Source organism: Euprymna scolopes, chromosome 20 (genome assembly GCF_053919585.1).
Source record: "Euprymna scolopes isolate OS-2025 chromosome 20, ASM5391958v1, whole genome shotgun sequence".
Lineage (NCBI taxonomy): Eukaryota > Metazoa > Mollusca > Cephalopoda > Sepiida > Sepiolidae > Euprymna > Euprymna scolopes.
In genome coordinates, this window is record NC_136501.1 from 25,956,337 (window position 1) to 26,020,607 (window position 64,271).

At 34.1% G+C, this 64,271-nt stretch overlaps 2 protein-coding genes across 6 annotated transcripts in view; both read left to right on the top strand.

Annotated features, from left to right (window-relative positions):
• Positions 1–4,354: 4,354 nt before the first annotated feature.
• LOC145241377 (haloacid dehalogenase-like hydrolase domain-containing protein 3) lies at positions 4,355–31,530 on the top strand. 4 transcript variants are annotated; one of them, XM_080104259.1, is made up of 2 exons: positions 4,355–4,495; positions 30,783–31,530. In XM_080104259.1, exon 2 carries the CDS (start codon positions 30,783–30,785, stop codon positions 31,497–31,499), a length of 717 nt encoding a protein of 238 aa, XP_079960385.1. In that variant the 5' UTR covers positions 4,355–4,495; the 3' UTR covers positions 31,500–31,530. The 4 variants fall into 4 exon arrangements, with proteins under 4 accessions (XP_079960385.1, XP_079960388.1, XP_079960386.1 ...); XM_080104262.1 differs by lacking the exon at positions 4,355–4,495 and adding an exon at positions 16,943–17,391; XM_080104260.1 differs by lacking the exon at positions 4,355–4,495 and adding an exon at positions 19,556–19,939.
• A 17,582-nt stretch (positions 31,531–49,112) lies between these two features.
• LOC145241376 (putative palmitoyltransferase ZDHHC24) overlaps positions 49,113–64,271 on the top strand; it is a 42,057-nt gene continuing 26,898 nt past the window's right edge. The window contains exons 1-2 of one of the 2 annotated variants that reach the window (XM_080104258.1): positions 49,113–50,521; positions 60,377–60,454. In XM_080104258.1, the coding sequence (XP_079960384.1) occupies positions 50,160–50,521; positions 60,377–60,454 (440 nt within the window). In that variant the 5' untranslated portion in view covers positions 49,113–50,159. Of the gene's footprint in view, positions 50,522–60,376 lie in introns of both variants that reach the window. The other variant, XM_080104257.1, reaches the window with a different exon arrangement.

Here is a 64,271-nt window from a genome sequence, read left to right on the forward strand (position 1 = left end):
AATACTAGAGGATGACCTCCGATCTGTAGTGGAATGGGGACAAAAATGGATGGTCACCTTCAATGCTGCCAAGACTAAACTCGTTTCCTTCAATAATTACAAGAAACTTTCTCTACCACCAATAGCAATGGCCAATGACTTTATCTGAAAGTACATCTTTTAAACTCCTCGGCCTAACGCTCTCAGAAAACATGAGTTGGAACAATTACATCAAGAGTATCGCCAGGACTGCTGTGAAGAAGGTAGGTTCTCTCTACCGTGCTAGAAAGATACTAATGCCCGAAAGTATCCTGTACCTCTATAAGGCCACCATTCGCCCTTGTATGGAGTATTGTTTTCATATTTGGGCTGGTGCATCTGCCACTAGTCTCTCGCTCCTAGACAAGGTTCAAAAGAGAGTCGCCAATCTGATAGGTCCTGAACTGTCATCTAAACTTCAGCCCCTGTTCCATCGACGAAATGTTGCATCCCTCTGCCTTTTCTACAAGTACTTTAACAGTGAATGCTCTGACGAACTGCAAGCACTTGTGCCCCCTCGACGTAAATACCCCCGACAAACCCGACAAGCAGCTAAATCCCACCCTTTCATAGTAGAGATCCCTAGATGTAAGAGAGCCTTCTACTCCAGTAGTTTCTTCCTCAGGACAGCTAGACTTTGGAATTTCCTGTCGAGTCCCTGCTGTTAAGTTGTCTCCCTTTATATTGGCATTAATGTGCATATAATTTGTTAAGTTATCTCCCTTATAAAAAGGCAGAGTTAACGAACTTTTTTTTCAATATGGCGTCGTAATGTGTATGTGTTTGTTAACCGTTAAACTCTAATCGTGAGTGTGTTGCATATTTATTCAATTAATGTATTAGCTGCCGTAATAAATTATATATATATTGTTTATATGTATATCGTCGGAGTTGGATTATTTTACTGGTTTTCCACCTGCTTCCCCAACTGTACTGACATGCAGAAGTTCAAGTGCAACGTTAACTGACATCTTGCTGCCCAACTCCCTACACAGTACCCCTGATGCCTATGTTCCTGATAGTAGCCCCCTACAACAAAGTGGCAATATGCCTTGTTTGGGGTGAAAATGTAATTTAAAAAAAAAAAAGATTCCAGCAACTTACTCATGACAGCCAGGAAACTTATTGGCCTGTACTGAGAGGGAGATGACCGATCAACTGACTTCTTAAATATAGGGCATACTGATGAGATTTTCCAGGGTGATGGGAAACAATTCTCCTTAAGATAACGTTTAAACAGTTTTGTAAGTATGGATGCTAGTTCTGGTTGAAGTTTTTTGATTACTATAATTGGAATACCGTCAGGTCCGGTTGCTTTACTGGAATCAAGGCTTTTGATTAACTTGGAGAAAGGACAGGACATAGATGTTAATATATTTAAAGTTCGTTTACGAACAGTTTTGGAGTGGCAGTGAGTTTTGTAACATTTACGCAAATACTACTGGTGCTTAGTACATCTATGTTACTGCACTGAAACAACCTTATTATTTAGTAAGCTGTTCTTAACTTGGGGAAAAACAGTTTTTGGTAACTATTTTATACTTTTACCTAATAATTTAATCATATAAAAATGTAAGAATAAATAAAAATAAATGTATAATAAAATATTAAAAAAAATATAAAAATTGAATTGAACTTGAAAATACTATTTAAAAAAAAAAAACAGAACAATAATTTGAATAGTTTTCCAAGCATTTTTAATGATGCTCGGCATATTCTAGTGGTGATATCAAGTGCTAGTTGAGCCCGAACGGACATTTACGAGAATATATACACAATTACTGACTTCTGGTTCGTACAATGTGCAAGCACCAGGCAATTTTACAGATGGTCTTGAATTTGCGACAGTTGGGGATAGTTTCCAGTTTGAGACCGTTGGCGGTCCCCTGAGAAAAATTGGAGTCAAAGCTGGACGAAAGTGAATCGTGCTGAGAAAAACGTTGCTGGGGACCAACATGTATCGAGAGCTAGTGACGTACAATGTTTAGGCTTCAAAATAATACTGATCCCATGAAAATGTGTTGCCTCTGTCGAAAGTTTTAGGCAGACATACATACATACATACAGACAGACATACATTTAAACGGACAGGTGAAATTTATATAATAGATGACTTCATGCCTTGTCTGGAGCGATTTCCAAAAAAAATAAATTAAAATAAATTAAGTGTTTGCATTTATCGAGTCAATGAAGGCAAAAACAAAATTTCCAAATTTTATTTCTGAGATGAGAATGGATGACGTTATTGTCTTTGAGATTATGACTGCCCCAAAGATGAGACAGATGTAGGTTTCTCAAGCAACAATTTTTTTGTACTTCTATTCTCAGTAAAAAAAGATACAACAGACATTATGCAGAAATTGAACAGTTGTTATTTTATTATGTTTCTTTTTTTAGTTTTTTTTTTTTACAAAGGAGTCACTACTTATCAAGGCCTGGTGGCCACTCAAGGATAAGGGTTAATGAGTATATGGTAGTCAATGGGACAATATCGTAGTAATCGTTAGTAGTAGAAATTTGGTAAATTGGATTACTTAAGGGGACGCCTCATCAACAACTTGTTCACATTGGACTTGAAGACGGCCATATTGTATTCAGCTGGACAGCAGGAAAACGGAAGAGAGTTCCACAGTTATGCGGTTCTAAGAAAGAAGCTTTGTTCATGGAATTCTACGTTTAGGTTTAGGCACAGATAAAGAGTGGGGTGAATTATTAATAGCGGTTTCAGGTAGATGAGTGTTTTCGAGAAAGTTTGGCAAGTGGGGACTATAAATTGGAGCTCAGACGAGCACTTGCCATGAAAATAACAATAAAGCAGTGAAAGATTTGCATCGTCTCTACTATGGGAAAGAGGTTGCAGGGAAAAGGGTATCCCCCACTAGGCTACAAAGTCTATTTTGAACTTATACAGATTAGCTATCCACTTAAAAATCTTTTTCATGTGCAGAACTTATACAGATTTATTGTGAGAAAAAAAAATTATTATATGAGGTATCTTTTAGGGATGAAATCTATTGAGAAATGTGCATTTTGTATTAAGAAATACACATTTTAAATATGTAAACATTACGTAACAATTTATCCTAAATGACCGTCCAGTTGGGTCATCTTGGATAAGTTTACCTAATCTTTACACATTTGATGTGTGTATTTCTCAATAGATTTTATCGTGAAAAGATTTCTCATATAATATTTAACAAGAACAAAAACAACATTTTTTAATGCTTACACAGAATTTTTTTTTTTTTTTTTTTGCTCACAATAAACTCACAACGTGATTTAGTGATTGTGCTAGAATTGTATCGGTCAATAAAGTGATTAATAGGAAAAAGTTAACTTCTTTCAATTGGTTTAATATTTGTTCCTTATTAACACTTCCGGTTATATTCAGCTTCGTATATAAGTTATGTGGCTTGTTTGACTTGGTGCATTTCAACCATATTTATTTATTTATTAATTTTTTTTTATTATAATGGAGTCACCACTTATTAAGGCCCGGAGGCCACTCGAGGATAAGGGTTAATGAGTGTATGGTAGTCAATGGGACAATATCGTAGTAATTGTTAGTAGTGGAATTTTGTAAATTGTATAACTTACGGGAATGCTTCGTCAAGAACTTGTTTACATTGGACTTGAAGACAACCATATTGTAGTCAGCTGGACAGTAAGTAAATGGAAGATGGTTGGTTGTTTTTTTTTTTTGTTTTACGGCATATCAACCTTTTTCAGGTTATTTAATGCCGAATCTAGTTATTTTGAGGAACGATTTTTAATAGAGTATTTTTTTTTTTTAAGTCAGATTCTATTTAATCCATAGTTGGGACCCTAACAGGTACTACCACTCCGGGTCAGAGTGGACCTGGGAGCACTGGCAATTAAAGGGTGGCTCCACACTCCCCAAGGCCCGCAAGGTGGGGCATCATCATCGGATATAGTTTTAGCTCATATCCAGGACCGTAAATGGAAGAGAGTTTCACAGGTGTGCAGTTCTAAGAAAGAAGCCTTGTTCATGGGATCTACGTTTTGATTTAGGCACAGATAAAGAGTGGGGGAAATAATTATTTGTAGTGGTTTCAACCAGACGAGTGTTTTTCGTGAAAGTTTGACAAGTGGGATCATAGATTGAAGCTCAGATGAACACTTGCCATGTAAATTAAAGAGGATTTATGGGAAAAAGTACCATAAATGTGGTCATGTAGTCGTTCATACTGTTTTATTATTCTAGACAAGTCAAATAAAATACATTTAGGGCATTTTTAATGCATTCGATGAGGTTAGATGAATAAAACATTTTTATCCACGTCAGTTAAAGGTCAAGATCAGACCTGATAGGGAAAAATTACATCCCGCTGCTTTTGAAAGAAGACGGATTAAAAGTAGCGAGCTTGTGTGTCTGCAGAGGATTCAAGTTTGAGTACATGTTTCATGCTTGCGTCACACACTGTTCCTTGTCCTGTCGGACCCCAGACCCTTTAAGGTAAGCCTTTTTAGTTTCTTAGCTAGTCGAGTGAACGCCCCCCACCACTTCCAATAGTAAACCTCCAAAACGCTCACTCCCCATTTTTTCTTTTCACATCTCGTATTTTTCATACGCCAAGGATTAAAGTACTATAATAACATTACACCCCGGAAAACACACGGCACCTTGTAATAAGGACAACATACGACAAATGTGGAAATATTAAGACCAACCTTGGAAATAACAAACTCCCCAGTTCTTTCATCATCCTTTTTTAAGGCAGAGGTAATTTTCTCATCCTGCAAATCTTTTTCACTACCATCAATAACACACTTCATCGAATGTCCATGCAGGGATTACACAGTCTCGTCAAATAAGAACCTACACGTAATTTGTTATTTATATTTTGTTTTGTTCATGAATAACTTTCGTCTCGGGCATCTAAGGAGTACCAGACTATAATCTTGACATTTGCCTGCATAATCCCTGGCGAAAAGATTTGCCTCTATCGGGATATTATTTCATTTACTGAACTTTCTGCTCTGCTGGTTACCCCTATATATACTTTTGGTTGTTTTTGTTTAACGGCATATCAACCCTTTTCAGGTTATCTAAGGCCGAATCCAAAGATTTTGAAGAAAAATTTTTTAATAGAATATATTTGTTGTTTTCAAGTCGGTTTCTATTTAACCAATATTTGGAACCCTAACAGGTACTACCACTCCGGGTCAGAGTGGACCTGGGAGCAATGGCAATTAAAGGGTGGTTCCACACTCCCCAAAGCCCGCAAGTTGGAGCCTCACCTCTGGATATAGTTTAAGGTCATATCCAGGACCTCTATATATACTTTGTGTGTTTTACTTTTGTATACATTTATTCTATTTCTCCAACTCCGTCTCTACATTTTACTAACATTTTTTTTTTTTTCGCTCCTATCATTCCACCGCTCTATTCTTTACATCCTAGTTAGTCTCATTATCAACTTTACTCCCTATCTTTATACCTTTGCCATATATTCACCCTTTCTAATTCCTAGTAACAGCGCAACCCTTAGGACTCTTACTATATATTATCTTTCGAAAATTATTATATTTTTACAACTACCCACTCTATACGCCCTCATAACTTACCCCCTTACTTCACTGTCGGTTCTTCCCCTATCTTACTAAATTAAAACCTTACTACACAGACCCCCATGTAATCCACCCCACCATTTTAATTAATCTCATAAGATTACGCCATAAGCCATAGTCCTTTTATAGGTAATGTTGTGGTAACAGTTACACGTGATATATTCCTACTCAGCAAAAAGTTTTTGACTTGTGATGGGGGTATGAGACGAATGGATTCGCCAATCATTTTTATAACCAATGGCTGTGCTAAACAACCAATCAAAACGTCCCAAAATTATTATAAAAATCGTACATTTTAGCGTAAACCCCCTCCTCATGTTAACCCTCTATAGATACTACCCATCTTACATACTGATAAAATAGAACCACCACCCAACCTACCCTATCTCTTCCCCTTGAGTTTAAGCACATAAACTACCCACATTCTTTAAAACTATGATGGACGCCCTATATACCTTTTTACATTACACTTTATATATATTATATTTACTCCTCCTACATCTTAAGAGTTCAATATTCTTCCCCCAAACAACATCAATAATTTATTTATTTATTTCGTTCCTGATGAATCCCTCGTTATACGTCCCATCCCCATCATGTTATCTACTCTTCTGACGAGAAGCATTAGACTCCGAAATACCTTGGTATAAAGAGTCCTCTTTATCCCCCAACTAAATGTATGTATACCCTTATTAAATAAATGAATCATTCTGTATATACCAATATATACTTTTTGTGACTTCATTTTCTACTCTTATTGTCTCCTCTATGTATACAGTAGCGTCCAAAACTAAGGGACAAAATCTCTTTTTGCATTGTGTTCTGCAGTCCTGAACGTGCTGCCTCAGAATTATGTGAATGAGCATATACCATTTGGATTATTATCCTTCCAACTACCGTTCTCATATTAAGTATCATTTTCACAACGTTACGGTTGATATAATCTCTGACTTTTTTCAAGTAGATCTTACCAAACTCAAGAATGTTTCTAACTACTGCAACATGGATCCTTGCGGACCCATGGCACAGTGGTTAGGTATTTGGAAAAATTAATTGTAAAAGTGATATTCTCCTGAAGGTTGAAGGTTCAATTCTCAGTGTGGCGACGGAAAAATACAATTGCAAATTACTTAGGACCTGACAGAACAAGCATATGCTACCCCTGTAAAGTAAATAGAAGATTCTGTTCAAAATTCTGTTCAGATTCCCAAGTTAAACAAGATACACCTGAAGAAGATGAGAGGTTACATCGACCGAAATGTTGTGAAAATAACACGGAAGACTACTGAGAACAGTAGTCTGAAGAATTCAAATAATGATCGCTGGTACATCTTTGAGCAAACACCAGTGTGATTATACAGAGGGTTTTTTTTTTTAGTACATTTTCACCCCAAACAAGACACATTGCCACTTTGATGTAGGGGGTTACTATCAGGAACATAAGCTACAGGGGTACTATATGGGGAGTTGGGCAGCAAGATGTCAGTTCACGTTACACTTGAGCTTCTGCATGTCAGTACAGTTGGGGAAGCAGGAAGGGAATTCCAAAGTCTAGTGGTTCTGGAGAAGAAACTACTGGAGTAGAAGGCTCTCTTACATCTAGGGATCTCGACTGTGAAGGGGTGGGATTTTGCTGCTTGTCGGGTTTGTCGGGGGTATTTATGTCGAGGGGTTACAAGTTACAAGTGGTTGCAGTTCGTCAGAGCATTCACCATTAAAATACTTGTAGAACAGGCAGAGGGGTGCTATATTTCGTTGATGGAACAGAGGCTGAAGCTTAGATGCCAGTTCAGGACTTATTAGGTTGGCGACTCTCTTTTGAACCTTGTCTAGGAGCAAGAGACTAGTAGCAGATGCACCAGCCCAAATATGACAGCAATACTCCATACATGGGTGAATGGTGGTCTTATAGAGGTACAGGATACTTTCGGGCTTTAGTAGCTTTCTAGCACGGTTGAGAGAACCTACCTTCTTCACAACGGTCCAGGCAATGCTCTCAATGTAATTGTTCCAACTCATGTTTCCTGTGAACGTTAGGCCAAGGAGTTTGAAAGATGTGCTCTCAAATAAAGAGTCGTTGGCCATTGCTATTTGTAATTATTGAAGGAAACAAGTTTAGTCTTGATAGCATTGAATGTGACCATCCATTTTTGTCCCCATTCCACTACAGATTGGAGGTCATCATCTAGTGTTTCTGCCATTTCTTTAGATATGTGTTCATTTGTTTTCCTGTCGTGTCTGTTATAGAGCATGGTATCATCAGCATATATACCCATCTTAGAGACAATTTTGTCAGGGAGGTCATTTATGAATATTAGGAGGTCCAAGGATAGACCCTAGAGGCACTTCTGCATTTATATCATATTATTTAGATGTACGACCATCAATTTTCCTCTTATCTAAGAAGGATTTAATTATGTTAAGTATTTTTCCAGTGATACTGTATGATCTGATTTTCCTGAGAAGACTTTCATGCCATATCCTGTTAAAAGCTTTAGATATATCTAGAGCTACCTCTCTACCCTCCCCTGCTTTGTCCAGTGAATGGTATATACATTCAGAGATTACAGTTAGGATGTCGGCTGTGGAACGGGCTTGCCTAAATCCATATTGTTTGTCGGTCAGAAGTTTAGCATCTATAAGGTGATGGACTAGAGCTTGGTTAATTATGGACCCAAATATTTTTGCAAAAAGTGGGAGGAGGCTAATGGGGCGATAATTTAGTGGGTCAGTTCTTTTGCCAGAATTTTTGAAAACTGGTACCACAGAAGCAGTTTTCCAGCAGGCAGGAAAGCAAGATTCATTAAGGCATTTGTTGTAGAGTTTGGAGAGAACTGGAGCTACTTCGGCGGAGCACTTTTTTGATAGCACAGCCGGGATGAGTGTTAGTGACAGCTTGGGGAGTAGAGCAGATTGTTAGTTTTCAGGAGAGGATTAATCTTACAGAATACAGTAGAAATAATTATTAGAATTTAGAGTGTCAAGTAAAGTTTACTTAGAGAAAGAAAAAAAAAATGAAAAGAAAATTGTTTTTTTTTTAAATTTAACATGCAACTCAGACAAAGGCAGGCATCTTGGAGGTAAAATATATATTGGATATATGCAGCAAGCCAGCAAGCCAACTATAATAATATATTAATAATACAAAATAATACGAACTCTGGACAAATTAAAATATATTTAAGCATATTTTATGCGGGCAAAGCCCCCTCCCCCCTAATACATATAGTTATGGGGCTCTATCTCATTAGGAGTTTGTGAATGACAAAAACTACAATATATAAAAAATAGTTTTCCTTTTATGCCTTTGATGTGAATAGCTTTTTTTTTTCTTTTTACAAATAGTATATACTTAAAATCGTTCTGTCACTCAACTTGAGCAAGTAATGGGCTGTGTTCTTGAAAACAAATTTTATTTTTAATCTATTCCATATTTAATTCAATCAACAGTTTTTGTTTTGATTAATAATAAAGTAGGAAGAACTAACCCTCCTACAACCCCAAGCCTCCCATTGTCACCAATTACACCATGAAGAATCTAATTTGAGTAATTTTTTTTTTCGACAGTATTCTTCCATCCCTTTTTGATAAGTTATTTCTCTCAATTGCATATTAGTTCACCTATTTACAAAATATTTTATAATAATGCTTTATAGTGTAGGAGGGGGTAATGCCTGGCAGGAGGGGCTAAGACTAAATCAAACTATAACTTTCATATAGAAAAATCTGCTAATGGACAGTTCCTAAAATGACAAGTCTTCTGGCTAATACAAAAAAAAAAAAGTGAATTTGCAAATCCAATAATTAAACATAGCAAAATCCAATATTAGCCTCTTTGTTTGCTATATGTATCTTTCCTCTCCCTTTCTCCAACTATAGGTTAAATAGTATTACTGCTTGTAGGTATATAACACTTGTTTATAATAGAAATTGCAATCTTTTTATTCTTTCATTTCTTTATTATCTTTGGTGGCCCTGTCGGTGGGGCATTAGAATACGCCAACTGCCCCCCTGCAGAGGGTAAAAGTCCCTCAATGGGGGTCCTGGATATGACTTTAAACTATATCCAGTGGTGAGGCCCCAGCTTGTGGGCTTTGGGGAGTGTGGAGCCACCCTTTAATTGCCATTGCTCCCAGGTCCACTCTGACCCGGAGTGGTAGTACCTGTTAGGGTCCCAACTATGGGTTAAATAGAAACCGACGTGAAAACAACAAATATATTCTATTAAAAATACTTTTCTTCAAAATCTTTGGATTCGGCATTAAATAACCCGAAAAGGTTTGATATGCCGTAAAACAAAAACCAACCAACCTTTATTATCTTTGACTATTACTAAAAAGAGAAAGAATGACAGAAGCTTGAGTGAATACATAAAACTGTTACATAAAATAACAGTGTCCAACTACAACTGAGAGGGTAAGAGAAATAGACTATAAAAACAGGCGAGTTGGTTAATTGAAAATTACAGGGAATTAAAGCAGTTAAAATGGATTAAAAAAAAATAACTTAATCCCTAAAGTAAGGAATATTTTAACATGTCTTTTGTGTGATTAAAATAATAAGGAAAAAAGATTTAGGGCAGCAAACATATATTAACGTTGCTTTACTATATAACTTACTAGCAGGGCCACCTGGCGTTGCCTGGAGCCATAAAACTAAACAAAGAAAGTGTTTATTTGTAAATGAAGCAATTGGATAATATGGTAAATCTATATAATTATAAAACTCAAATGACCTTTCAACGGGTGTTGTAATGACACATCTGGTTTACAACTTCCGGTTGTGCATGTGTACATAAACATAAACCCATAACAGCGTAAACAAATAAACACAATTTTATTTTCATTGTGGACCACCATCCTCATCCCTTCCCAGCTGCCCCATGACACCCTGGCCAACCACTCCTCAGGCCCTCGCCAGGTGGCAACCGAGACGGAGAGGAACTCCAAATCTCCCGACCGCGCTCACTGCAACCACTGCCCCCGCAGCTACTGCCGTCCCACCACGCTCTGGCCAAGCAAGCCTCTGGCTGGCTTTGGATAGGATTGAAACCGCTATCTTCAGACAATTCTCACCTGGAACCGTAGAGATTCAACATCTTTATCAATTGCGCCATGGACCCCTAAGACTTACTTGGCCAAAACGTGGCAAGACGATAACAGCCATGGAAGGCAGCAACTGCAGTGAACGCAGTCAGGGGAACCAGAGCTCTGACCGGTCGCGGCCACCACCCGACGAAGGCCAGAGGAACAGTTGGGCGAAACGTTGCGAAACAACCAAGGAAAAATGAGGACAACAGTCTGCAGTAAAAATAAAATTAAATAATACTCATCTCAATAATGAATTCCAATTAAATAAAATAATAAATAATACTCATCTCAATAATGAATTTCAATTAAATAAAATAAACACAAATTGCTACTTTTGCAGAATTTGACCTGCACACTGAAATATTAACGTTATTATTTAGAAATTATTATTTAACATGGGATGGGTGGGGATGTATTGTTTTACTGTGTACGTTTTCAGTATCGCAATTGTTTTTGTTTTCGTGTTTAAATTATTCAAATAAACAATTGTTAATATTTTCTGCTTTTTTTTTTATACTCTGAATGTATATCACAAGTTTGGTCTGTTCGACCGCAGCACAGGATTGTATTTAAGCATTGTGGTGGGGCAAGAATCATGAAAAAATCTATAGGCAACAGAATTAAATATTGCATTCCAGCAAGTAAACAACAGATCTAATCCAAGCAGATCATATAATTCAGAGGGAACAGGATTGTGGCAGTGAATCTGTAGTACATATCTGATAGCAAGAGAATCAGAGAACACCTTGCCAACTCCGATGGAGACTAGAGGCCCGTATTCCAAGTGGGGATGAATCATTGCCTCGTAAAGACTAGTCAACAAAGGTCATTCATAAGGAATTTAGTAGCTCAAGATATGTAACACATAAAGCTCTCTATTGACCCTGTTGGATATATAAGACAAATAGTTGTCAAGCCTGAGATTGCTAGATATTATTACTTAAAGATGGTTATGACATTCTGAGAATGGCACAACAGTCCAAGGGGCACACATGCATTAATGTGATGCTGTTTGGATGTTATGCCATGGAAGACAACCTGGATCTTTCTTTTAGCCTAGATGGATCTGGATATTTTAAATATTCATCCATTAATAACATACAAATTAACTTTGACGAGAAGATCTTCATGTCAGACCTTGCTAAAGACTTCAACGATATTAACCAACTTTGTCCACTGTTTCGTAAACACATTTCAAAATGACAGTTATGATATCCGCAGTAAAACAGTCTTGCCTAAATCCATACTGTTGGTCAGAAAGGAGTTTAGCATTGACAAAGTGGTAGATTTTAAAGTCGGGCATCACTTTCCTACATAAATTTTACATAAAATGATCACTCATTTTTTAGCCATCAGCAATTTTTGGAATCTTAGTATAGAAAAAAAGTAACCAAATTTTTTTTTTGTGTTTTCTTAATTTTTTTTTTTTTATAATTTTGTCTCTTTTGACGAGAGTAATAATCTTTTGAAGGATAGGGGACGCAATCGTTTTTTTTACTATGTTTTAAAAAATAAAATTTCTGCAATTCCAATAATTGTGCAGAACAGTCTGCACGTGATAGTCTGCAGAGCAAAATCGGAAGTTAAAACAGCAGCAGACAATCTTGACTGTAACTCTTTCTGATTGGTGTTCAATGTGAAGTTATTAAAATTTATTTTATCTTATATTCTATAGAAGAGAATGTGTGTGTGTGTGTGTGTGTGTGTGTGTGTGAGGACACTTCTCAACCTATATACTCAACGAATTTTTAATCTAGACTTGAAATTCGGTATATAGGATATTCACACATGTGGAAAACTTTTGAATCCAATCCCCCTCCCGCCCAAAAGTGCTGCTAGGGGTTCAAAATTGAAAAATCGGTATGCATTTAGCTGTCTTCATCTGTCTCACAACTGCGCATGCATGGTCATGAAAACACTATTTGAAAGTCATGTCAAGCTGGTGTAATAGGTATTGTATTTGACTCAATATCTTTAAGTTTTGGTTTCGATCTCAGCTCAAGTATTTTTTTTTCGCTTACAAGAAGTGAACTGTTTAAAAAAAAGAAACAATACTCGCAGGCACATGTTTCGGTGTCTTTCCGTTTTTTTTTTCGTTTTTTTTTTTACATTTATTTTTTTAAAAGAATTCAACCTTACGTTTAATACCTACATTATTTCTGTTTATAATAAATAAAAATTCTGCATTCATTAAAATATTTATGCGTATTTTACGACTGGGCGACACCGGGTATATCTTCTGGTTATTCTATAAGATTAAGAATGTGTGTGTGTAAGAACACTTCTCAACCTCAAATTTTTAATATGCAGACTTGAAATTCGGTATATAGGATATTCAGTCATGTGGAAATTTTTTTAGTCAGGTTTCATCTAGAAAAAAAGGGCTTCTAAGGGGTCAAAATTGAAAAATTAATATGTAGAAGAAGTGTTGAAACTTTGTTTGCTAACTGTTTCACGATTGCGCATGTGTGAATGGTTCACATTCCTTATATTAAGTAGAAGTCGCTTTGAAAACACATTTTTAAAGAGTGTGTCATGTCACTAGTAAGGGTGCTCGAGATGAACGTTTTATCTGGGCTGACGTTATCGGCCTGATAGTCAGGGACCCGAACCTTGGATTAACCACTAAGGAGGCTGTCCTATCAGCAGGTGCAAAGTACTGGGGCTGCTGTATTGCCATTTGGTGAATTGATTTTGGACCATGCAGTAGCTTCTGGTGGGGCCTCTCGATGCCATATTAGTGGGTAATTGTTACGGCTTTACCTTTTCATGTGCTACAAAAAAAATATTTCTTCATTTCTATTTCTCTCTTACTTTCCCTCTCTGCCCTGCTTCAAGCAAGTCAGTTGACCTAGTCCACAATTCCCAAAACTCCATGATAAAAAGTTTCAATAAAAAATACACGATTAAACCCAAGTCTCCAACTTCTAATGTAGACCCCCACTACCATGTCTTCTTCTCGAACATCAGGGGTCTATGTTCTAACCTTCCAGAGGTTGAAACCCAATTACAAGAGACTAAACCAGACATATTCTTTTTAAGTGAAACTGGCATTGGACAGACTATTTTCCTAGATGAGTTCGTAATTAAAGGATACTCTAACTTAACTTCCAAATCTGACCCCCAAGATCGCCATGGCCATGGAATATGTGCCTATATAAAAGATGGCTTTCCATGTGGTAAGGACATCTCCAGAGAAGATTCTAACTTACCCTATATGTGCTCCTGGGTTGCACTTGCTCAAACTACTGCATTTATATTTGCTCTCTATCGCCCCCACAACAGCGGAGTTACTATCTTTAAAAGCATATCTGAGAAAATTGACAACGTCCTATCTGCTTATCCTTCAGCTAATATTCATGTCTGTGGAGACTTCAATGTTCACAATGTGGAATGGTTAACTCACTCAAACAAAACCGATGATGACTTCCAAATCACATCCTTACATCATTCGTAGACATTTATGCTGATGACACTACTATCTATGGTAGCACATCTAAGACCGTAAACAACCAAGTTCTCTCTGATTCTCTCTCCTCTGATCTTGAGCACGTGGTACAATGGGAAAAGGAGTGGTTGGTTACTTTTAATGCATCTAAAACCAAGCTTTTATCTTTACATCATAAAACGCTCTGATCCCCATCTGGCATCAATTTAAATGAATGGCTCTCGTCTTGGGGAGGCCTCATGTTTTGACAAGCTTCTGGGTTTGACCTTTACTCCTGATCTTAAGTGGAACACATACATTAAATCCGTTGCCAAGGCTGCTGGAAAAATGGTGGGATCCTTCTATCGATCCAGTAGATATCTCACTGCTGATGCAATTCTCTATCTATATAAGAGCCAGGTACGTCCAAGGATGGAGTACTGTTGCCACATCTGGGCAGGAGCTGCTAGAAAGGACTTATCCTGCCTTGATAGAGTTCAAAATAGACTTTGTAGCCTTGTAGGGGATGTCCTTTTCTCTTCCCTGTGACCTCTTTCTCACAGAAGAAATGTTACGAGTTTGTCTCTGCTTTATCGTTATTTTCATGACAAGTGCTCGGCTGAGCTCCAATCTATGGTCCTCCCTCGCCAAACTTTCACAAGAAACACCCGTCTAGCAGAAATCACTATCAATAATTTCCCCCCACTCTTTACCTGTACCTAAACCTAAATGTAGATTCCATGAGCAAAGCTTCTTTATTAGAACTACATGCCTATGGAATTGTCTTCTGTTTTCCTGCTTTCCAGCTGATTACAATATGGTTGTCTTCAAGGTAATGTAAAAAAGTTTTTGATGAGCCGTTCCATATAAGTTAACAAATTCACCAAATTTCAAATTACTAACGATTACTATTTTGTCCAATTTCTACTGTATATTTATAAAAGTGAAAATGTGTGTGTGTGTGTGTGTGTGTGTGTGTGTGTGTGTGTGTGTAAGGACATTTATCAACCTATATATTCGATGAATTTTTTATCTACAGGCTTAAAATTTAGTATATAGGATATTCAGACATGTGAAAATCTTTTTAATCAGTTTTCATCCAGAAAAAAGAGCTGCTCAGAGGTCAAAATTGAAAAATTGATACTTGGGGATCATCGGATTTTTATCTGTTTGTCAACTATTTCACGGTGTTTGAAAAGACTTTTTAAGGATCATGTCAAGCTGGTGTAATGGTTATCGTACTTGACTTACTGCCTTTAGGTTTTGGTTTCGATCTCATTTCAAGTATATTTTTTTTACTTACAAGAAGTGAGCTGTTTAGGAAAAAACATAATACTTGCATGCACATGTCTGAGTTTCTTTCCATTTTTTCTCTTTACTTAATTTTTTAAAAAGGAATTTAACGTTACGTTTAATGGCGTCCAACGCTGGGTATATCTTCTAGTAAATCTATATAAAAAAACGGTACTTGTACAGTTTAATCAAGACATTAAAAACTGAAAATATCAAAAAAAAGGTTATATTGTACGTTTCCGTTTTGGACTGAAGATTTCCAAAAAAAAAATTTCACTTAATTTGATCGAGTAGTTTTGTTTTTTTTACAGCGGAAAAACACGTTTTTATGGCAGCACACTGAAGGCAGACATCTTGGAATTTAAAAAATTTTTGTTTAGATTTTAGAAACGCCACGGGGAGATAACTCAGTTTAAAGCGCCGACACCCTCTCCCTATCTTTAATACTAGCTTTTCTCCCTAAAAATCGAACCTTTTGCTCGGTATCATAACAAATTGTTTTTTCGCTGTAAAAAAAAAAATACTTGATAAAATTAAGTGAAATTTTTTTCAGAGAACTTCATTCCATAACGGATACGTACAATTTAAACTTTTTTTTTCTGATATTTTCCTTTTTTAATGTCTTGATTAAACTGTACAAGTACCAAAAAAAGCAATAGATGTTGCATGCGTGTGTAACTGTGTGAAAATATTTAACCAATAAACTCTTAAATTACTGGTCACATGACACTAAAAGTAGCTGATGGATGAATAACATGTACAGAAATATGTCGGCAAGTTGAAATACAAAATGTTCATTTCAACTTGCTGACATATTTCTATAACTGTTGCGTATGTGCAAATTCATTCAAATCTTTATTATCGGTGCTTGTTATCGATTTTTTTAAATACGTGTTTTTAAACAAAAACAACAGTACTTACTTGTCATGTCGAAAATAGTAATATATCTAAAAATTACGAAAACTCATTGAGTAAAACAACTGCTATTGTGTTTTTAGTAAAATATGTCTATCGCTATGGTCTAAAACAAAACGTCAGCCATTAAAATGTCGAAAAGGGAGATAGTTATGTCTCTTGTATTTGCAATCTTCAAGGCGTTTACATCTAGGGGAATGCAGTTTCCCACTATTTTCCGTAAAAATTACTTTTAACAGTAAATTATTTTCTACTCAATGAATTTTCGTAATTTTTGGATATATTACTATTTTCGACATGAAAATTAAGTAAATAATATTGTTTTTGCTTAAAACCGCATATTTAATAAATCGATCTGTCGACTATCTTCACAGCACATTCTTATCTATCTGTCAATAGCTTAAACAGAGAACGTGGCTGGAGCGTTAAATATTTTGGTTTCGATTCTAGTTGATGGAACTGATTATTGTGAGAAATTCTACAACTATAAGCAAGCCTCTCATTGGCTGATTTGGCCACCCACTGTTGTGTTTAGACCAATCAAATTGGTCATTTTAACCGCCGAGCAATGTGCTTGATGGGAAGTTGAATGCTTTTTCTTCAGTTCCAGACATGCAGCCAAACGAGAAGGAAGGAACTCAACTCTCCATTGATATGAGGCATTTGGGCGTCTCTACCCTTCGTCTCCTTGAGACTTTATTTTAGCCTTAATTATTAGGCTCAGTTATTATTATATGTGTCTCTCAGAGACTTTTTTAAGGGCTGAATTATTGACCTGTGATTTATGACTTTTCCTTCAAATGAACACTAATTATGAACTTCTGTAATGTTGACTGAAGTAAAGAATTGAATCTCTTCATCAGAAGGCTTTATACCACCCACCTTCAAACGGCTGTAATTAATCTGATCTTCAAACTGTGCGGTCCAGAATACCAGTTCCTGCTGAAGATAATGGACTATTACCTTTCGAGATTGTTGCCAGCTCTTTTTCAGATGCAAATTAAGAACTCCTTTTTTGCAACGAAGAAAGAATAAAATTTTTGTCGGATTTTAGAGGTATGCTTTGTTGTAATTGTTATGTTCATTTTTTGCTACTGACTGGGAGCAAAAACAGGGGAGATAAATACCTTGCACAATTAAAAAATATCTTTTGAAATCAGTACTATATATTAGGTACAATATAATATTCAATTGAGAATTGGCTCTGTAATAATAAATACGAAATCTTCATGAATTAAAATATATTTAAGCGTATTTTACGACTGTATGGCCTCGGTATTTATAAAACGATTAGGGGTGGAAAAGGATGCCATAGAGGTCACAACAAAGAATACATGAAATGAACAACGTTGGAAGTGTGCAGATTCTGACTCCATATAATTAAAGACAGACAAATATTGAAGGTTGAGAACCGATTTTAATTACTACTAACAACTTGTATTAGAAGAGGCAAAGTGTTCGTAGGATGGAATGTGATTTAACGAAGAATGGATTGTCCGATGGAGATATTTGACAGTTTGTATGACGGTGAAATGTTCGTAGAATGTTTGCAGGTATGTACAATTTAACAAGGAATGAATGTTCGTAAAATGTTTGTAGGTGTGTATGAATTGACAAGGAATGAATGTTCGTAAACTATTTGTAGGTATGTATGAATTGACAAGGAATGAATGTTCGTAAAATGTTTGTAGGTATGTATGAATTGACAAGGAATGAATGTTCGTAAACGTAACTTATCTTTTGGACGATGGAGGTGGTTAGGGTAGGCCGGTCATCCTGCTGTCGGTGATGATGCGTGTCCTGGCTTGTAACTGGAAAGCGGGTGACTTTTTCATCAGCAGCTAGCAGCCCGGCGTCTTCGTCTTCTTTTTCCTCTTCCCTCCCCTGGTTCCCTAAAACCCTCGTTTTATAGTGGCAAACCGGCTCCCAGTGACTGTGCTATTTGAGGTGTTTATTTTAGGCGCAGAGCTCTGCCATTGGTTGATAACTATTTTGTGGTTATCTTATTTTCTTCCCAAGCGAAAGCGATGCGTGGAGCCATGTGCAAAAGATGATTTTTCATTTTGTCTCTCATGGTGGATACGTTAACATCCGGTTCGCTGCTAATTCTCATCATGTTCCCACAACTGTTCCCCGTCTAGTAAACAAATAAAAGGTGTTTGGGGTTTGTATTACTGTACACATAGATTCGAAAAAGTTCTCAAAAAACAAATATATAACAAATAAATGTTATCAAAGGCAGGATAAATTACTTTTCTACCAAACTGGATATAATTTTCGTGTTCTTATTCAATTTAACATGTTTATTCAGCTCGAAAAACATACAGTGTTTACCGATGTATTGGAAAATTCAAAATGGCGCCCGACTCTCTCTTTAACACGGTAAGTTTGGGAAAAGGTGTTATAAATAATAAACTAGAGAAAATACTGTTAGAAATTCGCTCAATATATATTACCGCGATATAACTTGACATATATTCGGTGGTTTTTTAATAGTATTATGTCTAGTTTATTATTTATAACACCTTTTCCCAAATTTACCGTGTTAAAGAGAGAGTCGGTCGCCATTTTGAATTTTCCAATACATCGTTAAACACTGAATGTTTTTCGAGCTGAATAAACATGTTACATTGAATAAAAACACGAAGATTATATTCACTTTGGTAGAAATTGTTTTTTGACAACTTTTTCGAATCTATGTGTACAGTAATACAAACCCGGTGTTTGTTAAGCTATAGTTGACAAATCGATTTTTAAAAATATATTGCTTTAAGCAAAAACTATATTGCATACTTAATTGTCATGTCGAAAATAGTAATCTATCCAAAAATTACGAAAATTCATCGAGTAGAACAAGTGCTATTGTGTTTTTGGTAAAAAAAAAAAAAAAAAAAAAAATCGCTATAGACAACAAATATTGCCGCCATGACACAAGTAATCTAAAATATTCCGTTCGGAGTTATGTCCCAATGTGTTTAGCCTCCTACTCCCTACTTTATAACGTCTAAGAAAAATGTGATTTTACCGTGGCCACCGTGACTCCCATGTTAAGAACGGCTTTCGAGGTTTCGAAAGCCGTTCTTAACATGGGAAGGTTGAAGTGTTTATAATACACTGGGGCAGTGGGGCAGTGGGGGGGGCACGTCGTAAAAATTTACCAAATAAATTTCTACTTGGTGATTTTTCGTAATTTTTTGATATATTACTATTTTCAGCATGACAATGAAGTACGTAATATTGTTTTTGCTTAAAACAACATATTTTTAAAAATCGATCTGTCGACTGTATCTTAATAAGCTCCAAATAAAATTAGATAGTTTTTAACTGATTGTGGGGTGGAGGAGGGCATCGTTTACGTTCGGTCATTTCTGTATTGTTTACTATTTTCAAAAGACACCGGTATAAGTTCACCTTTTCTTTACGACCGATTTTCGCTGTCTTCAATGAAAGAACTTGAGAAAGACTTCCTTTTTATAAAAGAAGCGACAGAAAAAAAGTGGCTTTCAAAAATATTAACTTAATTATCCATAAACGGAAAAACTGGAATGTAAAATTTAAAAATCTCATAAAAATTAGCATTTAAAAAAAAAAAAAAAAATTGACAGTAAGTGACCTTCTATTTTTTTTCTATTGTTTATTTACACTTTTGTTATGCCCCCCCCCCCACCTCCTCAATAGAAGGGACATTTCCCGGCTTTCTTCAAGATCCTATGTTGATCAGGGCATTCAAAAGATTTTCTGCGGTCTTGGCGGCTGCAAAAAAAAAAAAAAAAAAAAAAGAAAAAAAAAGGGCTTTACTCAAACTTTTATAATAAAAATAGTACTAGTGAGTGCACTTATTGATCCGTGCTGAAATAATAACGTTATCATTTAAAAAGCGGGTTTACTGTACATATAGATTCGAAAAAGTTGTCAAAAAACAAATATATAACAAATAAATGTTATCAAAAGCAAGATAAGTTACTTTTCTACAAAAGTGGATATATTTTTCGTATTTTTATTCAATATAACATGTTTATTTAGCTCGAAAAACATACATTGTTTACCGATGTATTGGAAAATTCAAAATGGCGCCCGACTCTCTCTTTAACACGGTAAGTTCGGGAAAAGGTGTTATAAATAATAAACTAGACATAATACTATGAAAAAAACACCGAATATATGTCAAGTTATGTCACGGTAACATATATTGAGCGAATTTCTAACAGTATTTTGTCTAGTTTATTATTTAATACACCTTTTTCCGAACTTACCGTGTTAAAGAGAGAGTCGGCCGCCATTTTGAATTTTCCAATACATCGGTAAACACTGTATGCTTTTCGAGCTGAATAAACATGTTACATTGAATAAAAACACGAAAAACATATCCAGTCAGGTAGAAAAGTAACTTATCTTGCCTTTGATAACATTTATTTGTTATATATTTGTTTTTTGACAACTTTTTCGAATCTGTGTACAGTAATACAAACCCCAAAAAACATATTATAAAACTTTAATTAAACTTGGAAATACGATTAAAAAAATAACGCGGATCAGTAAGTACACTAGCACCATAAAAATATAGGGAGGTATGCATTTTAGGTTGTATAAATAATCTCTTACCCTTTAATTACTAAAAGGGACATGTTAGAATATGACACCGTCAGACGACGACAATCGGTTGAAGCCAAATTTGAAAAAGGCTAAAAAAGGTCAAATTGGAAACTTTATTTTTTGTTTTACATTTATTTGGTGGGTTTCTACTTGTTGACATTCTTCGTCATATTGAAAATGTTGACTGAGCTATATTGAAGCGGTTAGTTTCCAAATATTTGCGTCTTTTTTGATTATTAGGGTTTTGTTTACTCTTTTGACTCCCAATGTTTCGTCTGCTTAAACTTTAATCACGTGATCACGGTGTAGTATCAATAAAATAACCATTCATTCAAATTGTACTTTTATAAGTATTGCCTTTATGTAATTGGGTAAATATCCAGATCTGCTACAACAGAACACACCGACCACTCCAATTTGTAATTGAGGTCGCTGACAATGAATCTGATAGTCAAACTTGGGGCAAATTTATTGTTTGCATGGTATTAACCTCTGAACCCACGAACTACTTTCCACTATTTTGCAGCTTCCGTTTACACTACGCACGTGCGCGCTGTAGCATAACCGACGGCTTCACCAAGCAAACTACGTTGGGGGGGGGGGGGGTAGAACGTAGAATTTTCCAATTTTCAAAAATACATTGTAGCATTTTTGGGTCGAAAATTTAAAATTAGCCAAAAAAGAAATAAAACAAGAAAAGGAAAGCACTCCAAGTAATTTATCTGTTTTTTTTTTCCTGGAACATAGAATTTTCAAAAAGTAACGCACCGACATTTACCAATTAGAACACCATTTAACATTTTTCAAAGATTTTACTGTTTACATGAGGGGGCGCGCGCCCCAACACCACACCCCAAAATCTTCGAAAAATGTTAAATGGTGTTCTAATTGGTAAATGTCGGTGCGTTACTTACGGAAAAACGGTTAACTAAACTGCAGAAGCACCTATTAAGCCACATAAGTTCTATAATTGAATCCCCCTCCCGCAAAAAAAAAAAGAATGAAAAACATAAAGATGTTTGGTGCTTATGTTTTTGTAAACCGCATTAAAAACTACGTGAGACAAAAAAAAAAAAAGGTCCCCCAATTTGTTGTACTTTTCTTTAACTGTAAAGTCATTAAAAAAATGTCAGTCCGTAATTTTTTGATTGGTACGCCATGTGAGAAGGCAGTTTGCTAGGTGAAGCAAGACGTCGTTCATGCTGCAGAGCACGCGCGTAGCGTAAACGGAAGCTGCAAAATGGTGGAAAGTAGTTCGTGGGTTCAGGGGTTACCATGCAAACAGTAAATTTGCCCCAAATTTGACTATCAGATTCGTTGTCAGCGACCTCAATTACGTATAAAAAAACAAAAACAAATTAGAGTGGTCGGTGTTCTGTTGTAGAAGATCTGGATATTTACCTGCAATTGCATTTATTATGCATGGCTATTTTATAAATATGGGGGTTTACTGTAAAAGTTCAGTTTCATGATAAAAATATACTCAATAGTGTGGATATCTATCATTTAGATACTTTTAACTTAAATCAATTGAATCTGTGTACAGCTTTGTGGACAATATGTTTGTTTACATTAATATGCCACATATCAAAGTGTTTTGGTGGTGATAATATGGTTAACATTTAAGTAAACAATGGAATATATTTATGACAATAAATGTATAATGCTGCTGTTTTATGGATGCTTTTGTTTAGTTGATAAATTAAATGTTTCTAGTTTATGTATGGGGACGGGAACATCCTAAAACCAGTGCAAGATTACCTGCTCGTCCATCAGACGAACAGTTAAGTGCAAGTCAAATTTGTACAGATAACTGATGGTAACATAATATCAGAGATATCTGTTCTAGATCTTGGTTGTGAGGGAGAAAAAGGAATTAACTGCACACCCGTGGAACTCTGTTCCGTTTTCCTGCTTTCCAACTGACTACAAGTCCAGTGTGAACAAATTCTTGATGAGCCATCCCCCTTAATTAGGCACCGCCAAAACTGGGGGGGGGGTGTTAAGTAAGTACTTTTTGACGGACCGTCTTTTTTAGAATCTACCAAAAATTAGGTAATTATCCAATCAATACAAAATTTTCAGCGATTATTAAGAGAAGAATGAACTTTATAACAGTGTACTTATTTTTCATAAATGATATATATATATATATTTGCTTACCCCCCCCCCCCCTTGTTTTGAGGGGTGTTCCAAATATGCTTAAAATAATCATCTGAAACCGAACAATACATATTGTCTTGTTGTAAGGGACAAGATTATAGATTAAAAAAAAAAAAACTTGTTTGCATACCTTATTTTGACGTCTGAATATCAGAACTTCGATTGTTTAATTATTCCGCTTTTGAGTTTTGAAGTGTGAAATTTGGTGAATATGTTAAGTAAAATAATTAATTTAAGTTAAGCAAAACAAAACAAATTTAAAAAAAAATATTTATATGAAAAAAAGCCATTTTAAAATCTTTGATAAATAAATTAACAATTTTTTTTTAGCGAACCGAATAATGCATGGCCATTATTAAACAAGGAATGCTTTGAAGAATCGATACAAAATAAAATCGATAAATATTGTGCCCTTTGCGTTAAAAATATCACCATTTTCTCGACCCCGTTTGAAAACGTTTGCCGCCTTTCGACTACGGTGAACCAAACGCGCTGAAATAATATTTTTTATTCTGCTTTAAATTGCCCCCCCCCCCATTTTGGGGAGCCTGACTCCCACACACATACACATTAAAAACCAAACTCGTACAAATGGTCACCCATCTGGTACTGGCCAGCTTCAGCGTTAATAATACATTGAAATTTTCATCACTGAAAAATAAATTTTTTTTGGCCTGTTTGGTCTTCCGTAGTTTGCTTTTTATCAAGTACAAATGTAAACATTGTATCAAATCGACGCGAAGTAACTGGTTGCCTATATGAATAAGTGGAATTATTTGAAATCCAGGTACTTATATTATAATATTTTTGCATATTCTCATAGAAAATCACCCTAAATCTTAGTTAGACAAGAAATAAACAAATTCTTTCAAAAACCCTTTTTTTTTTTTTTTAACTATTTATATATATACGCTTTTGTGCAAGACAAAAAATGTCAATTGTTAACTTTCAGGGAAAATTTAGCATTTAAAATTTAATTAAAAATAGTAGAAAAAGTTTTACATTATTCTGCTTTCTATATGATAAAATTCAGGGTTTTATCTTTTTGGAAAAAAAAAGTTACTCAGAAATAATGGATTTTAATAAATGTAATTTCGTTTTAAAAACAACAACTTCATTTTTCGGCCATTTTTGGCAGTGTCTACCCTTAATTAATCCAATTTACCAAATTTCCACTATTAAAGATGACTACAAGATGTTCTCCTGTACACTCATTAACCCTTATTCTCCAGTAGCCTCTGAGCCTTGATAAGTGGTACCTCCTTTGTAAAAAAAAAAAAAAAATGTCGCTTGTTATGGATTTTGCTGAATACGATATTAAAAATCACTTTATTGATACTTATGCACTTATGTTACCAGGCTGGTGGGCGTCACCTAACAATTTAATAAACAAAAAGATATCGTAAAACTTGAATTTAACTTGAAAATACTATTTTAAAAAAAAAATAGCACGGTAACATTCACCACTTTATTTACATATTTATTTTTCAGACAGTACGTACACTTTATACGCTTTCTCTCTCCATCAACTGGATTGACTTTCTCACTCTTTTTTCCCTTTTGCTTTGGTCCATCAACCAGACAAGTTTGCATCCACAGCTAGTGGCCTGATGGCAACCCTCTATCTTTTTCTGTGTCTACACGCTGGACTACCATTTCTCGTTCCACTACATTACTCACTCCTCTTTCCATGCGCGGACATGAACACGAGTTACACCTAAAACATTCATTTTTCAACAGAAAATAAATGACACGTTTATTTTATCCAGCAATTGAGTTTTGTTTCCTTCTTTCCATTCGTTTCATTATTGAAAACAACACAACACGTACACTTGGTTTACTGGCATCTTATTTTATTCTCACGCCATTATTTACCATACAGGTCTGTCACTGCCAAGGGACGTTACTCTAGCGGTGTAACCTGAAGATTAGTTCCTCATACAACATCTTCCCCCTTTTAAGAACAACAACAAAGAAAAAAGATTCACTAACAAAAAACACAAAATAACTAAAATACAAAAACAAAACAATACTTTGTCCTTGTGACCTAGGCTTTCACTGGGCTGACTACCCTCCGGCCTAACAGGGATTATTCTGCCCTTTTCACTTGGACTCAATTAGTTTGTATAGTCTTTGAATCTAGCTGGATTCCTTATTAGTCTCCTTGAACGTGTTATCCTGATTCCTTCAGTATTTTGGTTTGTTGGGGATGGTGTCACTGGCCTCATTCCTTCTCTTCTATTACTTTCGAGCCGAGGTGTTTGCGAATTATAAACCCCTTCTGTACTTGGATGTTCAGTTATTGATGCCTCCTTGCTAGGCATTTGGTATGACTGAAGGATCAATGATGGTGATGGGAGTGCTTCTGCTGTTTTTTTTAAAATCCACCCTATTACGTTGGAGCAACTCCCCATCAACTTTGTCTCTGCCACACAACTGCCTTCTTGCACTCTCACTGACCTTTTATGTGTGGTTTAATACGTACCACATCTCCATGTTGCACTGGCTGAAGTGGTTTTACTTTCTAGTTGAAATAATGCTTTTGCTTTCTGCTGTCCCACTTAACTGTTTTGCTTAGATTTTTGTGTAGTTCTGGTCTGAGTAGGTCCTCTCTGGTTGGAAGAAGTGTCCTTGTTCTTCTTGACATTAGCTTCTGCGCAGGTGATGAGTGACCCTTGGCTGGCGTATTCCTGTGATCCAGCATCGCTAGGTATGGATCAGCCTTATCTTCCATTGATTTCCGGAAAAGGTTCTTTGCCATCTTTACAGCAGATTCTACTTTTCCATTTGCCTTGCTATTGTAAGGACTGACGGGTGTATGTGCAAACCACCACTTTCTTGCAAAGGTGGAGAATTCTTGACTACTAAAGTGTGGTCCATTATCAGTGACCACCTGATCTGGTATCCCATGTCGTGCAAAAGGGTGCTTAAGTTTAGTGATCACCATTCTAGCTTGTGTAGTCGGGAGATGGTCAATTTCCCAGAAATTACTCATATAATCAACGGTGCAGAGATAATCCCTATCTGCAAAGCTAAAGAGATCTACTCCTACTTTTGCCCAGGGTCTCTCTGGAATTTCATGAACCGTTAAAGGCTCTGCAGGATTGGCTACCTCATATTTCCTGCATGTTGGGCATTTTGAGACAGTCTCTGATGTTACTAATCATATTTGGCCAGTACAAGCATTCTCTTGCTCTTCTGCGGCATCTTTCGACCCCTAGTTGTGTGGAATGCAATTTTTCTTTTAACACTGCTCGCTGTGTTGTTGGTACTACTACTCGGTCTCCTCTGAATATTAATCCATTTTGTACCGTCATTTCATTCTGCATGCTGAAATATGGTCTCACCTCTGAGTCAAGATTTACTTTGTCTTCTGGCCATCCTTCCACAATTACTTGCTGTAACATCTGCATACATCTGTCTTCTTTTGTGGCTGAGCGCAATTCGAGCAACCTTCTCTCTGTTACTGGAATATATTCTGTTTCCTGGGCATCATCATCATCGATACATGTGTTACTCACTCCATGAATGTATGCCCTTGATAATGTGTCTGCTAGGAACATCTTACCAGGATGGTATAGAACAATCACATTGTAAACTTGCAAATGCATTAACATATTTTGCAGTTGCTTTGGGCATTTCCCCAATTCATTTTTCATTATTGCTTCTACAGTCAGTACTGTAACCTGTTGACCAAATGTGTATTGATGAAACCGCTCACAGGCATAAACCACTGCCAATAGTTCTTTCTCAATCTGTGCATATCGGGTTTCTGTGTCTGTAAGTGCTCAGCTAATATATGCTAAGGGTTGACCTTCTTGTAGCAATGCAGCCCCCATTCCTTTCTCACTTGCATCACATTGAACGACCAATGGTTTGTTGGGGTCATAGTATCTCAATACTGTTGCTTCACTCACCAACTTTTTGATTTTCTCAAAAGCTTCTTCATGGGTTTGAGACCATGTCCATGGCACATCCGCCTTTGTTAAGTTGCGAATTGGAGCCGTCACGTCAGAGATGTGGGGCAGAAACTTTGCCAAATAATTCACGAATCCTCCCAATCGTTGCACTCCCTTAATGTGTGTTGGCCGTGGCATATCTTTTATGGCTTTTATTTTCTCAGGATCTGGAAGTAAAGGTGAAAGTATAGAATAGTTACAATACACCCACTAGCCCGGTAACATAAGTGCATAAGTACCAATAAAGTGATTTTTAATATTGTATTCAGCTAAATCCATAACAAGCAACACTTGAATTAATGGTTTATTTTAAATGAATTCGCGTGTACTTTAAAAAAGTATTTCGTCACAAAAATATATTGTAAAACTTGAATTTAACTTTTCTTTTAGTTTCTTTTTACATTTTCTTTTTAATCGGATTATTATCGATTAGAACTCACTTCTTGTTCCTTTTAGTTTTTCTTATTATTTAAATTGAAATGATATTAGGTACCTCCAACGCGCGCCACAGTTTTACCCCCCCCCTATATGTAACACGATGTAATTGTAATTTAATTTAATATTATCATCCTAACCTTTTTACCATTCAATAGAAAAAGCTTCAAATAAACTGCTAATATTTTAAAAAAAATTTTTACAGCATACAAAATTAATGAAAATGCAAGACATGCAAGACAAAAATCGTGTTTACATTATCGATGCTTTAAAACAACGTTCCTATGTAGTGACGTTTTTAAGCTGTTCACACACCCATGTCTTAAAAATCTAGTAAAAATCAAATGATAATCATATTTTCCTAAAATTTTCGATATTCAATCATTATTAAATAAACTTACATATTAAAAGTAGGTTTCGTTAAATATATTAGCAGAAATATATATCTTTTTAGGTGTTCTATATTTCATGGTCCAAAAACTAAGCAAAATTAATGTGGGTTGATAAAAGTTTTAACATTTTTTAAAGCTGAAAAGATCAAATAATTAAAAAATAGTATTTTATATATATAAAATCCTGTTATTTATTTCACTTACCTCAAAGTTGTAAATTAAGTTTGACATAAATTCAATATTATGTTAAAAAAAAACCCAAAACAATGCTTTCTGGGTATTTTTTTTTTCTTGGTAATATAATTATTCGAATTACAACAACAACAAAAAAAACGATTCTAAAAAATAATTATTTTTAAAAAGCTTTAAATGATATTAAATTCAAATATTACGCGATATGAAGTTTAAATGGATTTTTTTAATAACAGGTTTCCAATAATAAAAAAAATATATTCATATAAAAGAATACAAGACTATTGAGATAATAAAAATTGTAAATCCAAAATCAACCTTTAAAAATTTGTTTGGATTTTATTATTTAAATTGATAGAAGTTTGTCCTTATGTTTGGCGCATTTTTTCAAAAATGTACGGAGGCTTGTAAAGAACACTGATGCCGGCCCATGCCTACAAATTCGGAATAGAGGCATGTACACTAGAAAAAGCCAGACTATATAAACAGGGAGACAAGAAATTCATAAGTACCTTAACAATACGTAAATTCATATGATTTGGAATATTCAAACTACTATTATTACAATGTTTCGGCTGATGTAACCTCCAACCTTCTTCAGGTGTATCTTGTCGAACTCGGGAGTCTCTGTGGAATTTCAGAAGGAACCGTTTATTAATCCATGGAATAGCTTGCTCTCATTTTGTCAATCATGACCAGGTAGAAGTCCTAAGCAATTTGCAATTGTATTCTTTGTATCGCCCACACTAACCTTCAACCTTCAAAAAAGTGTCACTTACATCTGAATTATATAGTACTTTATCTGTTATGCCACGGATAAAATAAATTAAAGGGTTCCGTTCGAAATTCTGCACAAATTCTCAAGTTTGACAGAAAGATGTTCAAGATTGACAAGATACACCTGAAGAAGGTCGAAGGTTACATCAGCCTAAATGTTGTGCAAATAACAATGGAGATGAAAACAGAAGTCTGAATGTTTCAAATGATACAAGTTATGAATCGGATTAAGACTTATAACTCTGCCAAGTTTCATTGCTCTACTACTATATGAAGTAGGTCAGGGGCATTACTTATTGAGTGCCCACAGAAATGGACCACTCTGTTTTAAAATAATATACACAGAAATGTGATAACTTGGTTCATAATATCTTATAAATTTTCCTTGTGTGTGTGTGTGTGTGTGTGTGTGTGTGTGTGTGTGATGTGGTTTATCTCAGCCTACAGGCAACACACCCAGGCAAGTAAGGTACCAAAATTAAGCTTATGACCCAGCGGATGTTTTAGTGGTATTTATATCCATGTTTGATGTATGGAAATGCAAAAAAAAAAATAAAAATAAAAAAAAAAATAATGCAAAAAAATAACGATTTACTAAACAACATTTTATTTACTGGATATTTTTCCGGCACAAAGACTCAAGTTTGCTCAGCTGGGCAAACTTGGATTCTTGTACATTTAAATAGACCACCACCTTATAATAATGGACAGCCCTGTTTTTCAACTCATTTAATAGTATACTCTTCAATGGACCACCCTGCATATTGTTTAGAAAGCAACTGTTATTTATAAATATTATTGAATTTCTTCAAAGCTGACTTTTTATTGATTATTGTTTTAAATGGACCAGCTTCTTATAATAATGTACAATTAAATGGACCACCTTATGTTAATATAAAATTAAATAGCGCCTACTTATAATTATATATACTTAAATGGACCATCCTGTATATTGTTTAGAAAATTATTCATAAATATTACTGAATTTTCCCAAAGCTCCCATTTTTATTGATCGTTGTTTTAAATGGACCACACTCTAATAATAATGTGCACTTAAATAGACTACCCTCTTATAATAATTCCTTGTAATAATGTACACTGAAATCGACAACCCTCTTATAATAATGTGCACTAAAATGGACCACCCTCTTATAATAATGTACGCTTAAATGTAGCACCCACTTAAAATAATATATGCCTAAATGGACCACTCTCTTATAAAAAAATATATACATAAATAGAATATCCTGTATATTAAGTTAATTTTTGAGATGAAGGCTGATTGTTTATATTACTTGTATTGATTGGACTATTGTGCCACATCCTAAGCGTTATTAGTGCAAGGTTTCCTTTGAATTATCCTTTGAGCATCATCAGGCATGTCGGTTGTTTGGATAAGAAAGGAGGAAAGTTACTGGCTCCATAGATATTTTCATATTTCTGTAAGTCCGTTTCCATTTTTGGACTATTGTTTCAAATCTGAGAGAGAGAAAAAAAAAAAAAAAAAAAAAATTGGTTTATAAAGGGGAGGCAACTCTAATAAAAATTTACAGGGGGATTATCTCCCTTCCATCGCCAAAATTTTAAGGGTGTACAAATTTTCTAGAATTAGAGGCTCCAAATGTTACTAACTTCCAGGATTGGTCTGCTTTGTAATTTTTCTTTTTCTTCTTTTAGCATATATCTACGGAACCAGTAACTTTTCTCCTTTCTTTTCCAAACAACAACCGACATATGCCTGATGAAGATCGAAGGACAATCCGATCGAAACGTCGCACTAATAACACTCAAGATGAGAAAATAGTTTGATGGATACAAGTAGTATAAACATCTTGTATATTATTTACAAAGTAATTAGTACTTATAAATATTACTGAATTTCTCAAATATTTGTGTACATTGATTTTTTCTTGCTTTTCTCAAATTTCTTTTTCAGATGAGTTTATGTAAATTAGTGACATTTGATGCAACTAATACGTTGATCCGTGTAATTGGCAGCGTTGGACAGCAATACACTCATATCTCCAAGCTGTATGGTGTTAATGCAGACGACAAAGTGCTCAATCTAGCTTTCAAGAATTCTTGGCATCAGATGAACACAGAATTTCCAAACTATGGTTCTACACAAGGAATGACATCACGTGAATGGTGGAGAAGAATCGTCACGCAGAGTTTAACTGCAGCCTGCGGTCAGCAGAAACTGGAGGCAAACACTATGGCTCAAATCGCCAGCCATTTGTACTTGCATTTTTGTACAAACAAAGGCTGGGAAGTGATTCCTGGCACACACGAAGCCCTGACACTGTTGAAAGAGAAAGACTTAAAACTAGGCGTCATATCAAACTATGATGAACGCTTAACCAAAGTGCTTTTAAATTTGGCTTTGATTCATTATTTTGATTTTGTCGTCATGTCATCCACAGAAAAAGTGGCTAAACCTGACCCGAGAATCTTTCACAAAGCTTTGGAATTGGCTTCTGTTAGTAGTTCCGAAACCATACATGTCGGTGATGATCCAACCAATGATTATTTTGGTGCCAAGAATGCTGGACTAAATTCTTTGTTACTTTGTAAACCTCAAGACACAATTCCATCTGGCGTTTCTGATGATGCTGTTATTTGGGATCTAAAGGAAGTTGTTAAATTTGTTTAAAGGAAAAAATAAAATAAAATTTAAAAAAAAACAGGATTTTTTTATTTTTTTTATTCTAAAACTTAAATTTTTAGGTATTTCTTGCGATAACAATCCTTAATAACTACAGTAAATACAGTTCTAATTTTATTTTATGCAAACTTGTGGCCCTGGCCAGTGAGTGTTGGGGACATGTGCTGAATGGAGAGAAATAATATGAGAATAATACGATGGATGTGTAATATGAGTCTAAAAGGCAGGCTTAGGTTTGACAACCTCAGAGGAAAACTAAATCTGGATAGAATAGGGTTATTTGTATATAACAGGAGACTTTGATGGTATGGTCATGTTGAAAGAATGGATGAGAAATCTTGGCTTAGTAGATGTAGAACAGTTGCAGTAGCATGGTCCAGCTCACAGAGTAAAGTCAAGGAAAATATGTGGGGCAGTGATAAAAATGGATATGAGAGAGAAAAGTGTAAATAAAGACCTGGCCAGAGATAGATTGGTTTGAAAGTCAATTTCCTAAAGCTGTCCCAACACATATCGTACCAAAGCAGCACTCACACTAGGTGGGTTAAACTGGTTTCCTCTGAAGGAGGAAGTTTCATGGGAATATCAAATTCACAAGTGGCCCTCAATTGCTTGTATACTTCCCCGCCCATCAAGGGAGATGGCGTTGTTAGGTATTCACAATTCTTGAAAGCGTTGACGCCCTCCTACATACAACATTTAGTATTAACAAATAGTCACCTGTCGGGATACTGACCAGGCTCAACGTTGCTTAACTTCAGTGATCTAACAAGAGCCAGTGTGTTAATGTGATTATACCATATGATACAAAAATGGAATACTGTTGCCACATCTGGGCAGGAGTTGCTCTGCATGTCATATCTTGCCTTGATAGTTTAAAACCGGCTTCAAAACCTAATAGGTGATGCCCTTTTCTCTTCCATGCAACCTCTTTCCCACAGAAGAGACATTGCGAACCTGTCTCTGCTCTACCATTATTTTCATGGCAAGTGCTCGTCTGAGCTCTAATCTATGGTTCATCCCCTTGTCAAACTTTCACAAAAAACACTTGACTACCTACAATCACTATCAACAATCTGTATCTAATTCTAAACGCAGATTCTATAAAGAAAGTTTCTTTCCTAGAACTGCCCGCATGTGGAACTGTTCCATTGGCCTACTTCCCAGCCGATTACAATATGGTAACCTTCAAGTCCAATGTAAACAAGTTCTTGTTGAACCATCCCCTTAAATAATCCAAATTCTACCCAATCTACACAAATGATTACTAGACTACTACCTTGTATTCATTGATCTTTATTCTCGAGTAGACTTCGAGCCCTGATAAGTGGTGATTCCCTCGTAAAAAAGAAACAAAAAACAAACAAACAAGTTAAATGAAATATAATAATGATGTGTCAAAAAGTTACATTTCAAATTTTAATTCTGGAGATTAACTTCCCCTTCGGAAGAATTGTATCATGGCATAAAAAATCTGTTGTTACTGTTCATACCTGTTGAATAATGGAACTGTCGACTCTCTCTTCTCTCTCTCTCTCTCTCTCTCTCACCAAATGTGGGGATTGTTCTATTGGTTCCATAAAAAAACTGTCACAATTCCTATTCCAACAGGCCACGTTAGATGACCAAGTTATAGGAAGTGATGCCAATAGTTGGAAGAGCGTTTTTTGTGCAGTGAATAATAATTTGTTTTCTGTAAATCATTCAATTATAAATTAGCAAATAGGCCGTTTGCATAAGTAGTTGCCGGTGCAAGGGAAATAACTCTTTTTGACATAGAGATTGTGTGTATCATTTTATTGATTCCATAAAAATCTGTTACAATTCCTACTACAGTTGTGATGGAAGGCAGGGCAGAGCCAGAAAGGCAGTGAGGTCACTTCCACTTACCATTTCACTCGATAGTTCTCTGTAAGAATTAGACTAAAAAAAACTAAAATACAGAAAAATAATTATAATCTTTGTGGTCGTCATGGAACGATATCATATTCCAAAAATCATATAATTGATCAAGTAGTTTTTTTTTATATAGAAAATAATTTTTTTTTAACGATTTTAAGAATACATTGTATACATTACACGGTAGATTTTGCTCTTGATAGGTCCAATTCAGTTATCTCCTTATTTACAAAACATGGCCAATCAAAAAATAGCATCTCAGTTTGTAATAAAATTTGATTTTCTGAATTTAAAAAAGATACTTGATCAATCTATGTGATTTTTGGAATATGGCATCTTCGTTCCATGACGGGTATGTACATCTTAAAAGATTTTTCGGCATTTTTTTTTTTTTTTTTGATTAAGTTGAATTGTAAATAAGAAGCTTCTCGATTGGGGTGGATGCGTTCTGACACCTTCCTCTTCCTTAAGTATTTTAAACAATGGTTTACTGTTTTCATTTTGGGAAAATACAGATAAACATGTGAACCTCACAGAGGTCTGCCAATGGTTTTTTTTATCCCAGTCTCCACTTATCAAGGCTCAAAGGCTATTCGAGGATAAGGATTAATTAATGTAAGGTGTTAGTTTAGTAATCATTTATGGTGTAGATTGGGTAGAATTTAGATTATTTAAGGTGACGGCTCAACAAGAACTTGTTTGCATTGGACTTGAAGGTTACCATATCGTAATCGGCTGGGAACCGGCAATGGAACAGTTTCACATGCGGCCAGTTCTAGGAAAGAAACTTTGTTCATGAAATCCGAGTTTAGATTTAGGCACAGCTAGAGAGAAGGGGAACTTGTTAATAGTGGTTGTAGCTAGTTGAGTGTTTTTGTGAAAGTTTGGAAAGGTGGGGCATAGATTGGAGCTCAGACGAGCACTTGCCATGAAAATAATGATAGTGCAAAGACAGGTTTGCAACATCTCTTCTGTGGGAAAGAGGTTGCAGGGCAGAGAAAAAGGCATCACTTACTAGGTTTCGAAGCTAGTTTTGAACTCTATCAAGGCAGGATAGGACATGCTGAGCAGTTCTTGCTCAGATGTGGCAACACTACTCCATTTTAGGACATACTTGGCTCTTATACAGATAGAGAATTGCATTGGCAGTGAGATACCTTAAAAGCTTATATTCTAGTTCAACAAACATAAGCGGTCCTAATCCAAGATTGAAAACTAAAAGAACCAACTTTCTAAAAGATGATTCAAGAGCATCATCATCATCATCATCATCATCATCATCGAAGAGGGGAATCGAGTGTAGGCATGCTACAGTAATAAGAACGTAAAGTTATGCCTGCGCCTTTGATTGCCTTACCCTAAATGCATGAATTGTAGTTTCTTTTATTTTTCCATCTTCTTATCGACCATATCTAAATCTTTAGCATGCTGTAAAGCCATAGTTCACAATTTATGTACATTAATAAGATGACACATGCATTGTATACATCAAACGAGTGTATGTGTGCTGTTAGTGTCTGTACAGCTAAGCTAAACCTTCCATGTCTCAACTTCAGGATCTCAGCTGGAACTGACTCTGATATCTCTTGCCATGATCGCTCTCTTCCAACAATGTCTCCCGAACATATCTACTTTGTTCTGGAAATCAGAGAACTCTGTTTTTTTTTTTTGTTTTTTTTCCAGATTACTTTCATTGGAAACTAGAGATGTCAGTTTTCTTTCGAATTCTGCTGAATTCTCTATCTTCACTTGCGGGCTGTTAGTGATTAACTTTCCATGGCGTCACTTTGTCTGTGTTATACAATGGATACATTACCTTTAATATCAGTCATATTTAATGCCTCTTTATTGTCGTTCACTTTCTAGCTTATCTCTCCCAGTGGTCCTGGTTTGTGAGTAGAGGAGAATTCAATAGTATTACAAAATTTTACTGTCACGCATTCAACAGTTTCTAATTACCATCAAATTTATTGTGATAAATAAAATATTCTGAATTTCTCCTCGCCCTTTCTTCCAATCATCTTATTTTTTTTCCTTGAATCAACTTGCACTCATATTCTTGGAGAGCATAGCACAAATGACACAACTCTGAAGGCCATCTTTACTCAGAAATTTCAAGGGACAATAACTTCACAGCTTTCAGGTTGGGATCAAATTGTAGTCTCTGTTGAGCTTTTCTATATATATATATACATAATGAACAAAATGTGTGTGTTTGTATGTCTACAAAAAACTTTTGACAAATGAGGTGGAACGTGATGAAACTGGTATGGTTTTAAGCCTCGATCTTTTGGGCAACAAATATCGAAAAATTGGCCCAAAACATTAATTCCTTCATCCTCAACTGGACAGTTTTTTACAAGGAGGGGTCGGTTTTTGCGTCGCCATTTTTGCAAGTCATTGTTTCCTTTTCGATTGACTTCGCTTAATTTCGACATTTGCAACTTCCGGTTGTGTGATGGAGACATCAGCTAAGATTTCAGGTTGTTTTTTTTTTTTTCCCTCCTTCGCGTTACAGATTCTCTCTCCACTTTGTTGCTTTGAATTTTTTTTTTACTCCACACACCCAGGCAACGAGCCCCATGATTTTGTGTTCCACAAATGGGTAGTTCTAGTTAAGAAACTTTGCTTATGGAAGTTTTAGGCAAAGAGGGAGAAAAGAAAATTATTGACAGTGATTGTAGTTTCTTGGAAAACATTGGTGGTTGTCATTCCATTTACATGCTTGGAAAATTTGAGAATTATAAAAAACAAACTACTTGTTTATTTTAACTAAAACTTGGAATACTAATCAAGTATACAGGGTGCCCCAAAAGAAGCTGACAGATAAAAAATTCATAACTTCCTTAATTTTTAATATTTCTCTTTTATTTTTTCAGAACATCTAGAGTAATCCTACACTTTGGGTTCCGTTCGAAATTCCATCCAAATTCTTGAGTTCAACAGAAGCATTTCTGAGTTTGACAAGATGTACCTGAAGAAGGTCGAAGGTTACGTTGACCAAAACGTATAACTCTGTTAACATTATGACAAATGAACGTATACAGGACAGCCTTTTACAACAACGAATAACATCTTTGTCCGCTTGGTCCAGACAAAAGAAAAAACATACCTTTTTCCTAGGGACGAATAGGTCTCTCACTCTTCTGGTCTTCCTTTCAGTCCTAAAACAAATGTCTCACTTGGGAGGAACGCCAAATACCAAGTTCATCTATAATATAAATCCCACCTGTCTGTTTAAATGTATGTATGTATGTATGTATGTATGTCTGCCAAAAATTTTCACCAGAGGCGACAAATTTTCACGAGATTGGTATCGTTCTAAAGCTTGACCCGTTGGACGATAAATATCGAATATTTGGCCAAAAACATTAATTCCTTCACCCTCAACTGGCCACTTTTCTACAAGGAGGGGGTCGCTTTTTTGCCGATATTTTCAAAAGTCATCCCTTCTTTTCGATTGACTAGCCTTAATTTAAACCTTTGCCACTTCCAGTTTGGCGATGGGCGCAATGACAAAGATGTCATTTTTTTTTTCACATTCTTTTCCTTCTTCGCGGTATAAGTTCGAGCCTGACACTTTTTTTTTTTTTTGCTCAACGCACACCTCCAAACACCCAGGCAATGCCGGGCACCCAAGCTAGTTTTATATAAACTTCATTCTTGACTTGCCATCGGAGTTACAAGGCATTATAAGTTCTACACCATGCTAAGTTTGCATTTCTCCCAGCTTCCCAACACAAAGATGATATCTGTGTTAACTGGTCCAACTCTCCCCTTTCTGACTAACTTCACTCTAAAATTTTGTGTGCATTTTAAAACTATCTCACATAACCAAAGAATCAAATCAGCTAATCAGTCTGTGTCACATATTTTGTTTATTTAGCTAACATTCCTCTTTCTTGTAACATTTATACCATAAATGTTTTATCTTTAAAATACCTAATTTATCTTGATACATATTTTCTAACATTCTATTTTCCAAACATCAACAACAATCATAATCACTGTTCAGTTTACTTGGCTTTGCCCTGGCTATGCCCTATATAACGCTATAACTCGGAAACCAAACACGGCACAGTACCACTTTGATGTAAGAGCTACTAGGATCACAAGTCACGTGGACGAGATGACTAAACTGTTTCTTTTTGTTTTTCACTCCTTTTCGTCTTAGCGTTACAGGGCTACTGGGGCTAATTTTTTTTCTTTGTTTTTTTTTGTACTCACGGGTATTTAATGACTTTTTATAGGGTCTTTGATTGCTCAATGCCCATTTTTTTTTTTTTTTTCATGCTTACAAAATTTTGCTTTCAGTTCTGCTTCTGGTTAATGGCACCCAAATGACGCCCCTCCCCCTTTTCCCCCGTTGACACAATTTTTTTTTTTTTTTTTAATTAAAAGCATAATTTACGATCGGGTAACCTATCTCCCCTTCCCAATTGTTTTTAAGACCGGCTAACCCCATTATTATGTAAAGGAAAGATGTGTGTGTGTGTGTGTGTGTGTTTGTACATCTACTAAAAACTTTTATCATCCGCATCTCACCAGGTTGAAACCAGTACCATCTGAAAGAGTAATGGCTTGGATGCATAATATGTAAAAATTGGAAAAAAAATGGTAAATTATTTTGTATAGAGATAGAATTTTAAATGAAGTGGGGATTGGTTAAAATCGTCTTTTTCTAAACTATTTCAACAACTGCACATGCATTGTTTTTTGAATTTGTTTAAATAAAAGAATTTCCAACGTGATTTCGCAATCAGCACTGTAGTTCAGTCAGAGGTTGTCTCATAAGCGTTAGTTTTGAGGTTCGCATAACCTACCGGTGGTCATCTTTTTTTTTTTTCCATTTAAACAGTTGTTTTGTAATTTCATTGGATAATCATTAGATTGTGCAAAAATAATGATTTTTGACCTTCAACCTCAAGTCAAAAAACATTTTTTTTGCACCAATCTAATATATTAAAACAAAAAACAATTTCCTCATTTCATTTTTTTTTATCAGAGGTTTAAATCAACTGAATGTTAAATTTTTATTTAAAAGAAACAAAATTTTCAATCCAATTACGATTCTTTAATTGAAACAAAAACAAAACAAAACAAAAAACAAACTTCCTGTCATTGACATTTTTTAGAGTTTTTTCTTTTGCATTTAAACAAGGTTAAAAGATTTTTAAACTTTGTATTATTTATTTGCCATTTTTTTTTTGTCAGCGGTTAATAAAATTAAAACAAAACATTTTTCTTATTTCCAAGGTTACATAAATCACATTTGTGTGACATCGTAACTGCTAATTTTTTCTTTTAATAACACAATAATTCATAACTAATCATTTTTAGATCATAAAAACGTTTATTTCAGTTAAAACAAATTCAACTTTGTTATTTTTAAACTATATTATTTTCAGTTTTTTTTTGTAACACACTGCAAATAGAAATCTTTCTAGACTGATGCTGCATTAAATAAATTCGCTTAAACTGGTATATAGTCAACAAAAAGTGCTCAATATCCTTAGTATAGCAGGTGTGTCCAAACAGAAGTTGGTGTGGACCTGGGCAATACCAGGTATCCATGCTAATTTATTATTATTAAAAAAAAAAAAGTGACCTTTTCATTGGGACCAGTATGTGGTGTTTGTTCTGGTGTTACATTGCATCTTTTGTCAGTCAGTGAAGTGACGATCCTTCTAAACTGAGGCAAATTTAGTTTTTATTTCAATCCAGATTATTATTATTATTTTTTTTTCTGAGAGAGTTGGATTTGGTAAATTTTTACTTTCTTTCCACCTTAACACTCGCCTTTAAAATGACGACTTTTAAAAGTTTTCGGGTATGCTGAAAACGAATATCACATTTAAATTTAGCGCAGACAAGTAGTTTTCTGGATATTATGACCCTTTTTTTATACAATGCATTACTTAATAAATGTCAATGGCGTTCGCCATTCTTAACATGGGGAGGAGCGGGTCTTTTGTAACACGCATGTACATTAGTATTTTTCGGTTGGAAAAAACATGGCCACCAGTGAATTACATTGGGTAATAAAGATCTTAATGTTCAGAAAACTACTTATCCGCACAAAATTTAAATGTGATATTCGTTTTCAGCATACTCGAAAACCTTTAAAAGTCGTCATTTTAAAGGTTAGTGCTGAGGTGGAAAAAAATGCTTTGATTTTACTCCACATTAAAAACTGACCTTGTCTACCTCCGCCACCATTTAGAAAAAAAAGTTTGCAGTGAAAGGGAAGTAACTCCCAAGTTTTCTCCCTTATTTCAGCTTTTCAAGATAGTGTTTTTTATTTGTTTTATTTTTTGTTGTTTTTTTTTTTAATTATTCATTAATTTGGTTATTATTTATTTCTCTGGAAATATGTCTTTAATGCTTAACTTTTTTCTTATTTACCATTTTGACATTTTATTTCTCTAAATAAAAATGTTTTAGTTAAATATTAATGTTTAAAACGCTAGTCATACATTTCGGTCAAAGGGAGGTAACTCCATTCACGTTTATTCGTTATTTTCATTTTTTGATTTGCCTTGTGTGAAACGATCAATCACTGGCCTGTCTACGGTATGTTATGAAGGTATGTTAGGAGCCAAAAGTTTTAGTTGAAATTTTGGAATGACCTTCGTATTATGTAAATTTTGTGGAAATAATTTATCAGGTAAATTAAGTTAGTTATAATAAGTTATAAGAGAAAACGAAATGATAAATACATAAAACCAATATACAAAATTGCAAGGGAAATAAGCATAGAATTATAATTCTAACAAATGGAGAGTATTCGATCTTTTTTTTGCAATATTTGTCTTAGAATTTGATTGGAAAACCTCATCAATCTACCTAGTACTGAAGATTGGTCTTCCGCATCTTAGTACAGACCAATTAGCCTTCTGCGTATCATGAGCAAGTTGCTTCAATCAGTGTTAAATAGAGAACCACCTCAGCAAAAAACAACCTACAGTGACAAGCAATATGATTTCCATAATGTGAGATCCACAGCTGATGTTCTGACTGTAATTTTACATAAGACTAGTGAATCTATTGACAGGGATTTCTTCTCAAAAGCAATAGCTCTTGGCATGACAAAGGCATTTGCAAAAGGTCTACTTCACAAGATTTCCAGCTATGGAATATCTGGAAATGTCTTCTCAACCATCAAATCTTTTCTGTCAAGTAGGCTTTTACAAGCAGTCGTCGATGGACAGAAATCCAAAACTCAAGGTATCAATGTCGATGTGCCTCAAGAATTCATCCTGAGTCCAACTCTCTTCCTTATCTCCATCAATGATCTCTCAAACCACGTTCTAAGTTTATTCATCAACATATATGCAGATGACACTACGATCTATGGCAACACTTCAAAGGCCAACACTAACCAAAATCTCTCTGAGTCGCTTTCTTCTGACCTTGAATATCTGGTGCAGTGAGGCAAAAGATGGTTGGTAAATTTTAATGCATCCAAAACCAGGCTTCTTTCTTTTTATTCTAAATGCTCTGATCTTGGCCCTGATTGATAGGAATGGCTCTTGTTTCAAAGAAGCTCCCTGCTTAAGCTCCTGGGTCTGACCTTCACTCCTGACCTGAAATGAAAGACTTACATTAAATCCATTGCATTGGTCGCCAGAAAAATGGTTGCATCATTCTACCACTCCAGAAGGTACCTAACTCCCGTTGCAATCCTCTACCTGTACAAGTAAAATAAAATAGAGTATAATTGCAACATCAGAAGAGACATTGCAAGCTTGTCTCTGTTCTATCATTATTTACATGGCAAGTGCTCATCTATGACCTCCCTTTGCTAAACTATCACAAGAAACACTCGTCAAGCTACAACCACTATCAACAATTCCCCTCACTCTCTATCTGTGCCTAAATCTAAACACAAATTCCATGAAAAAAGCTTTTTTCCTAGAACTGGCCCACCTGTGGAACTCTGTTCCACTGGACTACTTTCCAGCTGACTACAGTATGGTCGTCTTCAAGTCAAAGGTAAACAAATTCTTGTTGAGCCATCCCCTTAAATAATCAAATGCTACCCAATTTCCACCACTAACAATAGTTTCAGTGACTATCGTACACTCATAAACCCTTATTCTCGAGTGACCTTCGAGTGGCCTTGATAAGTGGTGACTTCCATGAAAACACCCAACTTTATTGATTATCTTTGTTGCTAGTATTGAGAAAGAGTTAATATCAGAGAAAGTTCATATGTATGGATGCAGGCAGAGGATTGGACAGACCTATTGAAAGAGAACGAGTTTATGTGTAGAGAAAGTCCTGTAGGAAGATATATCATATTAAAGTTCTTGTGTGGCGGGAGCCATGTCGGCTTGTTTGTATTCTTGCAAAGGGTTCAGACGAAGTTGTGCTCCAATAGAGGAATGTGTTCTCAGGCGATAGCCAGGAATAAAAAAGATAGAGTATGCTGCGAGTTTAACCTTTTATACACTTAGTCATGTGATCAACTCGCCTGAGAGATGGTTTCTGATTGGACAAACCAGAAAGGAAGTTGACCGCTACAACCAATCAGCAATGATGTTATAAACCTCTCTTTCTCTCTCTTTTGCAAGTGTCTGCCATGACCGACAATGCTATAGGTCAAAACTATGGCGTCTTGGATCGAAGGGATGTTATTGGTCATAGTTTGGATCTCTGCCAGGACTGTTAAGCTGAACCCCCTTTTTTTTTTCTTTTTTTTGAGGGTCAATGGCCAACTAGCACCATATATATATATATATATATATATATATATATATATATATAAATGTCAGGTCAAGAGTTCCACTCCTGCTACCGGTACCATGTAACCCAGTATTACCTGTGTCATGATGTGTCAGAAGTAATACCAGCCTGGTACCTGGCACTGCGCTGGACCTCTCAAGGGTGGGCGGTCCCTCCTGTGTAATACTAAAGGGCGGATGAGCTACTTAGGCAATTAACGGCCAACCACCAAATGGAGTGGGGCTCCATTAAGCCACTTGAGATAATCGTGAATTTCTTTCATGGTAGGCCTTGCACCTGTTTTCTCTTTCAGACGTACTGGCATAGCCTTTTCTCTGATACAGGGAGAGTTCGAGCGAGAGAAGCGCTTGGTCAATGCAAAGACCATCCAAGCAAGCTTAACAGTCATAAACCAAAGATATTCAAAATCTTATGCCGCAGATATTTACTTTTGCTGATATAAATGTAAAAGTTTTCACATAATGTTATTTTCTGACAATGAAACTGCTTGCTCAAATGGAGTAGGTTGTGGCGACTTAATTGTGAAGACGTTCATACAAATGCTAAAAAATAAATGGCTATAATTGCTATACTTTTTCCTTATCCACTTTGTTGATATTCACTTTCTTCCTCACTCCCCAAAGCAAGGAAGTTTTAACATGAATGTGTGAACTCAGAAGTATTTTCCAACCAATTGGAATTGTTTCAAGCTCAAGTAAGTAACATGTATATGCAGAAGTAGTAAGCTAGTGTAAAACTTAAAAATTCCTAAAAGAACAAATTGACAAAATCGGTTTAGACAGACTTCATCAAACGGCCGAATGAAAGGAACCCAAGAACGCATTCTCTACAACCCCCTTCATACTCCCCCTGTGCCCTTTGGAGTTGGAAGTGTCAAAAGGAAAAGGACTCAATAACTAACAAACCAGCCTCATTAACTCTTACACAGCTATAAACACATAAACAAGAACAAGGTAAACGAACACACATACATAATGCCACACTGCCAAATAGTCACATGTACATATTATGAGCTTACACATGCATATTCACTCGATTTCTTTCCTAAACATGTGTTATGTTTCTGAACTTTTAAGATGAGGATTAGTTATTTGTATTATTTAGAATCTTCAGACTACTGTTCGCATCTTGTCACTTTCACAACGTTTCTGTTGACGTTAGTTCTGACCTTCTTCAGGTGTATCTTATCGAACTCTGGAATTTGGATGGAATTTTTGAACGGAACCCTTTATTTACTTCATGAGGGTAGCATGCTCTCGTTCCATCAGCCATGACTGGATAGAGGTCATAAGTAATTTGCAATTGTATTTTTCGGTCGCCCACACCGAGAATTGAACCTTCAATCTTCAGGAGAATATCACATAGCAAGGGTTCGTGATGCAGTGGTTAGAATACTTACAAAAAATCAATTGTAAAAGTGATATTTTCCTGAAGGTTGAAGGTTCAGTTCTCTGTGTGGGCGATCAAAAAATACAATTGCAAATTACTGGCGGAAACCCTAGCGGAAGACCTTCAATCTGTAGTGGAATGGGAACAAAAATGGATGGTAACATTCAATGCTGTCCAGACTAAGCTCGTTTCCTTTAATAATTACAAGAAACCTTCCCAACCACCAATAACTATGACTAATGATACATTGCCTGAAAGTACTTCGTTCAAACTCCTCGACTTAATGTTCACAGAGAACATAAGTTGGAACAGATACATCGAGAGCATTGCCAAGGCTGCTGCAAAGAAGATGGGCTCTCTCTACCGAGCTAGAAAGCTACTTACACCTGAAAGTATCCTGTACCTCTACAAGGCCACTATTCGCCCATGTATGGAGTATTGTTGTCACATTTGGGCTGGTGCATCTGCTACTAGTCTCTCGCTCCTGGATGGGGTTCAAAATGAAGTCGCCAACCTGATAGATCCTGAACTGTCATCTAAGCTTCAACCTCTGCCTCATCGACGAAATATTGCATCCTTCTGCCTGTTCTACAAGTATTTCAATGGTGGATGCTCTGATGAACTACAAGCCCTTGTATCCCCTCGACATAAGTAACCCTGACAAACCAGAGAAGCAGCAAAATCCCACCCCTATACAGTAGCGATGCCTAGATGTAAGAAAGCCTTCTACTCTAATAGTTTCTTTCTCAGAACTGCTAGAATTTGGAATTTCCTTCCTGCTACCTGCTTCCCTGACTGTACTGATATGCTGAAGTTTAAATGTAATGTAAACCAACATCTTGTTAATCTTTCTTAGGCATGATTCCAAATAGTAGCCCCTTACGTCCAAGTGGCGATAAGCGGTAATGTTGCTTAATAGGGTTTGTGGGGAATGTGAAAGAAATAAGGTATTAAAAATGTTTCTCATGTAAAACATTTTTAAATGAGGAATCATTTCGTGTGAAAATTTAATTTATTTTACGCATCGAAACTCAAGAAATGCACAATTAAAATGCTTAAACATTGAATGAGTAAAAAAATCAACATGCTGCCACTTGCAATTTTGTAGACTATGCGAGCCTATTCTAGTCTCACGCAAAAACACGCGTTCACATCTCAAGCTATATTACTTGTCATATACATACGCGCAGACAAACATACGTGCGCACGTCCACACACGTACATATATTTACGTTCACGTATATACACTCACATTCACGTGTATACACACACACACACTAACGTACACACATGTACTCACATATGCGCACACGTATGCACACATGGGCAACGTCACTTCCCCCTTTCAAAGGAAATCCACACATGCACAAAAGACTACAGGAAACAAGTATAAAAGCAAGAGCAATAAGCAGCTTCTTTCTTTTTCGGACCAGCTTCTGAGCTGGACGGTCGACGGACCAACAGCGTGCCCTTTCGGCGTGCATGCCTCACGCCACCCGCTACTATGTGTGGGACAAGAGTTAACAGGCAGTACGTACACCTTATACACTTTCTCTCTCCATGAACTGGATTGACATTCTCACTATTTCTCTCTCTATATATATACAACTTGTGCCTGAGAATACCTTCACGTAGCTGACTGCTAACATGGCGCACAGCTTTACTGATGTTAACCCTCTATCTTTTTCTTTGTCTACATGCTGGACTGTCATTCCCATTTCCACTACATTGCTCACTCCTTTTTCCACGCACGGGCATGAACACATGTTACACCTACACATTTTTCAACAGAAAATAAACAACATATTTATTTTATCCAGCAATTGAGTTTTTGTTTCCTTCTTTCCATTTGTTTCATTATTTTCTTTTGTAATGGGATTAGGATTAATATATCCTAGTCCTCTAAGATACTCTATCAAAACCCCCAATACTAATGATTACTACAATACTATCTCATTGATTACTGTACATGCAATAACCCTTATCCCTGAGTGGCCTTCGGGCCTTGATAAGTGGTGACCCCCATGTAAAAAATAAAAAAAAAAGACCAATTAGCTGCATTGATCTTGCAATAAAACCCAAGATTGAATGAATCGGAACGAACCAACATCTGTTTAGTCCGCATCTTTATGAATTCATGTAGAAGGATCCAGTGGTACAAATAAATTCGGCGAAATCCTTTGCTGCATTTATTCTATGTAAATCATTTTTCATTTTAAATTGAAACTAAATTTTACTTAAAAATAAAGATTGTTTAAAAGTTGCTTAAATTATTTGTCATTCTAAAGTATATAAAAAAATTAATTAAAAATAAAAATTGTTTAAAAGTTGTTTAAATTATTTGTCATTCTAAAGTATATAAAAAAATTAATTAAAAATAAAAATTGTTTAAAAGTTGCTTAAATTATTTGTCATTCTAAAATATATAAAAAAATTAATTAAAAATAAAAATTGTTTAAAAGTAGCTTAAATTATTTGTCATTCTAAAGTATATAAAAAAATTAATTTAAAATAAAAATTGTTTAAAAGTTGCTTAAATTATTTGCCATTCTAAAGTATATAAAAAAATTAATTAAAAATAAAAATTGTTTAAAAGTTGCTTAAATTATTTGTCATTCTAAAGTATATAAAAAAATTAATTAAAAATAAAAGTTGTTTAAAAGTTACTTAAATTATTTGTCATTAAAAAATTAATTAAAAATAAAAATTGTTTAAAAGTAGCTTAAATTATTTGTCATTCTAAAGTATATAAAAAATTAATTAAAAATAAAAATTGTTTAAAAGTTGCTTAAATTATTTGCCATTCTAAAGTATATAAAAAATTAATTTAAAATAAAAGTTGTTTAAAATAAAAGTTGCTTAAATTATTTGCCATTCTAAAGTATATAAAAAAATTAATTAAAAATAAAAGTTGTTTAAAAGTTGCTTAAATTATTTGTCATTCTAAAGTATATAAAAAATTAATTTAAAATAAAAATTTTAAAAGTTGCTTAAATTATTTGTCATTCTAAAGTATATAAAAAATTAATTAAAAATAAAAATTGTTTAAAAGTTGCTTAAATTATTTGTCATTCTAAAGTATATAAAAAAATTAATTAAAAATAAAAATTGTTTAAAAGTAGCTTAAATTATTTGTCATTCTAAAGTATATAAAAAATTAATTAAAAATAAAAATTGTTTAAAAGTTGCTTAAATTATTTGCCATTCTAAAGTATATAAAAAAATTAATTAAAAATAAAAATTGTTTAAAAGTTGCTTAAATTATTTGTCATTCTAAAGTATATAAAAAAATTAATTAAAAATAAAAGTTGTTTAAAAGTTACTTAAATTATTTGTCATTAAAAAATTAATTAAAAATAAAAATTGTTTAAAAGTAGCCTAAATAATTTGTCATTCTAAAGTATATAAAAAATTAATTAAAAATAAAAATTGTTTAAAAGTTGCTTAAATTATTTGCCATTCTAAAGTATATAAAAAATTAATTTAAAATAAAAGTTGTTTAAAATAAAAGTTGCTTAAATTATTTGCCATTCTAAAGTATATAAAAAAATTAATTAAAAATAAAAGTTGTTTAAAAGTTGCTTAAATTATTTGTCATTCTAAAGTATATAAAAAATTAATTTAAAATAAAAATTTTAAAAGTTGCTTAAATTATTTGTCATTCTAAAGTATATAAAAAATTAATTTAAAATAAAAATTGTTTAAAAGTTGCTTAAATTATTTGTCATTCTAAAGTATATAAAAATTAATTTAAAATAAAAATTGTTTAAAAGTTGCTTAAATTATTTGTCATTCTAAAGTATATAAAAAATTAATTAAAAATAAAAATTGTTTAAAAGTTGCTTAAATTATTTGTCATTCTAAAGTATATAAAAAATTAATTAAAAATAAAAATTGTTTAAAAGTTGCTTAAATTATTTGTCATTCTAAAGTATATAAAAAAATTAATTAAAAATAAAAATTGTTTAAAAGTTGCTTAAATTATTTGTCATTCTAAAGTATATAAAAAAATTAATTAAAAATAAAAATTGTTTAAAAGTTGCTTAAATTATTTGTCATTCTAAAGTATATAAAAAAATTAATTAAAAATAAAAATTGTTTAAAAGTTGCTTAAATTATTTGTCATTCTAAAGTATATAAAAAAATTAATTAAAAATAAAAATTGTTTAAAAGTTGCTTAAATTATTTGTCATTCTAAAGTATATAAAAAATTAATTTAAAATAAAAGTTGTTTAAAAGTTGCTTAAATTATTTGTCATTCTAAAGTATATAAAAAATTAATTTAAAATAAAAGTTGTTTAAAAGTTGCTTAAATCATTTGTCATTCTAAAGTATATAAAAAAATTAATTAAAAATAAAAATTGTTTAAAAGTTGCTTAAATTATTTGTCATTCTAAAGTATATAAAAATTAATTTAAAATAAAAATTGTTTAAAAGTTGCTTAAATTATTTGTCATTCTAAAGTATATAAAAAATTAATTAAAAATAAAAATTGTTTAAAAGTTGCTTAAATTATTTGTCATTCTAAAGTATATAAAAAATTAATTAAAAATAAAAATTGTTTAAAAGTTGCTTAAATTATTTGTCATTCTAAAGTATATAAAAAAATTAATTAAAAATAAAAATTGTTTAAAAGTTGCTTAAATTATTTGTCATTCTAAAGTATATAAAAAAATTAATTAAAAATAAAAATTGTTTAAAAGTTGCTTAAATTATTTGTCATTCTAAAGTATATAAAAAAATTAATTTAAAATAAAAATTGTTTAAAAGTTGCTTAAATTATTTGTCATTCTAAAGTATATAAAAAATTAATTTAAAATAAAAATTGTTTAAAAGTTGCTTAAATTATTTGTCATTCTAAAGTATATAAAAAATTAATTTAAAATAAAAGTTGTTTAAAAGTTGCTTAAATCATTTGTCATTCTAAAGTATATAAAAAAATTAATTAAAAATAAAAATTGTTTAAAAGTTGCTTAAATTATTTGTCATTCTAAAGTATATAAAAAAATTAATTAAAAATAAAAGTTGTTTAAAAGTTGCTTAAATTATTTGTCATTCTAAAGTATATAAAAAATTAATTTAAAATAAAAATTGTTTAAAAGTTGCTTAAATTATTTGCCATTCTAAAGTATATAAAAAATTAATTAAAAATAAAAATTGTTTAAAAGTTTCTTAAATTATTTGTCATTCTAAAGTATATAAAAAATTAATGAAAAATAAAAATTGTTTAAAAGTTGCTTAAATTATTTGTCATTCTAAAGTATATAAAAATTAATTTAAAATAAAAATTGTTTAAAAGTTGCTTAGATTATTTGTCATTCTAAAGTATATAAAAAATTAATTTAAAATAAAAGTTGTTTAAAAGTTGCTTAAATTATTTGTCATTCTAAAGTATATAAAAAAATTAATTAAAAATAAAAATTGTTTAAAATTTGTTTCAATTATTTTTCATGTCTTTTTTTCTTGCATTTTTTCTGATTAAATAAAAAAATAAGTCTTTTTCATTTTCCGACTTGTCAGCTTTGCCTCGATTCGTTCCGTTTCACTTGATCTTGGTTTTTGATCACAAGGTCAATGCTGCTACTTGGTCTACGAAATTGCAAGTGACAGCCATGTTGCTTTTTTACTCATACAATGTTTACACATTTTAACCGTGCATTTCTTGAGTTTCGATGGGTAAAATAAATTAACCTTGTACGCGAAATGGTTCCTCATTTAAAAATGTTTAAGGTGAGAAACATTTTTAATGGCTTATTTTTTTTTTCATATCACCCGCAAACCCTATTTACGACATTACTCGATAAGCCTTGTTTGGGGTGAGCGTTAGTAACAACAACAACAACAACAACAACATTTATAAACTATTAAATATCCTGACCTACTTTTTTTTATCTATAAAAAAGGAAAAATAAATAAAATAAAATAAAATAAAATTTGAAAGCTGTTTTACTTCTTTTAATTAAATTTATTTAAAGTTTATTTTTTTACAGTAGTTTTGGCTATCGGGCGAAAATAAAACAAGATATTATTCATTCAACATAACCTAAAAATATTCGTGTGGAAATTGGAAACTTTCACAACACAACGGTTGTTACAGTTACAAAGTCAACCGAAACAGGTACCCGCGAACAATAACAATAATAATAAGAGTAAAAAAAAAAAAAAAAAAAATCCCCAAAGCAAACATAACGGCTGATCGCTATTAGTATTTTACATTAAAGTTAAATTTTCAGCATTAAAAATGGTAAATTTATACAAATACCGTGACAGCGAATTAGTAGAAAAAAATGTACCCTAACCCTAACCCTAACCCTAACCCAGTTTTCAGATTCGTGTTCAGCACACCGAAACGTAACAGAATACTACGTAAAAGATTTTACTAATTCGCTGTCACGGTGTTTGTATAATAATACCTTAAAAATAAATGTAAAACTTATTTTAAAATTGAAAAACTACGATTTGAATAAATAATTCTACAAATTCGCGTCTTTTGAAGAGAGAATTTTGGACGCTAAAACCGTACATAACCAGATGCCGGATGTTTTATAAACGGCGACATTGTTCGTGTTACACCGGATCCAGTGCAATCGCGAAAGATAAAGAGAAAGAAAGATGTCTAATCTTTTTAAGTTTCCGATTCGTGGTGGATTCGTCTCCAAATCGCGTTTAGAAGTTGTCAGTTTTGTTTTTGTTTTGTTTGTGATTCATTTCGTCGGCTGGTTCTATTGCTACCATCTTTTGCCGTATGTGTTTCCCGGACAACACTGGACGAACAGTGTTGGTCTATCGATCCATTATTTTCTTGGTTTGTTTTCCTATTTCAATATCATGACCAACATTTGGATGCTTCTGATCACGGACACGACGAGCGGTTCATACCTCCTGCCTGCCATCCAAAAACCGAAGTGGTTCTTCTGTGGAACTTGCATTATCAATTCACCTCCAAGAGCTTACCATTGCGAATTCTGCGACAGGTAATATTTAAAAAAAAAAAAAAAAAAAAAAAAAAAAAAAGAGGCAACAATCTAAATTTTCTATTAAAGAGGTGTGGCTTTTCGAATCCGTTATTTAAAAAAAAAAAAAAAAATAATAATAATAATTAAATGAGGAACTATTTCTAGTTAAAGTCTTATTAACGTATTTAATCTGAAGAAAATACGCTTTAAGTGTAGTAGAAAAATCTAAATTTTAACAAAATGGAGTATTACAGTTACAGAACATGGAGCCAATGCTTATTTGTATATTTTTTTTATTGCTTAAGATGAAAAAAGTTTTAAAACGTATCCCCCCCCATTACTACGTTGATTTTTTTTTTTTACTCAAAAATGTTTTTAATGTCATGTCGTGTAGGGTTTGTGGGAGAGAACTCCAGCAAAGTGCTCGATTAAATTAGAATAAGTGTGTGTATGCATCTCTCTCTCTCTCTCTCTCTCTCTCTCTCTCTCTCTCTCTCTCTCTATATATATATATATATATATATATATATATATATATATATAGAAAGTGAACGTGTTTATGTGTGTGCCTGTGTACATTTTCTTATGCAATAACTTAGTCAATCTTCCGTCTACAGACTCGAAATTTGATATGCAGGGTACTGAGGTTTGGGAAAATCTTTGTAATCCGTTTTCGGCCAGAAATTTGGCTGTTAAGGAGTCAAAGTTCAACGATTTGACTTTTGAGAACTCTACCAAACTCCTCCGCCAATTTTAGGTCTAAACACTTGAAATTTTAGATATAGGTTCCTTGGACATGGATCTAACTTAATAACTTGATTTGAGCCCAAAACAATAAATGTTAAGGGGTCATGATAGGGGTCAAAGTTAAAAAAAAAATTGACCGTTTTTTTTTTCTTTTTTGCTCAACATATATATTATTAGTTCCTATAACTTTATAATATGTTTTTCGTATTGAACTGACACATCTATATTTATTTTGTCTTGAATCATTATGTTCCACCCATAAGTGACAAGTGGGTTTATAAAGAAATGGAATCTTGAAATGTAAAGCTCAACACTTATGGGTGGAGCATAATAATGATTGACAAATGATTCAAGACAAAATAAGTGTAGATGAATGTATCAGGTCAATTAAAAAAAAAAAGCTTAAGATAAGCTTATAGAAACTTTTGTTTAATTAGCGGACAAATAAATTTATCTATATTTATTTTTTTTTATCTCTTTGAATCTCGAGTTCGAGTTTTTGAAGAAACTGTTTTTGCATTGACCATTAACCTGTTAGATTAATAATTGTTATATAATTTCTGAAAGTCTTTTGGATATATTCATAGAATCACTCTCGTTTCCAAACTGTTTTTGTGCTGCGACTGCTGTGCGTGCGTATTTTGGGCCATTAAAAACGAATACTCGCAGAGGGTTTTCCCCACTGACGTTACGTGACGTAGCAACTAAACTACTTATTTGCAATGATTTTCAATGTCAACATACATCGAACACACACACACACACACACGCGTGTCCGACTGGAGACAGGAGACACTTGTTATGTCCGACTTTGACCGTCAGTAACGGTCACAAAGCAGAATCAAAGATTTGTCACAAACGACTCAAATTAACCAATCAATTTACACAATCATTTAAAAATATAGAGTATCATCTGAAAAAAGTAAAAATAAAATAAAAATAAATAAATTAAAAAAGAATAAATAAATAAAATTCGGTGTTTATTTTTACGCCCCATCTGAATATTGGCCGTGGCCGACTACTACAATAGTTTTCTATTCTGTTGATTTTTTTTTGTTGATTTTTTTAATTTTTGATACTGATACAGAATACGGACTGCTGTTTATTTTGTTTTTAGATAGGACTAGCGGGGTGGTGAATGGGGGCGCCCGGCTTTGCCCGGGCGTAAAATATGCTTTAATGTAATATTTTTAATTTGTTCAGATTCCGTATATGTTATTATAGAGTCGTGATTTCAAGTTAAAAAAAATATAATGGGTGCCATCAGTTAGAATCGAAACCAAAACTGCAGCATTCAAAGCTGGTGACGTTACCATTGTAATGTACCACGCCTATGGACTGATTAAAAATTCAAAATAAACTAAAATAAATGTACAAAATGTATAACGATTTCTTTTTTTTCAATTTTGACACATTTTGACCCTTTAAAAACAACTAAAACAACAGCAAAGACCTATAAAATAACGGCCCATAAAAAATCCAATCATTTGAGGCTCCTAGCGCCACTCTGCAACTTTGTTCAGAGGAGATAGTTTGAAAAATATGAGAAGACAGACCGACAGACATATAGCCGTTTATATATTAAATTTTTAATCTTCAATTCAATCCTTTTTTGGGTACCTTTTGTTTTAGTATATACTTATTATTATTATTTTTTTTTTTTAATAGAAATTTCTCCAGACAAGGCATGAAGCCACATAATATAAGGAGTTATGAAATAATTAAAATAAAAAACTTCAAGGTCAAAAACCAGCGAATGATAACTGTGAGACAGATAGATTTCAAGACAGAGAACAGCAATTCTCTCCCCTTTGTTAAAAACATTGCTCATGGAATATAAGGATTAAGGGAAACGAGAGTTACAAGTGTAATATGGCCGTTACTTTTTAACTGTGTTACATTTCAAACCTCTTGGGCGCATATGTTGTCTGATACCGTCGCAAAGAAACAAACAAATAAAACAGGAAAAATAAACAATCCGACTTGGCATTTTTTAAAAGTGCAAATAAAATGCATTTATTTGTGTTTTTTCTAAAACAACACATTTCATTATCTTTCCATAGTCTTTTTGTACATATGTGTGCTTTTTAAAAGTCTCTGTCCTAGCCACCTCACATTGGTGCTAGGCAACGCTTTCTCACCCTCGTATTTACATGTCCATCTTCTTCGGCAGTCAGCTTGTTTCTCTTCTTGACCACGTGGTCCATTTTTCTCTCCTTTTTTTGTGACGCAAGCTCACGCACACTTTTTAATTTGCATACATACTTTAACATCCGCTGCTGATTTTGTCACATGTGTATCATACATGCTATGTTACACTCTGCTCTCCTTAAATTGTTAGATGAAAGTATAGAATAGTTAACCCTCCCTCTCAATATTAAGAATGGGTTTCTAAATAATAATGTTATTTAACATAAAAATCTTGTTTTTAAAAAAAATCGCCTTTTGTCTAACTCTTGATTGGAATATTTCTTTTCGGTTTATTATTCAAAAAATGTTTACTCTTCAAAAAAGAATTAAGATTAACGTGTAGTATCTGTTCTACTACTTCTTCTTTTCTCATCTAGGTCTGTGAGGAAATAAATCTGTTGTATAGCCGGGAGTTTCATATTAAAGAGATATGATGGGGACATTCCTAAACACATACTTAAATCATTCGTTGACATCTATGCTGATGACACGACCATCTACGGCAACACATCAAAGGCTGTAAATGACAAGGTTCTCTCTCCTCTGATCTCTAGTGCGTGGTTCAGTGGGGGAAGTCGTGGCTGGTTACCTTTAATGCATCTAAAACCAAACTCCTATCATTACATCATCAATGCTCTGATCCCCATCTGGCATCAATTGAAATGGATGGCTCTTTTCTGGGAGAAGCCCAGTGTTTTGACAAGCTTCTGGGTTTGTCCTTTACTCCTGATCTGAAATGGAACACGTACATCAAGACAAGGTTGTTGGAAAGATGGTGGGATCCTTCTTCCGCTCCAGAAGATATCTCACTACTGATGCAATTCTCTATCTATATAAAAGCCAAGTGCATCCAAGGATGGAATACTGCTGCCATATCTGGGCAGGAGCTGCTAAAAACAGCCTATCCTGCCTTGACAGAGTACAAAATAGACTTCATGGCTTAGTGGAAGATGCCCTTTTCTCTACCCTGCAACCTCTCTCCCACAGAAGAGATGTTGCGAGCCTATCCTTGTTTTATTGTTATTTCCATGCCAGTTGCTCGTCTGAACTCCAATCTCTGGTCCCCCCTCGCCAATCTTTCACGAAAAAAACCCCGTCTAGCTGAATCCACTGTGAAAAATTTCCCCCATTCTTTATCTGTGCCTAAATCAAAACGTGGATTCCATGAACAAAGCTTCTTTCTTAGAATTGCACGCCTGTGGAACTCTGTTCCGTCTGCCTGCTTCCCACCGGATTACAACTTGGATGTGTTCAAGTCCAACGTTAACAAATTCCTAATGAATCGCCCCCTTAAGTAAACACTTCATTAAATCTCCACACTAACATACTGTACTTGCAGTAACCCTTATCCCTGAGTGGCTTCCGGGCCTTGATAAGTGGTGACCACCGTGTAAAAAAAAAAAAAAAAAAAAAATTATATTGATGAGGAGGAGATACATTTATACTGTTCTGTGGAGTGTTTCTTCCTATATCACATATAGCAAGGAGAGGGTGATCAATTCTTTTAGCACAGGAGGAGAGGACAGTCATTACTTATGATGGAGAGGGGGACACATTACTTGGATGGGTTATACAATGTTCATTAATAACCATGAGGGACAAAGTTCATATAAACGATTACACACATTACCTTTACTTGTTGAATAACGACATGAAGACAACAGTTACAAAAACATGATAACTTCTTTATTATCATATCGACCAGTCGAATGATGATGATGTCAAGGAATTCAAAGTCATTTCTACATGTTTAAAATGTTCTCCCTTCGCTTGTAAAGGGACCCTCCTCTGAATATGTCAGCTCTTGCTGACCAACTCTGCGGACCGTTCGATCCAGACTCAACTGCCCGACTGCAACACTGCAACCTTCGATCTGACTAAAACTAGCTCCTATATTGAGAATTCCCTTCCTGCTATGACGTCATGTATAGCTCAAAACATGACCCAATCACGTGGGGAACTCGCGTGGCTTAAACATACATTTCGGCACATGTTCCACAACACATTTCTGCAGATAAAGAATTCTCAGTAATCTATTTTTCAACCTAACTTATTTTCAATATATTTCAACCTAACTTATTTTCAATATATTTCAACCTAACTTATTTTCAATATATTTCAACCTAACTTATTTTCAATATATTTCAACCTAACTTATTTTCAATATATTTCAACCTAACTTATTTTCAATATATTTCAACCTAACTTATTTTCAATATATTTCAACCTAACTTATTTTCAATATATTTCAACCTAACTTATTTTCAATATATTTCAACCTAACTTATTTTCAATATATTTCAACCTAACTTATTTTCAATATATTTCAACCTAACTTATTTTCAATATATTTCAACCTAACTTATTTTCAATATATTTCAACCTAACTTATTTTCAATATATTTCAACCTAACTTATTTTCAATATATTTCAACCTAACTTATTTTCAATATATTTCAACCTAACTTATTTTCAATATATTTCAACCTAACATGTCAGTTCTGTCCGGTAGACTGTGCTGACTTCGATCCAGCTCGACTGCCTCCTGTCACCAACTCCCGATGGATTAAACTAGCAACTATATTGAGAAATTCCCTTTCTGCTAGGACGTTATATGTATGGCTCTATACCTGATCGTCTAACGTGGCTTAAACGTGCGTGGCTCGGCACATGTTGCTAACACACTTCTGCAGACAAAGAATTCTCACAAACCTATTTTCAACCTTACCTATTTTCAATATTTTTCTAAATTGCATTGTTTATTATTTTCTAGCTGACCTCATTTTAATTCAGTTTTCATAAAAAGAATTGAACAATTAAATTCTTTTTACAAACAAACATATCTAAACTATTTTATATGAAATTGAAAAATGCAAAATCCCAACATTCCATTTTCTGAATCTATCCTGAACCTTGCTTACAAGGTTCGAATCTTGGTCTATCCTAATCTCATTTTCCACTGATGTAAAAGTTTTCTTACAAGAAAAGGGGACCCTTTTCTTGTAACAAATCTTTCTAGACTGTGGCAATTTTTTCAATAGCTGGTTAAATTTCTTTCATAAACTAACAATGAATCGTCATTAATACCAATACCTCTCAGAGAGTCGAGTTTGGTCTGTCCCATGAGTGACCACTCTTCGCTTTTATTAGGTTGCGTGCCTGTTATACAAATTACTTTCTAGGCTTTTTCATGCACGGCACAGATGATTCATTACCACTGATGACGGGAGCATTGGCTCTGTCTATTTTTTATTTACTTTTATTTTTTTTTTATTATTTATTTTATTAATTTTTTTTTTTACTCTTTTTATACAGTGTAATTCTGATAGAAGAGACCCGAATATAAGAAAAACGGATATAAAAGAGATTTTCTCTTGTCTCAAATTAGAGCCGGTCCTGGATATAAACTATATCCAGTGGTGAGGCCCCAGTTTGTGGGCTTTAGGGAGTGTGGAGCCACCCTTTAATTGCCATTGCTCCCAGGTCCACTCTGACCCGGAGTGGTAGTACTTGTTAGGGTCCTAATTATGGGTTAAATAGAAACCGACTTGAAAACAACAAATATATTCTATTAAAAAATTTTTCTTACGAATCTTTGGATTCGGCATTAAATAACTTGAAAAGGGTTGATATGCCGTAAAACCAAAACAACTAAACTAAACCAAATTAGAGCCTGTGTTAATGTATAGTGTAACCCGGATGTAATAGAGCTGTAGGGATCTGAGAAAAGGTCTCTTATATCCGAGTTACATTGTATCTCAATGTGTATTACAGGAAACTTCATTAAAAGTAACTATGAGGGTATTCTGTTTAGAGTAGTGTTTCTTTTACTTTAGTAGAACCCTTCCAATAATAGTGATGTCCTAAAGAACTCCTACATAAAAATATTTTACAATTATATATTTCTCCTCCATAATACATTGTAAACAATATTTTTCTTTCTGTAACCAGTTTAGGTTAAAAAAAACCCAAAAAAACATTTTCTTTCTCAAATTTATTTACAATTTTGAAGGGGGGGGGGAAATCCACATATTTTTCTAACAACTAAATAAATAACTTCCTTCTTTCAGCACAGCTAAACTATATGAGTTTGTAGTGTAATTCAAATCTTGGCGATAGCTAAATACTTGATGCTTCGCCAGGATTATCAAGAGTTTTTTTATTGTGATGCCATCACAAGATGGGGTGCCTACCACAGCTTAAGAGAGCCCCATCTATCCTTGAGAGAAGGATAGACTGTGCCAATCTCTCAACATGGTATTTTACCTCACGGTAAATAAATAACAACACTACTAAATAACTGGATCCCCTTTTTCCAATTTATTCACAATTCAAAAATAACCAAAATAATAACTTCCATGCATTTATAAGAAAATTAAGTTAAAAAAAAACCCTTGAAAACTGCATTTGCACATATGTGCAAAGACATAATAATCTCAGCCTCATTCATCAATATCTCTTGAAGGGAACCTCGGCAAGTTCTTAAAGAACTTCAAAGTTCTGTAGAACCCTGACTAAGAAATTCTAGTCTCGAGACTTCAATTTCTATTCAGCTTATTTTTATTCTCTCTCAAGGTGGTTATTAGCTATTAAATGTAAGAAATTATTTCTCGCATCCCAATTTCCTCCCGACAGAAGCAAAAGAATCCACAAATACAAAAGCCATACCTTTCGAACTTAAAATTTATTCAAGTAACAGCAATGAAAGTTTGTTGGTTCTGATATTGTCCTTTTGCAAAACGGTAGCTTGTTTGCTTCCATCCGCCTGGAGCCAGTAATATGCATTCCTATTGTTGGAATGTTAGTTCGTTGTTTCTATTAGGACCCATAAATATTCATGGTGAACTCGGCGGGAATGTTGGCGCCTATAATTAGGCATAATGTGAACCACTTAGGACTCAAGATGAATTGAGATAAGATCCAATATTTGGTAAATAAACATGAAGAACAGTTCTTGAATGTCATCCTTAATTTGGATAGATTCAACAGGATAAGTAGCCTCTGCTTGTAGAGATGTGGTCCTTTGTTCACCAACTATTAGGTGTTCATGAAGGAATTGTCTTAGCTCCCTCTAGTGCGAGCTGCTGGGTTGAGCCTCTCCCAATGCCGAGTTCTGTGTAGACTTAAAAGAAAGCATGATACAAAAGCGCGCCAAGTGAATCACCTGACACATTCAAATTTAAACCAATGACAGCCGACCACTAATGCGTGGGCGGTTAAACAAAAAGAAAGATGGCGACTGTATATGGAATTTCTCACATAAGATGGTCATTGAATGTTAAGTGATCCCTTTGTTTCATGGATCTACAATGTAGGCTTTGCAGTTTGAATGTTGCCATAAGATGTTTTGATTTGCTAAGGTTTATGCATTTAATAACCCTGTTGATAAGTCACTTGGAATTGATGGTTTGCCTTACAAGTTATATTCATGGCTTTTGCCATGTTTGTCTTTTTGTTGCATTATATTTATATTACTGGTTTAGGAATGAGTGTATTTCTTAGTATTTTACCCAAAGCATAATCGAGTTACTTTGCATGGAATAGACAATTAAATTTTTTTTTTTCTTTTTTAATCGTTTATTAACCTCTAAAAAAGCATAATGCCACTGAGGTTTAAGGTGCTAATGGGGGCAAGATTTATAGGGGAAGCAACCTAAAGGGAAAGTTGGGCAGCAAGATGTTTTTTTTGCATTATATTTAAATTTTTGCATGTTATGGTTGGGGAAATAGAGAGCAGGAAGGGAATTTCAAAACGGACAGGTTGAGACTTTGTTGATTGTCGTATTGATCAGAGTTTTTTGGAGGGAGGTACAGTTTGGATGGAATAGATAATTAAAAAAAGATTTTTTTTAATCTTTTATTGACCCCAACAAAGCATATTGCCACCTGCAATGGAGGCAACCTAAGTAGGAAGTTGATTAGCAAGATGTTTGTTTGCATTATATTTAAATTTCTGTATGTTATCTCTGCTATGTTGACGTGTGCAAACACGACGTGAAAGCATGTGATATTGACCCTACCAGCTGAGAGCCGAAAGTTAAAGTTTGCAACATCTGGAGACAAATAGTAACCAAGGGTTTGACCCCTGGGAAAAGTCCATTGCAGAACGAGTGGAGATCAAAAGACTATTCAGGAAGGCCAGTCAACAAAATCCAACAGACCACCAAAACAACGCACCGACCTTCACCTGCGACGTCTATCGTAAAAAGGTTGAGATTTTGTTGATAGTCTTCTACTTCCATTGACGAATTTGTATATGTTATGATAATGTATATGTTATGATATGTTATGATAGACCTATTTTAGGAATAATGGACTTATCCAGAGACTCGTTATATCTAACACATTATTGGATAATGAATTGTGCCATTCATTTGATATCAGTTTGCGGCTGCATTGGCTTATCAGTTAAGGTTCTGACTCTGCAATCACTCCATCAGAAACTGGGTCATATTGGTGGCCTTAAATCTGGCAGGCTGAGACATTTGTTTTGGGTGGTCCTAGGAGGTCCATCCTCCAAGTCCTTGCCTCCTGACTTCTGGGTGGAGTAAATTTATTGCTTAAGTGTCTGAGGCACCTCTACTGGGGAATGCCGATGGGGCCTCCCAGGCAATTTTTAATAAGCTAGAGTGCTCCTCGTTTAGTAGCATTGGCTTTTATTTCTCCTCCCTCCCTCCTTTCGACCTTCGACCTTGTGTCACATGTTCCTGCAATGGGAAGAAAGTAAATATCTGTAACGATTCATAGTAGTTATGTGACCTGCATAAGCCCCCCCCCTCCCCACCTTGTAACCTGTACCTCTGTCACGCATTTTTTCCTAATACACTTTTTAAATTATACCACTGTTTGTTTTGATAATTACTGGCTTGAACGGTTACAATTGTATGACTTTGTTAAATTAGTACTAATTTTTAAAATTGTTTTTTTCTTCTTCAGATGTGTTCTCAAAAGGGACCACCATTGCGTCTTTCTTGGAATCTGCATCGGACACAGCAACTTTCGGTATTTCCTAATGTTAGTCTTTCATGCCTGGGCAGCGTGTTTCTACTTATCACTGCTGAACATCCCTTACACATTAAAATTGTTGGGTGGATTCTCCTTTACCTATATGTTCAGCGTTATGATACCTTTGTTGTCCTGGATCTTTGGGGTGTTACAGGCAACCTACGTGGTCGCAAGTTTTGCTACTGGCATCTGCTCATTGATTTGTGTCGTTATGTTCTTATGCTTGCTATTCCACTGTCGAAATATCTACAACGGCCAAACAACTTACGAACGCCGCTGCACCAACCGTGAATACGATCTCGGTTGGAAGAGAAATGTTCTTGAAGTTCTCGGATATAATTTCTATCTTGTTTGGGTATTTCCTCTGATTCCCTCGCCACTGCCAGGAAATGGGATTGATTTTGTAACGAAAGCATCATTAGAAGCTACGAAAACAATGTAAGCTGAGGATGGGTAACTCTTTTTGACTAAGAAAACAGAAAAAGCTCTTGTTGACTTTGCAAATTTTCAAAGAGTTTTTGTACCGTGGAGAAAGAAAAATAGTGCAAAAATGTTGGTGGCTCTTACAATTCCATCAAAGAACCATCAAAGATGCTTCAATTTAACCAAAAATTTACTGCTATATTTTTTTGTTTTAATTTGTTTGGTGATAAACACAATATTTATTTTTGATTTGGTTTCTACTCTCTGCACGCTACTCTAGGCAGACGGTAAAAAGATTTCAAATTTTGTATTTAAAATTTTTTTATTTTTTGCCAGGAGGGAATAATTCTTAATATAATGAGAGTATCCGTTCCATCATAAATGAAAGAGAAATATTACATTTTCTAAACAAATCAATCAAGCGCTAAAAACGTTTGATTATTATAATTAAATATATTTGCATTCAGAGAATTATTTATCTCATACTATATTCATCAAAATAAAATTTATCAAAATGTTTTTTATATCAATCAACCACAAAAAAATTCTTCCTTTATATATAATATATGTATATGATAATAAAATACTAAAAAATCCGCCGATATGAATTAAAAATGGAAAAGAAGAAACAAAATGCGCAACGATTCATCTTTTCCATGGGTTTTATTCAAAAGATTGTAGATTTGAATATAATTGTTTTCCTTTTTCTTTTTTTTTTATAGCTGTTTTAAAATGAGAAGTATTTTCATTCGGCTTCCAGTTAGTATATGTACGATTCATATTTCTATCTTGGTTACACCAATTGAAAGCCAAAAAAAATATTTCACATTTGAGAACATCTAAAAAAAACAAAACAATTATATTCAAACGTACAATCTCGTGAATAAAACCCCACGGAACAGACAAATCATCGAACATTTTGTTTCTTTTCCATTTTAATGGTTGTATCGATTGGTTTCCTAGATGTAAATCTAATGAAACTCATGTGATTAAAGAGTGCTCAATGCAAGACAGAGCTGGTATATAGTCTGTTTATTATACAAACATTATTGGTTATATATATGCAGACATGTTTGAATTCCACTGAAACATGTATGCACATATGTAATAATGTTTGTATAATAAACAGACTATATATGTATATATATATAAACTTACATATAATATGAAAAAATAAAGACAGTGCTCAATTAAGTAAATAAGAGTATATGTTTATTTCAATGTTATGCAATTATTGAATGACTGGATTTGTCATACTATGGGTTTCATGGATCAGATGCAACTGAGAAGTTAGAGGATGCAGTCAAAATGTGTCTATTTTTCAAATTGATCACCAATCGAATTAACAGATTGATTAGACACAATTTACTGTGCTATGTAACTTCTTAGTTATGTTTGATCCATGCAACTTATGGTATAGCATTTTGATCATACAATGAATGTATAATATTAAAATAAACACAAATGTATATTTATTTTATTTTAAGTGTTTTTGCCTTAGTTTGAGCTTGCATTTCTGCTCCCATTCACGAATTGCTGAGTGGGAAGAGAAGTATTTGTTTTTCTTTTTTATTAATGAAATGACTGTTGACAAAAAGTACTTGTATATATAAATATTCGGATATATAGCAGGTATCATTATAATGGGAAGGTTGGTTATTCTCTGTGCCTTTTCTGCTTTCGCATAACTAGAACCCTGCAAAAAACTTGTTCATTGTTTTTTTTTGTATTTTTGTGTCGGGGAAAAATTTTGTTGGGGGGGAAAAAAGTAAAACACGTGCAGCTTTTTTTTTGTAACAATATATTATTTCTAATTCGGTTGATGCTTAATAGAATTTTGGACCAAGTATATTTTGAACACTCAAATTATGATGAAAGGAACAGATTTAGCATGACACTATGTTACATTATAGTCGAACCACCAAACTGAAGCAACACTCACCTTAAGCAGATTGAACCAGCTTCCTCTGAAGGAAGAAGTTTCATGGAAATATAAAATTCACAAGCAGTTCTTAGTCACTTGTATATCTCTGTCAGAGGAGATGACAATGTTAGGTTTTTATTTTATATTTTTTTAATGGAAATCGCTCGAGACAAGGCATAAAACCACTTAATGTAAAGAGGTAAAAATATATTTAAAAAAAAGTACTACTACAAGGTAAAAATCTAGCCTATAAGTGTTAGATAGATTCTGAGCCAGTAGACAGCAATTTTTCCACTTTGTCAGAAACATTGCTCATGAAATGCAAGGACTAAAGGACAAAATAAGAGAAGTGGGCATCATGAGGCTGTCGAGATATCAGCCTTCATCTACATATATTGGCTGGTATTCCCAAATGGTCACTCGTCTGGTTATAACAGGCTCAACATTGCTTAACTTAATGATCTACTGAGAATCGGCATGTCAATGTGACTGCCATATGTGTTACATCATATGTGTTACATTACAGCTGCAAATTGAAAATTAAATTAATGTTTAGTTAGATAGAAAGATATACTGATGAGTCATAAGAGTTCATAGAGGGGGAAGTGATCATTTTCTCTAACTTGTCTCCCCTTCCTGTTTCTCTCTCTGTTTCTTTCACTCTCTTCTTCTATCCCTTTGTGTGGAAAGGTAACTCTTTAAAAAAAAAAAAAAAACAATAAAGAAAACTTGGTGTTTTTTTTTTTTTTTCACCTACTCTATCCTTTTCTCTAGCAACGATAGATTTTCTTTTTTTATTGTTTATGAAGCAAACGCTTTTATTTATGAGATAAAATAGCAAATAATTATGAGTATGCATTATCTGATATAAAAATGCTAAATTGTGTCTTTTTTTTTTATTATTATTTAAAAAATTTTTTTTATTTGGTAAATTCCGTTATCAACATTCTCCAAATAAATAAAAAAAGAAAAAGTCCTGCTACCTTTTCTATTTCATTCTCTTATTTTATTTTTTGGTCAATTTATTTTCAATAAATTAAACAGATTTCAACATTACTTATAACCAACTTATATGTGTGTGTAATATATATATATATATATATATATTACTTAAATCATGTTTTAGGGGGAAAAAAAACTGTGCGTTCTGTCAAGTTTCATTGTATATGTCAAACACTGAAATGAAAATTAGGTCAGGAAAATATAGTTGCCATCCAAACAAGTCGAGAAAGAGGCTAGCTAAGGAATAACGATAACTATGTTATTAGCATGTCTTTTTTTAACTAGATAATTATGAAAAGATGTTCTCGTTCTTACTTGGCTTGTTATCATTTTTTCTCATTCTTTATAAAGATGGTGACCATATTTTTTCACAAAATTTAAAATTAGCACAGATTTAACCATATTCAACCATCAATTTGGTATACAAGCATTCCTTCTAAATCAATGCTATAACTTTTGCACGTTTTCCATGGGGGG

Bases quoted from the DNA above. Each gene is read 5' to 3' on its own strand.
- LOC145241377 (XM_080104259.1), top strand. From the start codon at position 30,783: ATGAGTTTATGTAAATTAGTGACATTTGATGCAACTAATACGTTGATC.